Source organism: Oncorhynchus nerka, linkage group LG27, assembly GCF_034236695.1.
Source record: "Oncorhynchus nerka isolate Pitt River linkage group LG27, Oner_Uvic_2.0, whole genome shotgun sequence".
In the NCBI taxonomy this organism is placed as follows: domain Eukaryota; kingdom Metazoa; phylum Chordata; class Actinopteri; order Salmoniformes; family Salmonidae; genus Oncorhynchus; species Oncorhynchus nerka.
In genome coordinates this window covers 72022812-72094900 of record NC_088422.1, presented here as the reverse complement: position 1 = coordinate 72094900, position 72089 = coordinate 72022812, and the positions used below count along the sequence as shown (strand labels likewise).

General features: G+C 42.1%; 1 protein-coding gene across 3 annotated transcripts; it reads right to left on the bottom strand.

The window, feature by feature from the left end:
* Positions 1 to 25011: 25011 nt before the first annotated feature.
* Positions 25012 to 70970, bottom strand: LOC115112369 (tyrosine-protein kinase Fes/Fps-like). 3 transcript variants are annotated; one of them, XM_029639389.2, is made up of 19 exons: positions 70763 to 70970; positions 68753 to 68982; positions 67238 to 67411; positions 58206 to 58302; positions 57738 to 57921; positions 52852 to 52989; positions 52621 to 52740; positions 43360 to 43482; positions 41704 to 41899; positions 35993 to 36070; positions 31304 to 31513; positions 31094 to 31216; positions 29937 to 29990; positions 29696 to 29814; positions 29519 to 29613; positions 29291 to 29414; positions 28411 to 28568; positions 27843 to 27965; positions 25012 to 27203 (listed from the first exon to the last, which is right to left on the bottom strand). In XM_029639389.2, the coding sequence occupies exons 2-19, from the start codon at positions 68975 to 68977 to the stop codon at positions 27052 to 27054; spliced, it is 2493 nt and encodes an 830-aa protein (XP_029495249.1). In that variant the 5' UTR covers positions 68978 to 68982; positions 70763 to 70970; the 3' UTR covers positions 25012 to 27051. The 3 variants fall into 3 exon arrangements, with proteins under 3 accessions (XP_029495249.1, XP_064868042.1, XP_064868043.1); XM_065011970.1 differs by lacking the exon at positions 70763 to 70970 and adding an exon at positions 70129 to 70148; XM_065011971.1 differs by lacking the exons at positions 35993 to 36070; positions 70763 to 70970 and adding an exon at positions 70129 to 70148.
* Between the last annotated feature and the right edge of the window lie 1119 nt (positions 70971 to 72089).

Sequence of the window (72089 nt, the reverse complement as noted above, 5' to 3'; positions counted from 1 at the left end):
GACAGCTTGCATACTCAACTGGAATGCATTTCAATTAACAGGTGTGCTTTGTTAAAATGTAATTTGTGGAGTTTTTTCGTTTTTGAACAAATCAGTTGTGTTGTGACAAGGTAGGGGTGGTAGAAGACCAAGTCCATATTATTGTGTTAGGTTCTCAATGAACCGAGTAAAACACACGGACGATTAGTAAAGCTTAAACCAAGTTTATTCACCCATTGGGTCATACAGCTGCATAAGACAAAAACATATGTCCACCAGTGGTAGTATATATACCCCAATTTGGGAGGAGTCTCCTCCTTCCCTCTAAATATTACACCTTTATTACTATTCAGGATGTTAAGTGATGTAGGCAATAAACTCTTCCTTCTCCCTTAATGTGACCTGACCTCAACCCCCTTCCTCACTAATCCACGGCTCTCCATTATCAGTGACCGCAATTATGTGATTGCCTCTCCTCTACTCAGCACCTCCCAAAGCCCCCTAGCTCCTCCTGACCCAACCATATACATTCCTCCAACAGATACCCATTAACTTCTGGTGTATAAACAAGACTAAGGCACTCCTCATGTCTCTAGTGTAAGTGATTATTAACAATATTTAAGTTTAGAAATCCGAACCCATCAATAGCAAGAACAGCTCAAATAGGCAAAGAGAAACGGCAGTCCTTCATTACTTTAAGACATGAAGGTCAGTCAATCCGGAAAATTTCTATAACTATAACTATGAAAATTGTGCAGTTGCAAAAACCATCAACAGCTATGATGAAACTGTCTCTCATGAGGACCGCCACAGGAAAGGAAGACCCAGAATTACCTCTGCTGCAGAGGATAAGTTCATTAGAGTTACCTGCCTCAGAAATTGCAGCCCAAATAAATGCTTCACAGAGTTCAAGTAACAGACACATCTCAAAGTCAACTGTTCAGAGGAGACTGTGTGAATCAGGCCTTCACGGTTGAATTGCTGCAAAGAAACCACTACTAAAGGACATCAATAAGAAGAAGAGACTTGCTTGGGCCAAGAAACACAAGCAAATGACATTCAACCGGTGGAAATCTGTCCATTGGTCTGATTGCAAATTTGTTGGTTCTAACCGCCATGTCTTTGTGAGATGCGGAGTAGGTGAACAAATGATCTTCGGAAGTGTGGTTCCCACCGTTAAGCATGGAGGGGGATGTGAAATGGTGTGGAGGTGCTTTGATGGTGACACTGTCAGTGATTTATTTAGAATTCAAGGCACACAACCAGCATGGCTACCACAGCATTCTACAGCGATACGCCATCCCATCTGGCTTGCGCTTAGTGGAACTATCATTTGTTTTTCAACAGGACAATGACCCAACACACCTCCAGGCTGTGCAAGGGTTATTTGACCAAGAAACAGAGTGATGCATCAGATCACCTAGCCTCCACAATCACCCAACCTCAACCCAATTGAGATGGTTTGGGATGAGTTGGACTGCAGAGTGAAGGAAAAGCAGCCAACAAGTCTTCAGCACATGTGGGAACTCCTTCAAGACTGTTGGAAAATCCAAGTGAAGATGGTCGAGAGAATGCCAAGAGGGTGCAAAGCTGTCATCAAGGCAATGGGTGGCTACTTTGAAGAATCTCAAATAAAAAATATATTTAGATTTGTTTAACACTTTGTTGTTACTACATGGTTCCATATGTGCAATTCCATCGTTTTGATGTCTTCACTATTATTCTACAATGTAGAAAATAGTAAAACTAAAGAAAACCCCTGAAATGAGTAGATGTGTCCAAAACGTTTGACTAGTACAGTACTTCCTATAATTTTTATTTCACCTTTATTAACTAGGTAGGCCAGTTGAGAACAAGTTCTCATTTACAACTGCGACCTGGCCAAGATAAAGCAAAGCAGTGCGACAAAAACATCAACACAGTTACACATGGGATAAACAAACGTAGAGTCAAACACACAATAGAAAAATATATGTACAGTTTGTGCAAATGTAGTAAGGTTAGGGAGGTAAAGGCAATAAATTGGCCATAGTGGCAAAATAATGACACTTTAGCATTCACACTGGAGTGATAGATGTGCAGATGATGATGTGCAAGTAGACATACTGGGGTGCAAAAGAGCAAAAAAACAAAAAACAATATGGGGATGAAGTAGTTGGGTGGGCTGTGTACAGATACGGTGATCGGTAAGCTGCTCTGACTGCTGATGCTTAAAGTTAGTGAAGGAGACATGTCTCCAGCTTCAGTAATTTTTGCAATTCGTTCCAGTCATTGGCAGCAGAGAACTGGAAGGAAAGGCGGCCAAAGGGGGTGTTGGCTTTGGGGATGACCAGTGCAATATACCTGCTGTCCCAAAACTTTTTGGAATTAGTGCCACAGGATGCAGATTTCTGTTTGAAAAATCTAGCTTTAGCTTTCCTAACTGACTGTGTATATTGGTTCCTGACTTCCCTGAAAAGTTGCATATCGCGGGGGCTATTCAATGCTAATGCAGTACGCCACAGGATGTTTTTGTGCTGGTCAAGGGCAGTCAAGTCTGGAGTGAACCAAGGGCCATATCTGTTCTTAGTTTTACATTTTTGAATGGGGCATGCTTGAGGAAAGCACTTTTAAAGAACAACCAGGCATCCTCGACTGACGGGATGAGGTCAATATCCTTCCAGGATACCCGGGACAGGTCGGTTAGAAAGTCCTGTTCGCTGAAGTGTTTTAGGGAACATTTGACAGTGATGAGGCGTGGTCGTTTGACCGCGGGCCCAATACGGACACATGCAATGAGGCAGTGATCGCTGAGATCCTGGTTGAAGACAGCAGAGGTGTATTTAGAGGGCAGGTTGGTCAGGATGATATCTATGAGGGTCCCCATGTTTACGGATTTAGGGTTGTACCTGGTATGTTCCTTGATAATTTGTGTGAGATTGAGGGCATCTAGCTTAGATTGTAGGATGGCCGGGGTGCTAAACATATGCCAGTTTAGGTCACGTAACAGTACGAACTCTGAAGATAGATGGGGGGGGCAATCAATTCACATATAGTGTCCAGGGTCTATAACAAACGGCAATAGTGAGAGACTTATTTCTGGAAAGGTGGATTTTTAAAAGTAGAAGCTTGAACTGTTTGGGCACAGACCTGGATAGTATGACAGAACTCTGCAGGCTATCTCTGCAGTAGATTGCAACTCCACCCCCTTTGGCGGTTCTAGCTTGATGGAAAACGTTGTCGTTGGGGAAGGAAATTTCAGGATTTTTGGTGGCCTTCCAAACCATGATTCAGACACGGTTAGGACAGTAGGGTTGGCAGAGTGTACTAAAGCAGTGAATAAAACAAACTTAGGGAGGAGGCTTCTGATGTTAACATGCATAAATCCAAGGCTTTTCCAGTTACAGAAGTCAACTAAATCTAAGCCTGGAGAGTAGGTGTGATGCTGGGGGCCACAGGGCCCGGGTTAACCTCTACATCACCAGAGGAACAGAGGAGGAGTAGGATAAGGGTACTGCTAAAGGCTATAAGAACTGGCCGTCTAGTGTGTTGGGAACAGAGAATAAAAGGGGCAGATTTCTGGGCGTGGTAGAATAGATTCAGGGCTTAATGTACAGACAAGGGTATGGTAGGATGTGAGTACAGTGGGGGAAACCTAGGCATTGGGTGATGATGAGAGGGCTTGCATCTCTGGAGACACCAGCTATGCCAGGTGAGGTCTCCCCATGTGTGGGGTGTGTGACAAAAGAGCTATTTAAGGCACGTTGAGCTGTACTAGGAGCTACAGTGAAATAAATGGCTAGCAGATGGGTCTTCCGTGACATCGCAACGGAAAAGCCTGTTGAAACCACAACATTGTTGTGTATGAAAAATAGACAGCAGTTTAGATGGTACGTGAGAGTAATTTAAGATATTCTTCAAAGAGGTAGGGTTTCAGAGGTTTTTGGAAGAGGGGCAAGGAACCCTGTCCTGACTGTAGGGGGAAGCTTGTTCCACCATTGGGGTGCCAGGACAGAGAAGAGCTTTGACTGGGCTGTGCGGGAGCTGCCCTCCCTTTGTGGTGGGCTAAGAGACCAGGGGTGGCTGAACGGAGTGCTTGGGTTGGGACGTAGGGTTTGAGCATAGCCTAAAGGAAAGGAGGGGCAGTTCCCCTTGCTGCTCCGTAGGCAAACACCAGGAGCGCCAAGCCATTGGAGTGTGGAGCATGATGACATGGGAGAACTTAGGAAGGTTGAACACCAGACATAAACAACACATTTGGTATGTTATCCCACAGCACTGTGTTGTATCCCCTTCTACCTGCAGTGTTTATTTAAGAAAGCAGCTGATGGATCAGCAACCTCAACTTTGGCTGCTTTGAGTTAACATGAACTGTATTTGCATCTTGGGGGGGATATTGCCCTATCCGCTGTCTGTTATGTATGAATTAACATGTATTTAACCCTTTCATGCGTGAGTTCCAAATATCTCTAACGGTCGCCCCAGCGTGAGTTTTTTTATGCACGTGATGTTAGAATGTTCTCTCCATTCCAGAATGTGATTGATACGTAACAGTACATTTTATCCGCGCTGCCCTCAAACTAAAGCACGCAGCCTGTTTATATTTATAAGTTGTTTTAACTTCAATTTAAAATGATTTTCAAACAAGTTTTTATTTTCTAAAAACAGTTTGAATTTAGGTGTGTTCCGCCTCCTCATTCATTCACATAAAAATAGTCATTTTTACTTTTGCGGATAATTACATTTTTGGGACATTTCTGACAGGGACAAAATTCTTCCCAATTGTTTGTGCAGTTCACGTCTGCAGACATTTGCTCATCTCCCGTCAGAACAGGATCTGCACACGTGTTCACATTTTCTATTCCACATTTCTATTGTAGCGTACTGTATGAATAATATATTTGTGTATATTCTTTATCACCGCGGAAACGTTTAGATGTTATAGTCAATCGTGCTATGTAGCCACATTCTTCTAAAAAAAACAATGCTAAATGCGTCAGAGAAGTATTATCTTGTGTTGCATTTTGGCTAGGACTCTCAAGTGGTGCAGCGGTCAAAGGCACAGCACATCAGTACTAGAGGTGTCACTACAGACTCCCTGGTTCAAATCCAGGCTGCGTTTCCATCAAAGTAAGTGCCTTATTACGTTATAATAGTTATAATAATAGTTTCCGTATGCCGTTTCTGTGTAGATCATAATATATTCCTTATAACTGCGGACACGTGAGGTAACGTTACACATTTTATAACCTTTATGGTGTTATTGTCAATCATGTTACCTAGCTACATTATTCTATTAGCTCTGTAAAACAATGCTAGTTGCGTCAGAAAACTATTAGCTTGTGTTGTATTTTGAAGCTACCCTGGCCTTATGACTCCCAAGTGGCGCAGCGGTCTATGGCACTACAGACACCCTGGTTCAAATCCAGGCTGTATCACACCTGGCTGATTGGGAGTCCCATAGGCAGCGCACAATGGCCCAGCGTTGTCCGAGTTTGGCCGGTGTAGGCCATCATTGTAAATAATAATTTGTTCTTACATTACTTGCCTAGTTAAATAAATAAAAAATATGACCATGGTTTGTTTATTTGGTCTATTCAGCATAAGCTCTGTTCTGCCCTGCCTTGCCCCCTTGTGGAGCTCAAAGAGTTTCTTACTGGTGATTTTGTCAATGCAATAAACTATTTTTTTATAGCAGTGTTTATTATGTTACTTCTTTGTAGTATTGTTTTATGCTATATCCTTATATTGTATTCTAATGAATAATTCCTCTTTATTCTGTACTTTCAGAAACATTATTTGCCAATATCATAACTGAAGCTGGACATCTTTGGAGCATAAGAATGAGGACAGCTTTTGGCTAACGTACACTCCTTAACAGTTGTACTGGATGAAAACACAGCAAGAAAACGCATGCCAATATGTAATATTCATCTATTTTATTGCAGTACTGGTAGTTATTTCAACAACTTGTTTTACTAGAGGACAAAAAACTGAATATGCGTAACCCATATTTAATATCCATGCAGTGACTGAACAACAACTGCATTTCCACCCCCATCTCTAAGGCATAGTATCATGGCTGGTCACCTGTCAAGTCACATGTCAGGTCAGTCAGTCACCTATTGCTGCAGATGTGCTCAATAATGCTTGAGTATGTGATGCATGGTGAAATACATAGAGGTGTATCACAAGCTAGACACATGTATTTTGTCATCTTCCTCTGCTTACTTCTCCTGGCGCCAGACAGGCAGACTTTGCAATGCCTCCGTGTGCGACTGAGAAGCAGTTTGAGGGACTTTGCAGGGAAAATGTCGTGCAGTGAGGCGTAGGGGATTGTCTGCAGGACGACCCCCAGTGGATGGGCGCCGAGGGTGTGGTGCTCCTCCAGCAGCTCTCTCATGAGGTTCTCTCTGTATTTTTGGTAGGTAATTACTTTACCTATGAGGGAGTGGGGAGGATGAGGAAAGTTAGAGGATGATGAGGCAGTGGGGAGGTGGGTGAGATATTGTCACTATAATTGCATAATGGATTTGTATGTGAACTGTACATCCAATTACAAAAATACCTTGTTCAGTAATCATCTCACCTGTTAGTTGGCGGTGAACTATGCTGCCGTTGAGGACAGCAGTGTCGATCAGATGGAAAAATATCTTCTTATACCACTTGTTCGTTTTCCGTGTGCATTCCACAAAGCTGTTTATCATGTCTGCCTTATCCACGGCCCCCATTTTGAGGTTATAATCAAGCACACAATCTGGTTTGATCTTTCTCTCTCCGGTCAGGTGGTCCACCTTCCCTGACATGGTTGCTGTATGGACAGTGGAGAGGACATGGACGTCTCGCTTGTCATGCCACTTTACTGCCAGCTGTTGACCGTTCTCTTGGAACTCCACCTCCCCTCTCTGCATCTTCCTGCATCCGAATGCCGGCATCCCCTTCCTGTTCGACCTGACTGTGCCACATGCCCCTGTGCTGTTGGAGAGCAGATGCTGGAAGAGTGTGGGACTGCTGTACCAATTGTCCACGTACAAAGTGTGTCCCTTGCCGAGATGAGGAGCCAGCATGGTCATCACCACGGACCCTGACACCCCAAGCCCATCATAATGTTTGATGTCAGTGGTGGACCCTGTGTAAACTATAATATCCTGGACAAATCCTGTCTTCACGTCGCACATGACAAAGAACTTGACTCCAAACCTGTGCCTTTTGGAGGGAATATATTGACGGAACGCCAGCCTACCTTTCCATAACATCAGGGACTCATCAATGCATAGGTCCTTGTATGGGACCCGACCAAATGCTGATGTCAGGCTGATAAGAACATTTCTTATTTTGTATAACGGGTCACTTAGGATGGCAGTAGCATTGTTGACAAAATGCAGGCATCGCAGAAGAACTAGGAGCGATCTTGGGAAAAGAGGGAGGCAAAGAAGGGAGTTGCAAACATAGGATCTGTGCTCCAGTATTCTCTTAGGGAGTTCTTCTTTACTATTCCCATGAGAAGGACTGTCACCAGGAAGGTATACATTTCACTAATTGTGGTTGTCACCCATTTAGCGGTTTCCCCCTCACTCCTGGCTCTCTCTTCTCCTGTAGCTCTAAGGCATATTGATTGGTCTCCTCAACTATCTCTCCCACCAGCTCCTCTGGAGAAACAACTGAAGCACTCTGCCTCAGTTGGAAATGGCAAGGGGAACGGAGTGTTGTTGCACTCCAGACTGGGACTCGTCAAAGCAGACAGCAGGGCCAGGTGGGGTGAAATGACTGGTGGCCTTCCAGCTACCACAGAACTCCTGTCTTCATCCACTGTCTGCCTCCATCACCACCAGCATCTTCAAAGGGACCTGGTACTTCCTCAGTTGACAAGGGAAATTTAGATTCAGGGTTCTCAATGGCTACAAGGTTGAGGGCAGCTCCTCACTGTCACTGTCAGAATCTGATTCTGACTTTCATACTCAGACTCATTGTCAGAATTTTAAAAAATCTTTTCCACATTTGTGAGTTGTCTCCTTTTGAAAGACATTGTTAAATGCTACAGTTTAGCTCACTAGCTACATACATAAACAACAACACTGAATGGCGCAGAGTGGGAGGTTACGGGTTGACTGATCAATAAATCACTATCAGAAAATGTTTTGTGTGGTAATTATTTGTGTATTTACGATTTTATTCACGTGTTTTCAATTCTATGACAACTATGCATTCATTCTTGCACAGATTGTAATGGGCACATTTACTTTTTTGAAGGTTGTACTGATTATGATGAGCTAAGCTAATTCCAGCTGTAGCCATGTTTGTTGACATACAATGCATTCTGGGATTCACGTCTGTTTGACCAAAGATGTTACAACAAAATGAGGTGAGTAAGAGTTCACAAATTTTTGAGGACTTCCGGAAGTTAATGGTGGGATGTGAACGACGGTAGATGACACACCCCTTCAACATGCATACTACAAACAGACCAAACTCATCTCGTCTTCTCTTATTATCTTCGGTTTCTGTGAGGAAAAAATGCATGGCTGCACGCTGAAACTAATCTGGATTACTTTCGATTTCTATGAAGTGTTTTACCTAGTTATTTCGATCAATGGTGAGCTCACCCGTGATGTGATTAATTATATATAGTAATTGCTATTAGCTCATTCATATTGTAGTTAACATGAACTGTATTTGCATCTTGGGGGATATTGCCGTCAGCCGAGAGTTAGAAAATATGACTGCTTGTGTTGGGTCAATCTTTCGTCAAATAGGACAAATGTTACATTTTTCGTTAGGATGATTGTTTTATGCTATATTTACTTCTGTGAATATCTGAACAATGCATCCAAAAATAAACTGCTGACATTCTGGACATAACTTTGTAAGGACTGTGTTTGTGTAAATAGTTTCTGAAAAAGTGTGGCCAGCTCAAACGCTGATTGTTGCGTCATTCGAAACTGTTCTAAAGGAACATTCTAAACGAGTGTTCTAAACACACGGGTGTGATCGTACGCTTCAGGGACCACTGTAGAACGATCACACCCGTGTGATGGTACGTGTGAAAGGGTTAAATATTTATGTTTGGACAAACAAATTATCCTTTTTGTTTAACATGTGAGGACCTATTTGACAATGTCTGTCTTCCTTAATCCATTTGAGCAGACATAATTCATGTAGCCTAATAATATTGAGATGAGTACCAAGGCTATGCAAATTACAGTACCAGATCTTCTACGCATAGCTTGCTGTTTAGTTGGTGCATTATTGATATCATTTAAGGTCAGTGCAATATAAAATATACTAATTTACAGCCTACATAGCAGCTTGGTTGTCCTGTTGATGGTGATGTTTGGGTTGATAGTGTACTACTTGGTGCCCTGACTTCTGTTGATGCTGATGTTTGAGTTGATAGTGTACTACTTGGTGCCCTGACTTCTGTTGATGGTGATGTTTGAGTTGATAGTGTACTGCTTGGTGCCCTGACTTCTGTTGATGGTGATGTTTGAGTTGATAGTGTACTGCTTGGTGCCCTGACTTCTGTTGATGGTGATGTTTGAGTTGATAGTGTACTGCTTGGTGCCCTGACTTCTGTTGATGGTGATGTTTGAGTTGATAGTGTACTGCTTGGTGCCCTGACTTCTATTGATGGTGATGTTTGAGTTGTTAGTGTACTGCTTGGTGCCCTGACTTCTGTTGATGGTGATGTTTGAGTTGATAGTGTACTGCTTGGTGCCCTGACTTCTGTTGATGGTGATGTTTGAGTTGATAGTGTACTACTTGGTGCCCTGACTTCTGTTGATGCTGATTTGTGGATTGATCTTAAATGAACACTGCAGGCAACAGGGGGAATTCTGGCAGACAACACAGGCCTGCAGGATAACATACCAAATGTTTTGTTTATGTCTGTATCAATTTAAATAGACACACATAGAGCAATATCTGTCCAGTCATCTGCCCAAAGTGGTAATGAGGTGTATCTGAGGCTATAAGGGCATCCGGTAACTCCATGTGCCACGCTGCCTTCACTGAACAGCAGGCCTGGGATATATGTGCATAGCCAGAGGTAACTGGAAGTATAATGTGGGATAACATAAGCTTACTACTAAATATGTATTCTTAACAAAGCATATTGAATGAAATGGCTTTTCAATTAAATGGAATCTGGAATCTTAATGTTTTGTTCAGGATAGGGAGAGAATAAGAGTGTGAGAATTAGAAATTCAAGTAATCTAATCCTGAAACAAATGTTCAGTAAAGAAAATGACTCTCACCTGGACCTTGATATGGATCAATGTTGATTTGATTACCTTGGAGACTCCCTGTTGTGGTTTTCAGTAGACCCCCAACTTTAGCTGTGATTTTGAGTTATAATTTGCCTTGACTGAGCCCCTACCAAACTCTACTTTCATTGATCAGTCATTGAAAAGACATACAAAATTAATTTCAATATCTTCTAATGGTACCGGTTGCTAACCACATAGGCCAACTACTATATATATGATGAAATACAGTATTATGGAATATTCCTCTTCTGAAACAACCCTTAGTGAACTCAGTATGCTGTATCAATAAAGGCCTGAGCACCTGTACTAGAAGAGAACATCCTCCTAAATGCATGTGTTTTCTAGGTATGAAGGCGACGCGTGCACATGGGGCCTGATAAGAACACACGTGACAGACGCAAACGCAGCATGATGTCGGTTGCTGTCTTAGTTGGTGTCTTGCTGACGACTCTTATCTTAACTATGATCAAGGCCCTGGAGCGTTCTTTTGCTATTCTAACATCTACTGTAGTTTTTGAGAGTTGATAATCAGAGGGAATTTATGGACAAACTCGTGGTATTGGTACTGTACAAGATCTTAGTGACATAAGCATAAAAAACTGTTAGGTAAAACCTAAATTGATGTTGTACTGTATGTAATCAACATGAAATACAATGATAAGAATGCTGTAATGATTGTCAATTGTGCTGTAATAGCTATTTTGCATTTTAGATTAGGTTTGAGGTGTCTCTTTACAATGTTATCTCCAGTGTTCAACTATGGTAGCCTGGTTCCATCTCTGTTCGTTGCCTTGCCAACAAAAAAATAAATAAATGTAACCTATAATTAACTAGGCAAGTCAGTTAAGAACAAATTATTATTTACAATGATAGCCTACCAGAGAACAGTGAGTTAACTGCCTTGTTCAGGGACAGAACAACAGATTTTTACCTTATCAGCTCAGGGATTCGATCCAGCAACCTTTGAATTGCCTACACAACGCTCTAACCACTATGCCACCTGCCACCCCTTAATTGCTGTCATTGTCAAGCCAACCATGACATTGGCATGATAATAAGTGATAGTGTAACTCAACTGGCATTGAGGCTTCAACTACGGGATAAAACTTGTATGTTTTATGAGTAGGCTTAATTTATGAGTAGGCCTAATTTGTCTGTAAAAAAAGAAGAAGAAATTGAACGAGGACAAAAGTGCCTTGCATATCTAATAGGTTGTCTAATAAGGAGTTCTCTGATGGTTGGGAATAATACAACAACCTTATTCAAAAAGTAATGTATGACTGGGTCTCACCTCCTCATTGTTATGAGCCCGAACAGCCTTCGAATAACTAACCATTAGAGACAAAACTAATCACTGAAAGAATGTGACCGAGGAATATGGAGGCACCCAGATCGTTATCTTCAAAGCTACATTCCTACAACGCTCTCTATCACATGGTGTGGTGTCCTCAACTGTCATTGTCGCAGCGCTGATACATTCCACTAGCGATGTAGCATAAGATATCATGAATCAATTGGCATGTGAGTCACAGAACAGCTTACCACAGATACTTCAGGCAATTTCTGAGTATTGCTTTCTTACCCCTCTCTGCCTAAAACAGTGAATGTGGTTTGCCTGCCAGTGCTGCAATACAATAACACTATTAACCATCTCTGACACCACTGAGGGTTGTAAAACCACTTGAGCTTTGAGGATAAGAGAAGATGTACAATGTAAAGCAACAGGGCCCTCTCTCCTTAAACTTAGCTGTGATTGCCTTGGTGCCAGTCTGTTTTTTTTCTCTCTTGCCAACTACTTATTGAATTATCATGTCTTTGACAAGGAGTTGGAATGATAGCACCAATCTGGGAACAGGATATGGCTGTGAAGGAGAGAGACAGTGAATATGAATGACACAACATCGGAGATGGGAAGGGAAAGGGGATACGTAGTCAGTTGTACAACTGAATGTATTCAACCGAAATGTGTCTTCTGCCTTTAACCCAACCCCTCTGAATCAGAGAGGTGCGGGGGGGGCTGCCTTAATTGACATCGACATCATCGGCATCCGGGAAGCAGATGTTGTTTGAGGTTAACTACCTTGCTCAAGGGTAGAACGGCAGATTTTTCCACCTTGCAGGCTTACAGAAAAATAAACTATGCGTTTTGCATCATGATGATGTGGCAAATGACACTTTGTCGAATATCTTGAAAACTTGAATGCTAATGTGCAAAACATTTGGGGATTGTATCAACAGTAGACTAATGAAACGTTTTGGAGTGGGTTTTTCCTTTAAGTCAGGGATTTACAACTCAAGACGATTTATAATCCACCCATTCTGCATAATAGCATTGCCATACCACAGTAATAGAAACCAAGCCAAAGAAAACAGGAACAACAGTAAAAGTTCCATTAAGGCCCAAGCCCAGTGATTGTTTACCTTTGTCTCAGAACGCTCCTTGTACGATCTCTACTGTGAAAACGAATCAAATGTGATTTATGTGATACATTTCCAGTTTGCTCCTTTGTTTGTGTACCTTGGTTGATGCTTATGGAGTTAGCAACTGTACATTTTTTTCCTCAGACTGTTACAGAGACATACAGTATGCATTCATGAGATAGGTGATAGCGTAGAGGAATGAGAGACAGACAACTCTCTCTGGGTGACACCGACCCACGCTCACTCATAGTAGAGAGCAGAGATCACTGATCTACAACAGAGATACACTTCATCATACCTCACTGACGTGAAACCCTTCACAATGGCTAATCATGTGATAACTCACTTTTAAGATGTCACAGACTGATTCAAAACCCCTGCCAGTGTCATAAGGTTTCCTGCATCGTGATGTGTGGACAAAAACATCCCAGGTAACGCTGAGGGATGGGGAGATAGGCTTCTGAGAAGTTTGGAGATTATTGGAGTTTTTGCACATAGAAGAAGCACGCTTTTATGAATTGGAATGTTTATGCAGCAGCATTTTGTGTTATTTTGACCCCTACCCTGGTCATCCTGTGACATTCAGGCCCTGAAGTCATTGTGGTTCAAAGCTCAACCAGTAGGGTAGTAAGTAAAGTGGACAGGCTCGTAGAGCGGAGGAGCCAACCAAAACTAGCTATAAATCAGGCCCTGACTCAATTAAATGTTAAAGTACCATTACAGCTAATGTTTAAAAATGGACTATTCCCAACACTTTGCTGTACTAGCTGCTTTTGCTGTACTAGCTTTGAAAATCTTTATTAGCAATGAAATGTCATCTGTACTAGATGTACTAGCTCTGTAACTGCAACTGTACAAACTACACTAGCTTTGAAATTGTATCTGTTCAAAGAACATGCAGTGATATAAAGCAAGGTATCCCCCCCCCCCCCCCCCCCCTGGATGCACGTTTGATTTTGTTTGCCCAAGCACTGCACAGCTGATTGAAATAATTGAAGCTTGATGATGAGTTGACTATTTGAATCAGCTTTCTAGTGCTTGGGCAAAACCCACAATGTGTGCCCAGGGGAGGCCCCAGGATCGAGTTTGGGAAACACGGGTGTAAAGCACTTATGTAAAAATACTTTAAAGTACGACTTAAGTAGTTTTTTGGGGTATCTGCACTTTACTTTAATATTTATATTTTTGACAACTTTTTTTACTTCACTACATTCCTAAAGAGAACAATGTACTTTTTACTGCATGTATTTTCCCTGACACCCAAAAGTACTCATTACATTTTGAACAGGAAAATGTCCAATGCACACACTTATCAAGACAACATTTCTGGTCATCCCTACTGCCTCTGATCTGGCGGACTCACTAAACACAAATGCTTGTAAATTATGTCTGGTGTTGGAGTGTGCCCCTGGCTATCCATAAATTAAAAAAAAAAAAAATGGTGCCCTCTGGTTTGCTTAATATAAGGAATTTTAAATGATTTATACTTTTACTTTTGATACTTAAGTATATTTCAGCAATTACATTTACTTTGATATTTAAGTATATTTAAAACCAAATACCTTTAGACTTTTACTCAAGTAGTATTTTACTGGTAGTTGATTCACGTTGCTTAACCCACACTGTGAATGGAAAGAGGGAGGAAGGCGTTTCTGTATTATTGATGTAAAATTAAGAATTTCTCCTGACCCATGTAAAGCTGGGATATATGAGATATGCGGTGCGAGCTTATGTACAAAAGCTTCAAAGTCATAAATGTTAAAAAGTTGGGCTACGTGTCAAGTGTTTGCAAACGAATATCATTGTTGAAGAGTGAGGATGCAAGGTGTTCCAATTGTGATGGGAAGAGTTCCCTGAGTGCCCTTTTAGGATGAAGGAGGTCAAAGTAGGAAGTATCAGGGCTGTCGAGAAGGTCTCCTATGCAGAGGCAGTGAAAATGGTCAAAGCAGCGAGTTGAAATGATGAAGCTATGACAGTGGATGCCCAACAGTCTGTGGACGTCAGTCAGTTGAGAGATCCTGAAACATTAACCGTGAAGAATGCTGATTTTGTTAATTGCGCAGTTCATTAATTGTACAGGACAAACTAACAAAAAATCTGTAAATCATTGTGAAAGCGGTTAAATAGGGTGACCAGACGTCCCCGTTCCCCGGGGACAGTCCCCGTTTTTGGTGGCCTGTCCCTGGCTGGAGCTGTCCCCGGAAATGTCCCCGTTTTTAACTGTGCGTTAATAACCTCTTAGAGCTCGGGACTATTTTTTCAACATTTTGTTAAAAATCGCGCAAAATTTCAAAGTCCTGCTACTCATGCCAGGAATATAGTATATGTATATGATTAGTATGTGTGGATAGAAAACACTCTGAAGTTTCTAAAACAGACTGCAAAGTGAAATAATATTATACGTGGCAAGAAAAATCGGGCAGCAGAGCCTACCGGTTGACGTCCCAATCGTGTTCTGCTTGTTTTGTCCAGCAGAGGGGGCTGGTCGCTATATCAGCTTCATTCACTCTTCTTCTAACTACTTGCTCGCGATAGTTTTAGAGAAAAAAAACTGCTGTGGAAAACTCGGCCAGAAGCTAGCAAGTGTCAAGTGAATCCACAACATCACCACAAACAAACACAGTTACACTTGTTTGAGATACTAGCTAATGTTGTTGATGTTATAATGTCACAATTTATTATATAGATAGATGCTCTGCTTTATAAGGTTTTAAATATGTTATGCTATCTAACATTAGCTATGTCGACTAAGTTATCTAGCTAGGTTAGCCAGCTACTGTCATGGTAGCTAGGTTAAAAAACGTTCACATGTAAACATGCAGTGGACGGGCTATTTTGAAAATATGATTATATTAAATGAATGCACAATTAATTATGAGAATATTTATTTGTAGATTACAATTTTAATATATTTTGACATTTTCATGGATAACATTAGCATAATGTTTTCTGTTAAGAGAGTGGAGAGGATGAAGACTGGATAGGAAGAGTGAAAGAGATAGAGGAGGGAAGGTAAATATATGATTACAGAGCCATAGATTTTTTTTTTTGATAAAATACAAAAATGAGGCAAGCAATGGGAATCTGTTAACCAAAGTATTTTATCTAATAGTGTACTATTTATTATTAAAGTTTGGAAAAGGAAAAATAAAGGGAGTAAAAAGTGTGAAGCGAGGAGAGTGTGGAAGAGTGAGGTGGAAAGGTAAAGAGAAGGAAAGGAAGAAAGAGCAGGAAGACAATTGAAGAAAAGAGGAGAAAGATTGGAGGAGAAGAAAAAGAGAGTAAGAAGAGTGACACAAGGAGAGTGAAGAAGAGCAGACAGAGGAGGTACAATGGCGCTTTCCAAGAAACGGAAATGCCATTTTAATGACAACATGATGAGAGAATTTCCATTTATACGCTCAGGTCAAGACGATAGAATGGTTAACTGCACCCTTTGTAATTCCTCTTTTTCAATTGGCAGAGGGAAGAACGGCAGTGGTAGAACATCAACAGACCAAAAAGCATAAAGCCTCTCTGATTGCCCATGTTGGTATGCCCTCTGTCACCACATTCTTCAAGAAGAATATGATTTGGGTGTGCAGGAGTGTGTCTTTGCATACCACACTATGAGACACAATCATAGTTACAGATCTATGGACTGCACAGCACAACTGACATGAAAGCTTTATGAGCCGAAGTTTACATGGGCTAGGACAAAATGTGAAGCCACGGTGAGTAACGTGTTACCACCATGGGCAACTACTTTGGTAACCCAGGACCTAGCCCAGGTTGAATTTGTGTCCCTGTCCATTGATGCGTCCAATCATGGACATGTAAAGCTGCTGCCAGTAGTAGTCAGATTTTGTAAGATATATGGTGGCAACACATCTGTGGAAACAAAACTGCTTGATTTTGTTCAATTGAAAGGAGAAACAGCAGAGGAAATTGCAGCTGAGGTCCTGGTGGTCATCCAAAAATGTAACCTACAAAACAAAGTCGTGGCATTCTCTGCCGACAACACAAATACCAACTTTGGAGGACTGAATAGGCTGGGGAGGGTTAATGTCCATACCAAAGTTAAAAATGCTCTGCAGCGGGAGGTGATTGTCTTAGGTTGTCCTGCCCACATCATTCATAACACGGCCAGAACAGCTTTGGATATGATTCCCCTTGATGTTGAGTACCTGCTCACAAAGATATTTGGATATTTTCACCGTCAGAATAGAAGACTGAAGAGCTTTTGTGAGTTTGTTGGCCAGGAGTACCATAACATTTTAGGACACAACTATGTTCGCTGGCTGTCCCTGCTCCCTGCTCTAGAAAGACTGAAGAGCTTTTGTGAGTTTGTTGGCCAGGAGTACCATAACATTTTAGGACACAGCAATGTTGGCTGGCTGTCCAGGCTCCCTGCTCTAGGAAGAGTGCTGAAAAGGTATGTGCCATTGAAATCCTTTTTTCATTCTGAAGATAAATGCCCTGTTGTCCTGCGAACAATGTTCGAAGATCCACTGACTGAACTTTGGCTGGCCTTTGTCCATGGAAACGTGACCATATTCAGTGACATGATCAAGATGCTTGAATGCCAGGACCGCTGTGCTGTGGAGTCAGCTGCAATTCTGAGAAACATTGAGTCAAAATTGACTGCAAGATGTGATGACAACTTCATTCCAGTTTTAGTCAGAGGACTTCTGAGAGAGCTAGAGGGAAATGGAGCAATGTCTATAGAGAGCTTTCTCAAAACATCCCAATCATTATTCACTACGGCTGTGAACTACTTGCAAACATGGGGAAAGCACACAGATAATCTAAAATATTTACATGGTCTCCTTTTAAAAAGGCAACCTCAGCGTGAAGAGATCCAGACGGCAGCAGGCACACTGCAGGAAAAATGCCCCAATGTGACCATCAATGAGGATGCATTGTTTGACGAGGTTACTGGCCTGCAAGAGTTCATAAAGGGGGGATCACTTGAAGAATGGAAAACATCTGAGACACTGCTTAGTCAGAGATGGAGCACGGTGGTTACCCACTTCAAAGAGAACGACATCCCACACACTAACCTGGCTAGATTAGCGTCTGTTGTCATGTGCTTACCTGGAAGTAATGCACCAGTCGAAAGAGTGTTCTCCCAAATGAATGATATATGGACAGCAGCAAGAAATAGGTTCACTGTTCCTACCATCAAGGCCGTGCTTATTGTGAAGACAAACTTCAACCTCCCCTGCCAGGAGTTCATGGAGAAGCTGGCCAATGACAGAGCAATCCTGAAGAAGATACATTCTTCTGAGAAATATACAGATTAGGTTGGTATAAGTATACAGTGTAGGTACCAATCTCATCATCATCTTATTTCTTTATTACGTTGTTAAGTATTTCACATATATTATTGTCTGTTTTTTTTTTCTTCAATTTTGCTCATGTTCTCTTCTGCACTTATTCTACCCAGACTACAGGACCACTGAATGGCTGTTCAGATCTGACTGTTCTGTCTTGTCTGTAGTGTTTCTGTAGCAGTTGTTTTCTCTATCACAGTGTGCCTGTTAGACTAAATACATGAAACCGGAATTGTCCCCCTTTTTTATTTCATAGATAATAACATTGGATATTTTAATTATATATTGACCGCCGAACTGGAAATGTCCCCGGTTTTAATTTCACCTTAGGCTAAAAGATACTTGGATTTCCACTATTTCAAGGCTGAAAACATTGCAGGGAATACTGTTTGAAGATGCTTCCACATGTCACGCCCTGGCCATAGAGAGGCTTTTATTCTCTATTTTGGTTAGGCCAGGGTGTGACTAGGCTGGGCATTCTAGTTTCTTTATTGCTATGTTTTCTATTTCTTTGTGTTTGGCCGGGTGTGGTTCTCAATCAGAGGCAGTTGTCTATTGTTGTCTCTGATTGAGAATCATACTTAGGTAGCCTTTTTTTCCCACCTGGGTTTGTGGGTAGTTGTTTTCTGTATAGTTTTAGTTACCTTACAGAACTGGTCGTTTCTCGCTTTGTTATGTTTGTTCTAGTGTTCAGATTTGAATAAATATCATGAACACGTGCTGCGCTTTGGTCCACTCCTTCATCAGACGAGCGTGACAGCACCTCTCAGGCCCCCAGAGCCTGTAGGGATCTGAGTACATTTGTGAAGTGAAGGAGAACATTGACTTTTGTTTAGTTTGTTTTTTGATAATAAAACCTAGTTAGTTTGTAGCTCATTCAAGTTTATTGTGTATTGTCTAGAATACGGCTGGTCATGTAAAGTTATCATTTGATAATGCTAGCGAGTCAGGTTAGCTAGCTATAGGCTAGTTAATGTTAGCTCGTTATCTAGCTAGCTAAAGTTGGCCTACAATTCGGGTTTGAAAGTTAGTTCGTAGTTCTTACAGGTGTGTTCTGTATTGTCTAGGGCAAAACGAAATAATGGATGCAGCTGTGGTGGTAGCTAACAAATGTCTGACTAATATAGTGAACTAGGACTGGAGCAACAAACCGTAACGGCGTTACAGGCCTGAATATAGTCCAATCTGGAGCTACGGCCATTATACATCTGTAAAGCATATAATTAGGATTTCCACAAGTTACTACAGCCACAAAGTTAAAATTGTCTCTATCGAAAAACTTGTAAAAAAATTAATCGAAAAGTTTGCCTTATGGTCTTAAATAAATTAAGGTTAGGGTTATGCATGAGGTTAGCAGAATGGTTAGGTTTAAAATCAAATTCTAAGAAGTGTAATTGTAGAAATAGGCAGTCTTTATAACTGTGCCTGTGGTAACTTGTGACGACCTAGAATGAACTTGACCCGAGTTACTGCCTTGGTGACAATAGACGGCTTCATCAACAATGGTAATGTGTGCTATATGAACATTTTTATTTAAAAAAACTGTAAATTAGTAGGTTAATTACTCAGCCAAGCATATACAAGGAGTAGTTATTTTGGTTGTGAAGTGCTTTATCAAAAAGCTTTGTCCTTTATAGCAAAATGCAATTTACCACTTGGGTATCTATGGAATAACAAAGTCACAGGCTCTCCCAGTCAACACCACCTCATAAGATGAGGAAGTACATTGTTTATGAGGATTGCCTGCTGCAGAGATGTAAAGTTTGAAGCCGAACATGCAACATAGAGAAGACTAGCATCATGCAGACATGCCCTTGCTGTGAGCATTCTTATAAATGGAACATTTATAGTCAAAGGTCAAAACAGTTTAGAGTTTTTCCCAATTCCCCTTCATAGCTTAGCCTGGTGTAACCAGCCTGATCACTGTGTTTACCATTGTATTTCACTTCACATATCTGAAGTGAAATAGAAAGGTGAATACAGCAGTCAGGTTGGTTTCACCATGCTAATCTTAACCACCATTGATAATGTAATCAGTGCTTTGTGTGTGTGTGTGTTTGTGTATGGCCCACCAGTATCTTTGATGAGGGGCCAGGAGCTGATCTACGCTGCCATGCCCGTCAATGGGGCGCTGACAAAATCCTTACCTCCAGCCTCACCTCTTGCCCTCTCACAAATGGTTGTCGATGGGGAGACCATAATTGGTAGGTTTAGTCTGACCTGTTCAAACTTTAACATAGTATAATGTACACTGTATCCTGTGGCCAGTTTACCTTGTTCACAAAAATGGACTGGGCAGTGGCTTGCTATATTTACATTTACATTATATATTATTATTATTATATTATATATACTATATAAAGCAGGCCGACTGGCATCGAGGCATTCAGTTACTGTTCGATTGAATGTTAGAATGGGCAAAACGAATGGCCTAAGCGACTTCAAGCATGGTATGATAGTTAGTTCCAGAAGTGCCAGATCCAGTATCTCAGAAACGGCCTCCCTCCTTGGCTTTTCACACACAACAGCGTCTAGGGTTTACTGAGAATGTTGTGACAAACAAAAAACATCCAGTCAACGGCAGTCCTGTGGGCGGCCGAAGGTGATTGGCAAGAGAGGTCAAAGGAGAATGGCTTGCAATCTTCTAAAAGAATCTTGCAATCTAACCGGCGGGCCACAAACAGACAAATAACGGCGTAGTACAACAGTGGTGTGCAGAGTGGCATCTTGGAACACACAACTCGTCAATCCTTGTTACAGATGGGCTATTGCAGCAGAGGACCACACAGGGTTCCACTCCTATCTTCTAAAAATAAGAAGAAGCGACTACGGTGGGCACGCAATCACCAACACTGGACAATTGAGGAGTGGGAACACATTGCCTGGAACATGACAGTGTGTTCAGTTTACTTGAGTGTCCTGCGCAGTCCCCAGACCTTAATCCAATAGAGCATATTTGGGATGAGATGGAACGGGCTGTTCGCAGTATGAACGTACCCCCATCCAATCTGCAGAAACTGTGTGATGCCATCGCGTTAGTATGGACCAACATCCCTTTGGAATATTTCCGACACCTTGTAGAATTTCCCGAAGAATTCAGGCCGTTCTGGAGTCAAAGAGGGGTCCGAACCTAATAAATTATCAGATACCAAGAGGATCTATGGACCCAGCACTTGGAGACTTGCAAGATGATGTGATAGAGTCCTGACCAACACAGGCTTGATACTGACGTCGTTGAATGGATGGAGACCTGGCACTCAGCATTAACATTTTTCTAGACAACTTTTACTTGTATTGTCTTTTTGTATTATTTCATTGAATGGTATGAGTCATTATGGGGTGGGAGAACTTGTGTGTATTCGACACCAGGATCAGGAAATTCCTGTTGTGTACGGGACACAACACAGGAAGTTATGACCGCTCTGACATGTTTGCCAAAGTAGCCCCATTACCACCAGACTTAATCCCTGAGAAAGACAATGAAAGGTGCACATTGTTATATTAGCAGAACACTGCTTCTATGGTATTATGTAAACGGTTGTTTATTGTACATTACATTTGAAAGTTATCAAAACACTTAGTTTCAAATATCTACGTAAATTCAGCAATTGCATTCGTCTCATATTACACTGTAGGCTACTGACCTATTCAACACTTCATCCGGCATCTCACCATACATCTATCTGCCTGTAGTTATTGAACTCAACCTGCAGGCGGTTTGTTTGTTGTGATTGAGTGGGGGACACAGCTGCAGGCAAGGTGTTACGGATACAGGTATTCTGTGTGCGTATCCTGTTTGTGTGTGTATTTATTTTCTCTCCTTCTCCCCTCCTCACAGGTGGCAATCATCATTCCCCAATCAGTCAACATGCAGTCATCAATAAGGAGACACACCTCCTTTTCCCTTACCCTATCACATTTCCTTTCCCATGGTTTAAAAACCCAATCAGTTGTTTTTTCAGGAGCTCAATCTCTCTGTCATACAATCTCTCGGTAGTTATCTTGTTGCATTTGCATTTGGCTTCTGTCATGTCCTCCAGCATTTCTTGAGGAGCAAGCCAAAAAACAAGGCCAAATCAGCAGGTGCAGTTCCCCTTTAACTATAACAATGAATATAATTAAACACAAAGCTAATTTCAATCAAAGATGTTGCAACTGAAGCTTCCTATTTTATGTTCACTCTTTGTTTTATGTGAGAAATTGGTGTTGATTCCTGGAACAGAACGCATTTGGTCCTACATTCAAAAGAAGTCCCATTCCTTATTTTGCTTATATCAAATAGTGAATTTGTCCCTACTTTTATATACATAAATGGGAAGCTGCAGTTGCAACATCTTTGACTCAAACTAACTTTTCATTCATGCATTTTCATTTTGTAGTTAATATTCAACTACTAAAGACCTAGAGACACACCACTGAGTGTTTGAACACTGCAATAATACATAATTACAACTTTAAGTTACATGTTTAGTAGTTAGATTTTAACTACAAAAATGAACATGCATAAACACTGAGTCATATGTTGCAACTGCAGCAATCCATTTCATGTCTACAAAATTCGGGCCAAATTAAGATCGGTATTCAATCCCATCACGAGTTATAGGCATTGCGGCTTTTAAAGGCAATGTTCCAAATTCACTGTTACAGGAATCGAGGCAAGCTCCTGGAACAGAGTGAATTTGGTCCTACTTTTCAAACCAGCCCATTCCTTACATCTCACTTAGAACAAAGAGTGAATTCTGCCCAACTTTTGTACACGTTAAATGGGTAGTTGCAACATATTTGACTCAAACTAACTCAGTTTGTTTTTGCATATACATTTTTGTGGTTAATGACTGCCTGTGACTACCTGCTATTGATCACATACGTGTTTGAGGAAAAATGGGTGCTATAATTGAAAAGAGAAAGGCCGTTGCCATACTTTACTTTCATCCACTGGAGTCAATAAGATAAATATCAGATGGGTTCGCTTTGTTTGTTGATCTCTATAGAGACCGAACACACATCATGGACAACTACCTAGGTGTCTGGTTAGACTGTAAACTCTCCTTCCAGACTCATATTAAACATCTCCAATCCAAAATTAAATCTAGAATCGGCTTCCTATTTTGAAACAAAGCATCCTACACTCATGCTACCAAACATACCCTCATAAAACTGACCATCCTACCGATCCTCGACTTCAGCGATGTCGTTTACAAAATAGCTTCCAACACTCTACTCAACAAATTGGATGCAGTCTATCACAGTGCCATCTGTTTTGTCACCAAAGCCCCATATGCTACCCACCACTGCGACCTGTATGCTCTCGTTGGCTGGCCCTCGCTTCATACTCGTCACCAAACCCACTGGCTCCAGGTCATCTACAAGTCTCTCCTTTCCTCAGCTCACTGGTCACCATAGCCGCACCCACCCGTAGCACACGCTCCAGTAGGTATATCTCACTGGTCACCCCCAAAGCCAATTCTTCCTTTGGCTGCCTCTCCTTCCAGTTCTCTGCTGTCAATGACTGGAACAAACTGCAAACATTTCTGAAGCTGGAGACTCTTACCTCCCTCACCACCTGTCAGAGCAGCTCACAGATCACTGCACCTGTACATAGCTAATCTGTAAATAGCCCATCCAATCTACCTCATCCCCATACTGTATTTATTTATCTTGCTCCTTTACCCCAGTATCAAACATACAATGTTGCACAATCATCTTCTGCACACCCTACCATTCCAGTGTTTAATTGCTATATTGTAATTACTTTGCCACCATGGCCTATTTATTGCCTTACCTCTCTTATCCTACCTCATTTGCACATGCTGTATATAGATTTTTATACTGTATTATTGATTGTATGTTTATTTATTCCATGTGTAACTCTGTATGTGTCGAACTGCTTTGCTTTATCTTGGCCAGGTCGCAGTTGCAAATGAGAACTTGTTCTCAACTAGCCTACCTGGTTAAATAAAAATCATGAAACAATCAGGTGATGCAGAAAGTGACCGAACATGCTTAACTTGCGAGGTGCTTTTCACATCAGGCTTGTTGCACAATCGCAGAGAATGTGACATTTTTATCACCTGGCTGTCTGCCTGTCATGCTATTTGCTGAAGATGGGGGAAGAGTGAATTTGCTGCCACTCCAGGACTGTGTATGTATTGCTCCTGTTAGCCATTCATCCCCTGCTGATCTATTAAGCACTGCCATATTACACATCTGCATTCTTCTACAACAGACAGGATCCAAATCACTTGGGCTACTCTCCTGTAGGTTCATCTGTCTTTTCCCTGGATCGGTTGGTGGATGGGCTAACCACTGCTTACCAAGATTAAAAGCCTGTTTTTGTGTTCTCTTCATGCATTTGATCTTATACACACACATGTAAAATAAACCCAATACAAATGGCCCATTTCCACAGATTTGGTTACTGATATAGTACATTCTAACTCATGCTTACAGGTAGAATAATGTGACATATTTGGCCAACAATGACATTCCACATGGTCTCATTCTAAGTAATGCATAGTAGCAGTGCTTGTGTGATTCCACAGAAGGGGTTAGCATGTCCTCAAAGTTTCTCTGGTGTCACTCCTGTATAATAAGTGGTTGATCCTGAGAAAGTTGCGCACAAGTCACTTAACTTGATTGTCATGCTATTTGCTGACCTTTCGCAATCGAGCTTTAGTGATGAGTCACTGTTGTCTTTTAGCTCCTTTTTAGACCTCTGTTTTGCTAGGCTGATCTCAGATCTATGTTCTTTAGCCAACCCTTCTATCGTGTCAGTTGGCTAATGTACAAACAGATCTAGGAACAAGCTACTCTTTCCCTCTTGTCATTTAGTATTGTTGTGAAAGGTTTTGACATGAAAGATCTGAATAAAAACACATTGCTGCCCGTAGACGTCACTACAGTCCCTGGTTCGAATACAGGCTGTATCACATCTGTCCATGATTGGGAGTCCCATCAGGGGGTGCACAATTGGCCCAGCATCGTCCAGGTTTGGCTGGGGTAGGCCGTCATTGGAAATAAGAATTTGTTCTTTATTTAACTAGGCAAGTCAGTTAAGGTTAAATACATATTTATTTAAAGATAATGGCCAGTCTAAGAATCTGGAATTAAATGAGCAGCACAATGAACTAGAAATAAAGTTCCAGAATATGAGTGCCAGTATCAATGTTTAGGTCACGTGCAGAGGGTGTGTCACATTCCATACAGTACAGTAGTTATCTACATGTGAGCTGTCTCTTCACTAGCCTCACTGTAGGTGAATCACCCTTTCACACACACAGCACTGCTCTCTCGTGGCTACATTTTAAAACGTAGTAGAAAACACAGGCATGATCAGAGGATTTGAATTCATTTAAATACACTGAACAAAAATATAAAAGCAACATTTTCAAAGATTTTACTGAGTTACAGTTCATATAAGGAAATCAGTCAATTTAAATGAATTAGGCCCTAATCTATGGATTTCATATGACTGGGAATACAGAACCATCTGTTGGTCACGGATACCTTAAAAAAAGGTAGGGGTCGTGGATCAGAAAACCAGTCAGTATCTGGTGTGAACATTATTTGCCTCATACAGCGCGACACAACTCCTTCGTATTGAGTTGGTCAGGCTGTCGATTGTGGCCTGTGGAATGTTGTCACACTCCTCTTCAATGGCTGTCAGAAGTTGCTGGATATTGGCTGGAACTGGAACACGCTGCCGTACACTTTGCTCCAGAGTATCCCAAACATGATCAATGGGTGACATGTCTGGTAAGTATGCAGGCCAGGGAAGAACTGGGACATTTTCAGCTTCCAGGAATTGTGTACAGATCCTTGCATTATCATGCTGACACATGAGGGCCTCAGGGTCTTGTCACGGTATTACTGTGCATTCAAATTTCCATCGATAAAATGCAATTGTGTTCGTTGTCCATAGCTTATGCCTGCCCATACCATAAACCCACCACCACCACCATAGGGCAGTGTTCAGAACATTGACATCAGAAAATTGCCTCATCTTCCATCTGCCCAGTACAGTTGAAACCGGGATTCATCTGTGAAGAGCACACTTCTCCAGGGTGTCAGTGGCTATCGAAGGTGAGCATTTGCCCACTGAAGTGAGTTACAACATCAAACTGCAGTAGGTCAATACACTGGTGAGGATGACAAGCATGCAGATGAGCTTCCCTGTGATAGTTTCTGGCAGTTTGCGCAGCAATTCTTCAGTGCAAACCCAGTTTCATCAGCTGTCTGGGTGGCTGGTCTCATACGATCCTGCAGGTAAAGACAGACTTGGAGGTCCTGGGCTGGCGCTGTTACACGGTCTGCAGTTGTGAGGCCGGTTGGACATACTGCCAAATTCTCGAAAACGACATTGGAGACAGCTTATTGTAGAGAAATGGCAACAGCTCTGGTCCATTCATGCAGTCAGCATGCCAATTGCACACTCCCTCAAAACTTGAGACATCTGTGGCTTTGTGTTGTGTGAACAAAACTGCACATTTTAGTGGTCTTTTATTGTTCCCAGCACAAGGTGCACCTGTGCAATTATCATGCTGTTTATTCAGCTTCATGATATGCCACACCTGTCAGGTGGATGGATTATCTTGGCAAAGGAGAAAGGCTCACTAACAGGGATGTAAACTAATTTGTGCACATTTGAGAGAAATACGTTTTTTTTGCATATGGACCGATTCTGGGATCTTTTATTTCAGCTCATGAAAAATGGGACCAACACTTTACATATTGTGTTCAAATTTTTGTTCAGTGTATATTAAAAAAGATAAGAAAGAAAAAGATCCCATCAACTCTTTAAAGCTGATATAATAGAAACATTCAATTTGTACATTTACAGTAACGTAATACAGTAAACAATAGCAACATTCAACAGATATAGAATATTCTACTTTGTAGAATATGGTACCAATGTTTTCAATACACACATGTCATGTGTACTTATATTACCTGTGGTCTCACAGCCTGGCACATTATCACTACTTAAATATGGTAAAATCAAGATCACATAGCAACTGGTTCTCTATAGTCAATGTATATTAAATAAAGGCAACATCTGCTCCATATAAAAAGGTAAAAGAGAATCAAACAAGTCACTTGAGTAAGGACACTTTGTGGTATAAAGCACTGAGTTCGGTCCTGAGTTTGCTGAAGGACGGCCGGTTTCTGGTGTCGTACTGCCAGCAGCGACACATAATGGCATACACATCTGGAGGACAGGAGTTTGGGGTTAGCATCCGGTATCCTAGGAGACGGGACAGGAGAGCATGATTGGACATCAGGTTGTCTTCACCTGGGGTTAATCCAGGGGGGTGTAATGTTTTGGACTCCTGTATAGAGCTGACCTAACATCCATATTCTACCCAGAGTCATGTCTGTTCTATACACTTCCATAATGTTGCATCTCCACTCCTAAACTAGTTACACGGACTGTCTGAGTTAACCTTGTATCCTTATTGACCTTTTTATTTTTGCACTGTCTATGCACACTCACAGAGTCCTACACACTCACTGCTCACTCACACATAATATGCACATACATGTATACTGACTCTACACACACGTACACCCACTCACATACAAGCTGCTGCTACTCTGTTTATCATATATCCTGATGCCTTGTCACCTTACCTTTAGCACTCCAGCAGCCCTGCACATTGTAAATATGGTACTGGAACTGACCCTGTATATAATATGCTTACTTACTTATTGTGTTCTTCATATTTCTTTTTTTTCTCTTTCTAGTCAGGTTTTGAGTTTGCAAGAAAGGCATTTCACTGCACTTGTGCATGTGACATTAAAACTTGACACTCCTACAGAGCATGAACTACAGTCAACTCCAAATTCTGACTAATGTGTTAGAAATCTCATTGACTCGCTGTACCTTTCTCCACCTCATCCCTTGTCTGCTGGTTGGACATGCTGGTGTAGGGGGTGACTCCCCTGGAGAATATCTCCCATAGGAGAACTCCAAAACTCCACACGTCACTCTCCGTGGTGTACCTCCCTGAAACACAGGCAGGGGGCAGTATTGAGACAGCTATTACATTCGACAGTGATCCTGTAGAGATGCCATACCCATTCAACTGTACACTATTCCACAATCACAGCGTGAGAAAAGTAGTGATAGAGTTTTGAAATTAAGCTTCCTCTAAGCCCCAAAAGGTATGTTCTGACTTTTATTCTGACAGAACTCTTCTATGTTTCGCCAGCACTCCAACCCCAGAGAGCACAGTTCAGAATGTGTCTGTTAGAGATGACATTTCAGAGAAATACAAAAGCAGTACACTAATCACAGGGTGAGGAATGATGGCTGGGTTGACAGGTTGTTGCCATGTTTAGTGGGTTCTCTCTAGCCTTGGGATATGCAGAGATTGATGAATAAAGAGAGGAGGGGGGAGAGGGACGGTTGTGAGTGTTGTGGCCGCGGGGCAGAGCCAGATGGGACGTACCATAGTTGAGGGCTTCGGGGGCCGTCCATTTGACAGGGATCTGTTTGAGGCCCCCCGCGGCAGAGTAGACCCCGTCCTGCTGCTCGCGAGACATCCCAAAGTCACTGATCTTCACCCTGCTCTGTTCTCCCACCAGACAGTTACGGGCTGCCAGGTCCCTGCACACACAGAGCGACAGAGACACAGAGAGAGAGGGGGGGGGGGGTAAGGAAAGGAGGCGCAAGACAGAGGGGTTGAGGGAAAAAATTAGAAGGCAATATAATCGAAGTCAAAAAAACAGGTAGAAGATGAGCCAGAGTGGGAGAGTGAGAAAGAGAGAGAGCGAGAAAGAGAGAGGGCAAGCGAGCGAGAAAGAGTGGGAAAGTGAGTGAGAACGAGACAGTGAGAAAGAGCACCAGAGAGCGAGAGCCAGAGAAGGAAGCAAATGACAGCCGATAAATAAGTGAGAGAAAATCAGCCCCTCTTGTCATCTGTGGGCTCCATGATGCAGGGTGTAGTAGTGAGCAGAGGCAGTTTGACATGCAGTGTTAGGAGGAGTGTTAGAGGGTAACGGAGGCTGGAGCATCCAGCCTGGACGTGTTCCTGCTTGGTTAATTATCCAGCACTCCTATGATGAGCCAGGAGCCAGGGCTCTGAGCCCTATGTCCTCTGCAACCTCCTCAGAGACACGGCAGCTTAACACTCCTAGGGTCATTCCTACGCTACAGGCTCCAGTAACCCCTACACACTGGGTTAACTTCACTGTCCCAAAAACCTCAATCTGTTTCATCATCTAGAATAAATTGTGCAATCAAAGGCAATGTAATCTTGTCACATTGTATGGCAGCCTTCATTCAGCTCAATGTCTGAGAAGACTAGATCCATCTCCCTAGCCTCTCACCGGTGGATGCATTTCTTGCTCTCCAAATACTCCATGCCAGATGCCACATTCTCTGCCATTTTCACCAGCATATTTGACTTCAGGTTGTGACCTTCACAGCGCAGGAAGGACAGGAAGTCTCCCCCTGGCAGAACACACACAGTCACACACACACTTTATTAGTCAATTGTAATGATAGAATGTACTGTAGCTGTGGTTAGTGTAAAGACCCACGACAGATTGGCTCACCTTGTACCAGCTCCATAATGATATAGATGGGTTGTTTTTGTGTGCAGACACCAATCAGCTTCACTATGTTAGGATGGTCATACTGCTTTAGGATCCTGCACAGCAGAGAGAGAGACAGCAAGGTAAATGTGAACGAGAGAGACTGAGAAATAGAACGAGAGAGAAAGAAAGACTGACCTGGCCTCCATAAGGAACCTGTTCTTGTGTTCTGGGGCCAGGTTCTCTCTGCAGGCTTTCACAGCTACAGGGGTGTTATCAGAAAGCAGACGACCACTGTACACCTCCCCAAAGTTACCCTGGACAACAGACACACATCAAGCTTAATTCTGGATCTTGGCTGAAACAAAAACAGAAGGCCAACCTGACAATCAGAGCTTCTCATAACTCCAAACAGACATTCCACAGGTGGTGAGCTCACCTGGCCAATGCTCTGCCCCAGGATGACATCATCGTGTTCCAGAACCCACTTGTCCTGGAGGGAGAGAGATAGAGAGGAACCAATCAGAGATACCAGTGCTGCTGTTCCTTCTGAATGGGTAGACTGACTTTGCAGCCTGGTAGAAGCATTTCGGACCAACTTCTAAAACTGCGTTGTACGAGTGTAAAATAGTGTTTGTGTACAGTATGTGTGTGTGTAGAATGGAGACCTTGTAGTGTGTGCCAAACACTGGAGCACATTTGATGGGCAGCATAGTGGTAGTACAGTATGCATGCAGCTCTAGAGAACATGTGAGTGTGTTATGTATAGCACTCTGCAGGAGGGTGGAGAGCAAGTATGAGTATGTGGATCTTGGGAGCTAATTAAAATCTGATGGATCCTAACGCTGAGACAGCTGCTACGCAGAGCTGGTGTGTTCCAAGCCCATTCACTCCCAACATGCTCAGGAGAGGTGTAATAGAAGCTTGCGCGCATGCAGGCACACACACAGTGTTTTGCACACACTATAAGGTCGCTATTCCACACACACACAAAACATAGACCTACATATATACAAGAGCACCCCCTGACTCACACATCTCCCTCCTCCCACATACATACAGTTAAACCCACAGGTCCACCCAACACCAGCACACAGGACCAGGGACACGGGGCCCATTAACTACACTTTGCTAGGCCCCAGACTTAATTGATGGCCGCCTCATTATTCTTAACCTGTTAGAAGCATTAACCAACAGCCACTTGTCCCACAGCACAGAATGAGAAAGGCAGCTGAGGGTTTTTACTGTAATCCTGCCAAGGACAGATTTAGAACACCATCTGAGCTAAAAAATGTTTTATGTAATTGGTCTCAGTATAAGTCCCAGATAAATTAAAGGTAAAATTGTCATTACAGAACTACTGGAGAAAGATAACTTAACATGTGGGAATGTAATTTAATCCTTATTTAGGTAAGTTAAACTAATAACATTAATATTTAAGAAATACTTAGACAAATAAAGCATTGAGGAACCTTGAATTAAACACGATAAAACAAAACAAGGGACTTTTCAACAAAGGTAAAACAGGATCTACAATATATTACAGTTGACCAGTGAGTGAGTGAGTGAGTGAGTGAGTGAGAGAGAGAGCGTAACCTTTAGGACAGGTCTCTTCAGGACAATGTCGGATCTCTTGGTGACATGTTGGTGTGACGAGACCAGGTGGTTCATCAGCATGGGAACGGTGTGGAATCCCTCTCCATCCAGGCGGTACATATTCTAAACACACACACTTTATAACTATAGAAACTGTACAGACATGATCATATTGTAAATACACACTCACTCACTCACTCACTCACTCACGTCTGTGCTCTGGATAAGGAAGTGCCTGCAAGAGCCAGCCCAGTGGACAGAGAGGACATACTCCTGTTTGCCCTGACTCTGTCTGACCAGGAAGTCTCCATCACACCTCAGCAGCTCCTGGACTTCCAGCCTGGGGATGACTCCGTGGTACCAGTTCTGCTGCTCCAGGGGGCGCTCTACCTCTGGGACTGGGGACAGGGCAGGGGGCACCTGGAGGGGGTTCACACAGCAAGGTCAATGAGGGGCCAGGTAAGGAGGGACCTGGGCTTGGAGCGCCCACTGTGAGACTCATTCATAAGCCATAAATTGATTTCAATGGGAGATTAGTGCGGTTTGAGATGCACGAGTCTCACACGTGTATCTCTAGATGAGATTCAGCACAGGGGAACACACACATACACCCAGTGGTGTAGTGGAGGGTAAACAAGTCAACACAGTTTACATATTTTTTTGCCCAACAGTTTACACACCTTTTGCAGAAAAATGCAGAAATGAAAGAATAGGAAGGGTTACTTTTTTCACCACAAACGCGATCAGAGTTTACCCACCAACTTTGTTACCACTACATCACAGAAGAATACATAGACAGGTTTACAATACACTGTCAATGAGACTAGATACATGGAAGATACAGCTACAAACTACATTGATCAGGAGATACAAAATACACTGCTCAAAAACAATACAATATATCTCTACAGACCACACACATGGATACTAGTGATGTAACGGACCGTAGTTGATCCGTGATCCGGATCACCCCCACGGTTCGGCACGCATGTGAACCGCAGATTAATTCCAACGTTTAACCATCATAGTGTGAAATACAGTTTTACTGCCGCTGTTACTTTTTAAAGTCATAATTCCCTAAATATCGATGCAGAGTTGCAGTGAAAAGATAAAGACAAGACAGATGTATTTTACTCTAAAGCCTGAAGGTAGATTTTTTTTTAAAGCAGTTGTGTGTACTGTTCACGTGAAATGTTGAATCCCAACGAATCAATCTTGGATGATCGCGTTACAAAAAGCAAAGAAGAACAATGAGCAGTGACAGCCATGGCTAGTGGAGGAGCTGAAGAACTGGAAAAGCCTCCCGCTTCATTTAAGTCTCATGTATGGGAGCATTTTTGTTTCCCTGTGAAGGGTGGTGGACAACACCATTACGGTGTGTAGGCATTGTGCCACAAGAAATCCGTATGATCATGGAAATACATCGGGCATGGCCACACATTTAAAGCGTCATCACCCTGGTGTGTCAGTGACGGGAGCCAACATTTAAGCAGCCCTTTACTGCAGAATCAGACCGGGCTAAAGCCTACACCAAATCTATTGGGATGTTTATCGCTTTAGACCTGAGGCCATACTCAGTTGTGGAAAACAAAGGGTTTCAGAATATTGTAATGGAGCAGGTCGCTAACTCTCAACCTTCAAGCCCGAAGTCCAGCGAGCTATCGACTGTGCCCCAAAAGCATGCTCGAGCGGCAGAGTCGATATCCGCGCTTATAAACCCAGGGTCGTTACAATATGGTGAATGTGCTTGAGCCAAGGTACGAAATCCCCTCGCGCACCCACTTCAGTAGGAAGATCGTGCCATATCTTTATGAACAGGAAAATAACAAAATTGTCGATGAATTGTCCAAGGCATCCCCTGTTGCCTTCACCACAGACGGGTGGACCTCCTGGGCAACGGAAAGCTACGTGACTGACTGCTCACTACACCACAGACGGGTGGAAGACGCAAAGTCTGGTGCTACAGACACGCCCCCTCTGCGAGAATCACACAGGCACAAATCTGGCGCAGGTACTGCTAGGAGCAGTAGCAAAGTGGAAGCTAGAGAGGCCCAATAGCAATATCCCAACCACCACAGATAATGCCAAGAACCAAATAAATGCAGTGATAGAAGCTGGAATGGGGCCACAGATAGCTTGCTTTGCACATGTGATCAATTTAGCATCCCAAAGGGGAATCTCAGTGAACCAGATGGACCGCCTCCTTGGGAGGATCAGGAAGGTGGTTTCCTTTTTCCAGACGCTCATGTGCTTAAGACCAAGCAACAAATGCTACAGCTACCGACCCACAAGCTCATACACGATGTCACAACAAGATGGAATTCCACTTATGACATGTTGGGAGCGTTATCTTGAGCAGCAGGCAGCTGTATACTCTGCACTGACGGACAAGACCCTGAAAAAAAATAAAGACATCGTCACCTTATCTGATGACCTGAAAGTGGCCGTCTGTGTCCATGATCCTACCTCTGAAAACAAGGATTCTACAATCCATGGCCCCAAGTGAGGAAGACAGCACCATCACTAGAGATGTCAAGGCTGCCATTAGAGAGGACCTGAACCCCAGATACCCCCCTAATGTACAGGACTACCTTCATAGATCTACTGCACTGGATCCAAGGTTCAAGTCCCTGTCTCACCTAGACCCTAACCCTACACCGGAGGACATACAGTGATCTCACCACTGAGATTGTGGCCACTGAAGAGGTAACAAAAAAGAAGAGTGAATTACTTCAATAATAAATATACTGCAGTCAAATCAAAAATTTGGAATTGGAATCATCCAGTTTTTATTTGGAATAATAATGACTTTTATTAAATGTTATTGCCACAATTATAGTTCTAGAGCTGACAGGAGCAGACTCAGAGGCATCTCCTCCACAAAATCATTTGGCCATGAAGGAGCTTTTCGGGGAGACCTTTGTGAGCAAGGACAACACCATCAACAGGAGGCGGCATCCTACAGGGCAGCAAGTGGCGTTCCAGTGGATGGTGATCCACTACCATGGTGGAAAAACAATGAGTGTAAATACCCTCACATTGCCATGATGACAAGATGCTACCTGGCTGTGCCTGGCACTTCAGTTCCCAGCGAGAGGGTGTTCTCCACAGCAGGGGACATAGAGACTGCAAAGGAGGTCTATCCTCTCCCCAGACAATGTTGACAACCTCATCTTTTTTTTAATAATTTGAAGTTATAAGCTCAGGTCTGCTTTGCTTTCTTTTCTTTACTTTTTTTGATGATGAGGACACAGGCTAGTTTTTCATTCACTATTGTTCAAAGGAAGACAGTATCATGCCTCATATTGCACTTTTTGTGCAATATTTTATTTTAAGATTTTATTTAAACATTGAAAAGTTCTTTGCTTTAAGTGTTCTTTAAGTAATAAATGGAAAGCAAAGTTATATTTGCCCCCCCCCCCCCCCTTTTTTTTTTTTTTGCTGATCCGGAAAATGATCAGAGCCGTGACTCAAAACCGTGATCCGGACCGAACCATGAGTTTTGTGATCCGTTGCACCACTAATGGATACCTAGTCTTCTTTTTTTTTACTACAGACAACATGGCGCCAATTCAAAAAGACCCTACTGTTCAGATGACAAGATAAGGCATACTACAACATTGTAAACAAACATCTCTAGAGAGAAGATAGATAAAAAAAAAGAGGAAAGCCAGATGCGAGGCGTTTCACAACCGGAGTCCTACTCTGAACAGTTAGGCTTATTACAGTGAAAACACGGCCATTTGCTGTTTGACAAGGGAACTGTTTGACTGTCTGACTTGAGTTGTTTGAATAGACAGAGACAGATAAATCAAAAGGCAGCAGGTGGGTGAAAACAGAACAGGTCCATCTGTGACAGGGGTGATCACAATGATGCCTCACAGACAATGAATGACAATAGTTGACCGTGTATGAAAATAACAGATTGTCTATTGTCATAGCTGAATCAGAATTAGTTAGGTAACATAGATAAATAAGATGTTTTATTTATTTTATACTTGTCATTAGAATGTCTTCTTTTGGACTATACTGTTGGCAGTTGCATTTTCCTCTCTCTTCTCTAGGGAAAAGTCACTTGGGGCCCAGAGAGGGCAGAGGTCAGGCTTGTCTTTTACATGTCTGGTAATAGGCAGAATATCAGAAAGGGAGAAGTCAGGTTTGAACATTGTCTTCATAATGAATATATCTGTGAAACCATGTGAAGGGCTCCACTATGTCTGTACTCCAGTCACTCCCTCCTTTCCCCATTGGGGGGAGGAGTATGGCAGTGTCTGGAACCATTGTATGTCCCCTCTGATGTTGAAACTTGTCTTTCATAGTATATGACCTAGAGGCTCACTCCTCTCAGGGAGCTTGTCCAGGGGTAGGTTGTATTTGAGATGGGAGTATCTATAATTGACATTTGATATATGCCATTGGATGAGGTAATGTTTTGGTAATAGGAAGTACCAAGAATGAGAAGTAGAACCTTGTCTTAGAGAGCAAATTGAACGATAATTTATAGCTAATGCTGTCTGGCTATGGGATACTCTTCTCTCAAGTAAAAGTCTTTCTTTGTGAACAGTTCCTAAGATCTGTGGTTTGTCATGTCGACTAGGGGGTGAATCTTTGCGATAAAAGATCTCAGCTGCCATTATGTTGACACTCTCAGAGAATTCATTTATAGACACTGAATTGATCTGAGACTCACAGGGCTATGGTGAAGCTCATATATTATTAAAATATGAAGTTTAAAATATAACTCTGACTTGTGTGTGGTTTGTAAACTCTCCTTTCACTTAGTAATACAGGAAATTACCACGACACTATGCTGCATCACTGGTATGACCATAACTGTGTACTATGTATGACCATAGCTGACTATTTCTGAACACTGACTGTGTATGTTACATCACTGACCGTGTATTTGGGTTTGAACAGGCCGCTAAAATGGCTTATGATGCCGTCCACACTGAGGTTTCTGAGGCCGTCCCTCTCCTGAAACAACACAGAGCACAACCATCATCAACCTCTCTTAGGAATGCTCATCACCACCAGTACCTGTGTTTATAATAACAACATGTAACAGCACTCAGAAACACATAATCCACAGATGAGAGAATATCACAAAAAATTACAAAATGAGTAGAGAATGTCAAGGAAGAAAATACTTGTTTGCTTTAGGGTGGATCTGGATAAAACAGCGCTATGAAAATGGGTGAAGGAATGCACCTGAGTCAACACCATGACAGACAGCAACGTATGCAAAGCACCAAGATCCTCAATCATGCCTCTGTTTCAATAGAGATGGTTGTGTCTGAACGAGACAAGAGTATAGGTTGTCCTCAGAACAGACTGGTTGAGTCCGTCTGTAGTTCAGATGCCTTCTAGTTGAACTGTAAGGTAACATAAGGGCAATTCCAAGGTAGCAGAATGATGCTGAGATTTTTTACTTTAAAAGTATGCCAAACAAAAACCACTGATTGCAAAGTTAAACAAGTCATACAACTCTATGCACAAGCAGTACTTTTAAACATTTACACAGAATTTTACAAAAACACATTTACTCGAAGAACAGTACAGATGTAAAGTTTAACAGAATGATGGTAAAATCTCCTTCAGTTTTTTTATGTGACCACGTTTTCCGAAAACTCTTAAATATCTACTCCGAATTGAGATTCAAAGAAGTTTGCAGAAAGATTGGGGTGTCAGCTATAACATGATACATTGAGTTTGATTTTTTAAATATTAAAAAATATATATTTTGGATATTGAACCACAGTAAGTGAAGTGGATTACCACCCGGTAAGAGTGATGGTAACATAATGCCTGAACTGTAATATACAGAAATGCATAATCCTGAATGGCATTCTCTTCATGGTGATGTATCCTGAATAGGTACAAAAAGGTAGAAACATTTTATATCCTCCTTTGCATGTTTGGGTTATATTCTACATACTTGCTATTCTAATGAGCGCCGCCCCAAAACAAGATGAAATTTGGTTGGTCAGGACCGCACCAAATCTGTACCAATCATAGAGGTCTATGTTTCACAAGTTTGTACATCACAGTTTAGCACAGAGTACAGTACAGCAGAGTAGAGTTCAGTGCAGTATAGTACTATACAGTAAATTATACTGTGCTCTACTGTACTGTACTAAACTCTACTGTACAGTACAGTACTGACCTATACTCTACTTTCCTTTACTCAATCAAACCAACTTGTATTTGTCACGTGTAGACTTTACCGTGAAACTATCTCAGGAGCTCTTCCCAACAATGCACAGTTAAAAATGAGAAAATAAGAAAAATACAAATACTACCATGTCACTGAGCAGGGGTACAAGGTATTTGAGGTAGATATGTACATGAAGGCAGGGTAAAGTGAATAGGCATCAGAATAGATAATAATAAGAGTAAAATTAAAAACAGTAGCAGCATATGATGATTGTGAAATGATGTGTGTATGCCGTCAGGGTGTGTGTGTGCGTATGTATGTAGTGTATGTGAATGTGTGTGGGTTTGAGTGAGACTGTCAGTGTGATGTTTGTGGGTGAGTCTATACATAGTGTATATACAGTTGAAGTCGGAAGTTTACATACACTTTAGCCAAATATATTTCAACTGTTTTCCACAATTCCTGACATTTAATCCTAGTAAAAATTCCCTGTCTTAGGTCAGTTAATAAGATCAGCACTTTATTTTAAGAATGTGAAATGTCAGAATAATAGTAGAGAGAATGATTTATTTCAGCTTTTATTTCTTTCATCACATTCCCAGTGGGTCAGAAGAATACATACACTCAATTAGTATTTGGTAGCATTGCCTTTAAATGGTTTAACTTGGGTCAAACGTGTTGGGTAGCCTTCCACAAGCTTCCCACAATAAGTTGGGTGGATTTTGGCCCATTCGTCCTGACAGAGCTGGTGTAATTGAGTCAGGTTTGTAGGCCTCCTTGCTCGCACATGCTTTTTCAGTTCTGCCCACACATTTTCTATAGGATTGAGGTCAGGGCTTTGTTATGGTCACTCCAGTACCTTGACTTTGTTGTCCTTAAGCCATTTTGACACAACTTTGGAAGTATGCTTGGGGTCATTGTCCATTTAGAAGACACATTTGCGACCAAGCTTTACTTCCTGACTGATGTCTTGAGATGTTGCTTCAATATATCCACATACTTTTCTTTCCTCGAGTAAGTTCATGGATTCTCATTTGCATCAAATCAGTATCATGAAAGTGTATACATTCAATACAAAAATTCATATTTACAATGACTGCCTAGGAACAGTGGGTTAACTGCCTTGTTCAGGGGCAGAACAACAAATGTTTACCTTGTCAGCTCGGATGATCTAGCAACCTTTCGGTTACTGGCCCAACGGTCTAACCACTAGGCTACCTGCTGCCCCCATGGTTACAGGTAACACACCTGATTTAGCAAATCGGATCTTTTCTCATAGATATCATCCTGACCAACCTGCCCTCTAAATACACCTGCTCTCTTCAACCAGGATCTCAGCGATCACCGCCTCATTGCTATTTCTGCAGTGAAGTCACCCTAAAACACTTCAGCAAGCAGGCCTTTCTAATCGAGTCCTGGCTATCCTGGAAGGATATTGACCTCATTCCGTCAGTAGAGGATGCCTGGTTATTCTTAAAGTGTTTTCTGACCATCTTGAATAAGCATACCCCGTTTAAAAAATGGTTTCACTCCAGACCTGACTGCCCTTGACCAGCACAAAAACATCCTGTTTAGCATCAAGCCCCTGCGATATGCAACTTTCTTTTAGGGAAGTTAGGAACCGATATACACAGGCAGTTAGGAAAGCAAAGGCTGGCTTTTTTCAAACAGAATTTGCATCCTGTAGCAGGTTCTGGGACACTGTAAAGTCCATGGAGAATAAGAACACCTTTTGCCTACTGCACTGAGGCTATGAAACACTGTCACCACCGATTTAAATTTTTTTTTTTTAAATCCACGATAATTCAGAATTTCAATAAGCATTTTTCTGGCTGGCCAGACTTTCCACCTGGCTACCCCTATCCCGGTCAACAGCCCTGCACCCCCCACAGCAACTTGCCAAGTCCCCACATTTCTGCTTCACCCAAATCCAGATAGCTGATGTTCTGAAAGAGTTGCAAAATCTGGACCCCTACAAATCAGCTGGGCTAGACAATCTGGACCCTCTCTTTCTAAAATTATCCGCCGCAATTGTTGCAACCCCTATTACTAGCCTAGGTCCTAATCCAGGCACTTGTCATCTCCCGTCTGGATTACTGCAACTCACTGTTGGCTGGGCTCCCTGCCTGTGCCATTAAACCCCTACAGCTCATCCAGAACGCCGCAGCCCGTCTGGTGTTCAACCTTTTCTCTCACGTCACCCCACTCCTCCGCTCTCTCCACTGGCTTCCAGTTGTCGATCCGCTAAAGACCATTTTGCCTACTGTGGGGATCAGTACCTCCAGGCTCTGATCAGGCCCTACACCCAAACAAGGGCACTGCGTTCATCCACCTCTGGCCTGCTCGCCTCCCTACCACTGAGGAAGTACAGTTCCGCTCAGCCCAGTCAAAACTGTTGTTCTGGCCCCCCAATGGTGGAACAAACTCCCCTCACGCCAGGACAGCGGAGTCAATCACCACCTTCCGGAGACACCTGAAACCCTACCTCTTTAAGGAATACCTAGGATAGGATAAAGTAATCCTTCTCACCCCCCCCCTCACTATTGTAAAGTGGCAGTTCCACTGGATGTCATAAGGTGAACGCACCAATTTGTAAGTCGCTCTGGATAAGAGCGTCTGCTAAATGACTTAAATGTAATGTAAATGTGATGCCATCTATTTTGTGAAGTGCACCAGTCCCTCTTGCAGCAAAGCACCCCCACAACATGATGCTGCCACCTCCGTGCTTCATGGTTGGGATGGTGTTCTTTGGCTTGCAAGCCTCCTCCTTTTTCCTCCAAACATAACGATGGTCATTATGGCCAAACAGTTCTATTTTTGTTTCATCAGATCAGAGGACATTTCTCCAAAAAGTACAATCTTTGTCCCCATGTGCAGTCTGGCTTTTTAATGGCGGTTTTGGAGCAGTGATTTTTCCTTGCCGAGCGGCCTTTCAGGATATGTCGATATAAGACTCATTTTACTGTGGATATAGATACTTTTGTGCCTGTTTCCTCCAGAATCTTCACACGGTCAATTGCTGTTGTTCTGAGATTGATATGCACTATTTGCACCAAAGTACGTTCGCGTCTCCTTCCTGAGCGGTATGACGGCTGCGTGGTCCCACGGTGTTTATACTTGCGTACTATTGTTTGTACAGATGAACGTGGTACCTTCAGGCCTTTGGAAATTGCTCCCAAGGATAAACCAGACTTGTGGAGGTCCACCATTTTTTTCTGAGGTCTTGGCTTATTTCTTTTGATTTTCACATGATGTCAAGCAAAGAGGCACTGAGTTGGAAGGTAGGCCTTGAAATATATCCACAGGTACACCTCCAATTGATTCAAAGTATGTCAATTAGCCTATCAGAAGCTTCTAAAGCCATGACATCATTTTCTGGAATTTTCCAAATTGTTTAAATGCACAGTCAACTTAGTGTATGGGAACTTGTGACCCACTGGAATTGTGATACAGTGAATTATAAGTGAAATAATCTGTCTGTAAACAATTGTTGGAAAAATTACTTGTCTCATGCACAAAGTAGATGTCCTAAACGACTTGCCAAAACTATAGTTTGTTAACAAGAAATTTGTGGAGTGATTGAAAAATGAGTTTTAATGACTCCAACCTAAGTGTATGTAAACTTCCGACTTCAACTGTATATAGTGTTGTGAGTGTGCATAGAGTCAGTGCAAGATAGGGCCAATGCAGATAGTCTAGGTAACCATTTAGCAGTATTATGGCTATTTAGTCATCTTTAGCAGCCTTTGCTTATTCCTAATATTTAGGATGGAAAATGGTTAAACACGTTATACATGCCTTTGTAAAAATAGACTCAGCTTTCATTTGACAGCAAATTTGATGCGCTCCAATGAGTCACATTTTAGTGCTCGTGTGACTTTTTACATGGTGGCATTTTACAAATGCCCATAACACCAGGGTTTCAACACAACCTGCATGGGAACATTGATGCAATTCACTTTAGTCATCTGGTACTACTGTGTGAGTAGAGTGGACAACAAACCAATTAACCTTTTGTTTAATTTCTTTCATTTTCAAAACAATGGTATTTCAAAAGCTTTTATATATAGCTCAGTGATTTTCATAAGCCCACAGTACATTAGTGTTTAAGTGATGATGTATTTGTAGAACTTATAAAGCAGCAAACTACCAAACTAACAAACGAAAGTACACAACAATCACATATGATAAGGAATGAGAAGAACCTGAACTCAGAACACACAATGGAGAACTAGAAACAAACAAGAGTCAATAACAACATGTTTTACAACATCTTACACAATGAGTGCAATCACAGGTCAGGTTCCTATACGAAACAAGACAATGAAACAGACGCAAGGGACAGAGATCATCTCAACCACAGGAAGCATGGTATCTCTTTCAGATGAGTGGCAGGGATCAGATATGCAGAGGGTGTGTGTGTTTGAGAGAGAGAGGGAGAGAGGAGACCTACACTAGAGGTGATAGAGGAGAGGGAGATACGATCCTCTTCCAGCCCCAGGGCAGGTGGGGGTTCACTGGATCCCAGCCATTCCAGCTTCCCCTTCAACAGCAACCTCTGTGCCTCCAGCCTGGTTCTAGCTCCCAGGGACAGCATCACCTGCTGTCGGCTCTCCTCCAGCGCATGCCTCTTACTGAACTGGTAAACCCTGCAGAGAGAGGAGCAGCCTGTCAGCTCATCAATTAAAGCATTGTGATGATACTGTGGAACAATGTGTTTCCATTTCAACATATAGCAACAATTCCATTGACTTTTGCCTCACGGTCAATATATTTAAAGCATAACTGACATGCCCGATGGCTTTACACAAGAATACTGGTCAACTGGCCCATCTCCTACACCTTAGCCATATTGCTTCCGCAGGGCACTCACCAACAGTATAGTTGAAATTAGATATTCTATACGGGAGAAGTACGGTTAAAATGCAGTAAGTCATGTCAGAATGTAGCAGATGTATTACTTAACAACAGCTGCAAATTCCAATAAAACTACATCACGTTTTAAAGCTCACTTTCCTTGCTGTCTAACAACACTATCATGAATCTAGTGAAGAGGTTTTCTGGGTCAGAGTGCATATTTATTTAGTTCATTGCACAAATGTTTGTTAGCACGTTTCTCACACTGGCTTTAGCCATGGCGGAAACAGACCAGCCCAGGCAAGTGCAGGGACATTGCCATGCAACACGTGCCTTACAGGGAGACGTCTTCATAGTGTGACAAATTCCCATGAATTGTGAATCTGTTCAAACCGAACAGCTAGCGCGACAGCTAAAATGGCTTTGTAAAAATATATATTTCAGCTAATAGGGAGTACCTAACAAAATAACTACATTATGGCATTCGCTAATCATAATCTTTTTACATATAATAGAAATGTCGGTATATTTGTGGACAAAATTTTTCCTTACTTACTTTTCAAATATTGCACTGCTACATTAACTAACATCACCACTTGGGTAAAAGAGTTCTTTACTAATCAAGAAAGCATTCAGTCGCTCCCGTCTGTCTCTGTTGATTTCCAAAGTGTTTCATCAAACCCATGACTCCTTAAGGAGAGGCATGTTTCCCTCGGCACCAGTGAACATTAGGCTAGTGTCAGTCAACACAGCTGCTCCATCTATGCACTAAGAGCTTATTAGTAACGTCTAATAACAGCGGACAGGCATCTAAACCAAGACAAATGAGAGAAGCTTGAAAAGTCTCCTCATATCACCATGTTATATTCATAAGGCATAGTGAGTCTGTCCCCCAGAGAGCAGCCAGCTTAGCCAGCCATAGCAGAGAGGAGAGCAGCCTAAACTACTCTGATAGGAGACTGCATGCACCACCATTGAGAGGAGATACACCAACACACCTCAAAAATATGACGCAGATCAATGGCAAAATGCATTACTCTTTTTTTTCCAGTCAGTGTTGGTGAAGACGGTGGTTTGGTACTGCCAGAGCCAACTTTATCCTGGTTCAGACCATAAAAATGTAATTCTATTCTGTTTACCCAGGATAAATGACCATATTATCAGGTATAACAGCTGTACTATACTAAGTGATTACCAAGTATGCTTGCCCATGTAAAGTTGGACCTTCCAGTACATGTGGATATCGCCTCACCTCTGACCCCGTTTGATGCACTCTTCCTCTGCCTCTAGCTCCAACTCCAGCTGGTTGACTGAGGCCTGTTGGGAAACCACATTACCAGCTAGAGACAGCAGTTCCTCTTCCACTGCAGTCAACCTGGTAGAGGGGTAGAGACATGGGGAGAGAAGGGGGACCAAGGGGTGAAATGTGTTGTTGGTGTTGAGATTGTGTGTGCGTGCCTTTTAAAATGATAAACTTGGATTAGCTAACACAACGTGGCATTGGAACACAGGAGTGATGGTTGCTGATAAATAGGTCTCTGTATGCCTATACAGATATTCCATAAAAATCTGCCATTAAAGGTCTTACATTTTTTTTTTTTAATAATAGTGAAGAAATCAAAACTAGGAAATAACACATATGGAATCATGTAGTAACCAAAAAAAAGTGTTAAACAAATCAAAATATATTTTATATTTGAGATTCTTCAAAGTAGCCACCCATTTCCTTGATGACAGCATTGCACACTCTTGCCATTATCTCAACCACCTTCATGAGGTAATCACCTGGAATGCATTTTAGTTAACAGGTGTCTCTACTTCCGGCGCCGACAGCGATGGCCGCCTCGCTTCGCGTTCCTAGGAAACTATGCAGTTTTTTTTTTTTTTTGTGTTATTTCTTACATTAGTACCCCAGGTCATCTTAGGTTTCATTACATCCGTTCGAGAAGAACTACTGAATATAAGATCAGCGTCAACTCACCATCAGTACGACCAAGAATATGATTTTCGCGACGCGGATCCTGTGTTCTGCCTTTCAACCAGGACAACTGAATGGATCCCATGCGGCGACCCAAAAAAACGACTCCGTAAAAGAGGGAAACGAGGCGGTCTTCTGGTCAGACTCCGGAGACGGGCACATCGTGCACTACTCCCTAGTATTCTTCTCGCCAATGTCCAGTCTCTTGACAACAAGGTTGATGAAATCCGAGCAAGGGTAGCATTCCAGAGGGACATCAGAGACTGTAACGTTCTTTGCTTCACGGAAACATGGCTCACTGGAGAGACGCTATCGGAGGCGGTGCAGCCAGCGGGTTTCTCCACGCATCGCGCCGACAGAAACAAACATCTTTCTGGTAAGAAGAGGGGCGGGGGCGTATGCCTTATGGCTAACGAGACATGGTGTGATGAAAGAAACATACAGGAACTCAAATCCTTCTGTTCACCTGATTTAGAATTCCTCACAATCAAATGTCGACCACATTATCTACCAAGAGAATTCTCTTCGATTATAATCACAGCCTTATATATATCCCCACCAAGCAGACACATCGATGGCTCTGAACAAACTTTATTTGACTCTTTGCAAACTGGAATCCATTTATCCGGAGGCTGCATTCATTGTAGCTGGGGATTTTAACAAGGCTAATCTGAAAACAAGACTCCCTAAATTTTATCAGCATATCGATTGCGCAACCAGGGGTGGAAAAACCTTGGATCATTGTTACTCTAACTTCCGCGACGCATATAAGGCCCTGCCCCGCCCTCCTTCCGGAAAAGCTGACCACGACTCCATTTTGTTGATCCCTGCCTACAGACAGAAACTAAAAAAAAGAAGCTCCCACGCTGAGGTCTGTCCAACGCTGGTCCGACCAAGCTGACTCCACACTCCAAGACTGCTTCCATCACGTGGACTGGGATATGTTTCGTATTGCGTCAGATAACAACATTGACGAATACGCTGATTCGGTGTGCGAGTTCATTAGAACGTGCGTTGAAGATGTCGTTCCCATAGCAACGATTAAAACATTCCCTAACCAGAAACCGTGGATTGATGGCAGCATTCGCGTGAAACTGAAAGCGCGAACCACTGCTTTTAATCAGGGCAAGGTGACTGGTAACATGACCGAATGAAAACAGTGCAGCTATTCCCTCCGCAAGGCTATCAAACAAGCTAAGCGTCAGTATAGAGACAAAGTAGAATTTCAATTCAACGGTTCAGACACAAGAGGTATGTGGCAGGGTCTACAGTCAATCACGGACTACAAGAAGAAAACCAGCCCAGTCACGGACCAGGATGTCTTGCTCCCAGGCAGACTAAATAACTTTTTTGCCCGCTTTGAGGACAATACAGTGCCACTGACACGGCCTGCAACGAAAACATGCGGACTCTCCTTCACTGCAGCCGAGGTGAGTAAGACATTTAAACGTGTTAACCCTCGCAAGGCTGCAGGCCCAGACGGCATCCCCAGCCGTGCCCTCAGAGCATGCGCAGACCAGCTGGCCGGTGTGTTTACGGACATATTCAATCAATCCCTATACCAGTCTGCTCTTCCCACATGCTTCAAGAGGGCTACCATTGTTCCTGTTCCCAAGAAAGCTAAGGTAACTGAGCTAAACGACTACCGCCCCGTAGCACTCACTTCCGTCAACATGAAGTGCTTTGAGAGACTAGCCAAGGACCATATCACCTCCACCCTACCTGACACCCTAGACCCACTCCAATTTGCTTACCGCCCAAATAGGTCCACAGACGATGCAATCTCAACCACACTGCACACTGCCCTAACCCATCTGGACAAGAGGAATACCTATGTGAGAATGCTGTTCATCGACTACAGCTCGGCATTTAACACCATAGTGCCCTCCAAGCTCGTCATCAAGCTCGAGAGCATCCTGTCGGGCTGTATCACCGCCTGGTACGGCAACTGCTCCGCCCACAACCGTAAGGCTCTCCAGAGGGTAGTGAGGTCTGCACAACGCATCACCGGGGGCAAACTACCTGCCCTCCAGGACACCTACACCACCCGATGTTACAGGAAGGCCATAAAGATCATCAAGGACAACAACCACCCGAGCCACTGCCTGTTCACCCCGCTATCATCCAGAAGGCGAGGTCAGTACAGGTGCATCAAAGCTGGGACCGAGAGACTGAAAAACAGCTTCTATCTCAAGGCCATCAGACTGTTAAACAGCCACCACTAACATTGAGTGGCTGCTGCCAACACACTGACACTGACACTGACTCAACTCCAGCCACTTTAATAATGGGAATTGATGGGAAATGATGTAAAATATATCACTAGCCACTTTAAACAATGCTACCTAATATAATGTTACATACCCTACATTATTCATCTCATATGCATACGTATATACTGTACTCTATATCATCTACTGCATCCTTATGTAATACATGTAGCCACTTTAACTATGCCACTTTGTTTACATACTCATCTTATATGTATATACTGTACTCGATACCATCTACTGTATCTTGCCTATGCTGCTCTGTACCATCACTCATTCATATATCTTTATGTACATATTCTTTATCCCCTTACACTGTGTATAAGACAGTAGTTTTGGAATTGTTAGTTAGATTACTTGTTGGTTATTACTGCATTGTCGGAACTAGAAGCACAAGCATTTCGCTACACTCGCATTAACATCTGCTAACCATGTGTATGTGACAAATAACATTTGATTTGATTTGTTAAAAGTTAATTTGTGGAATTTCTTTCCTTATTGCATTTGAGCCAAGAAGGTGTTCCTTCTTAAAAGTTCATTTGTGTTGAATGTATTTCCTTCTTAATGCATTTGAGCTAACCAGTTGTGTTATGACAAGGTATGTGGTATTCTGTATAAGGCCTTCGTGGTCGAATTGCTGAAAAGAAACCACTACGAAAGGACACCAATAAGAAGAGAATTTCTTGGAGATTTCTGGTTCCTACCACTGTGTGGGTGAACGGATGATCTCCGCATGTGTGGTTCCCACAGTGAAGCATGGAGGAGGAGGTGTTATGGTGTGGGGATGCTTTGCTGGTGACACTGTCTGTGATTTATTTAGAATTCAAGGCTCACTTAACCAGCATGACTACCACAGCATTCTGCAGAGATACGACATCCCATCTGGTTTAGGCTTAGTGGGACTATCATTTGTTTTTCAACAGGTCATTGACCCAACACACCTCCAGGTTGTGTAAGGGCTATTTGACCAAGAAGGAGTGATGGCGTGCTGCCACAGATGACCTGGCCTCCACAATCCCCCGACTTCAACCCAAATGAGATGGTTTGGGATAAGTTGGGCCGCAGAGTGAAGGAAATGCAACCAACAAGTGCTCAGCATATGTGGGAACTCCTTCAAGACTGTTGGCAAGACTGTTGGAAAAGCATTCCAGTTGAACCTGGTTGAGACAATGTCAAGAGTGTGCAAAGCTGTCATCAAGGCATTAAGGTGATTATTTGAAGAATCTCAAAAACAACATATATTTTGATTTGTTTAACACTTTTACGGTCACTACATGATTTCATATGTGTTATTTCATAGTTTTGATGTTTCACTATCATTCTTAAATATAGAAAATAGTTTTTTTTTTAAATATAAAAAAAACACCTGAATAAGAAGGTGTTCTAAAACCTTTGAGTGAGAATGTGTGTGTATATATATACAGTGGGGAGAACAGGTATTTGATACACTGCCGATTTTGCAGGTTTTCCTACTTACAAAGCATGTAGAGGTCTGTAATTTTTATCATAGGTACACTTCAACTGTGAGAGAAAATCACATTGTATGATTTTTAAGTAATTAATTAGCATTTTATTGCATGACATAAGTATTTGATACATCAGAAAAGCATAACTGAATATTTGGCACAGAAATATTTGTTTGCAATTAAAGGGATCATACGTTTCCTGTAGTTCTTGACCAGGTTTGCACACACTGCAGCAGGGATTTTGGCCCACTCCTCCATACAGACCTCCTCCAGATCCTTCAGGTTTCAGGGCTGTCGCTGGGCAATAGGGACTTTCAGCTCCCTCTAAAGATTTTCTATTGGGTTCAGGTCTGGACCTCCAGGACCTTGAGATGCTTCTTACGGAGCCACTCCTTAGTTGCCCTGGCTGTGTGTTTTGGGTCGTTGTCATGCTGGAAGACCCAGCCACGACCAATCTTCAATGCTCTTACTGAGGGAAGGAGGTTGTTGGCCAAGATCTCGCGATACATGGCCCCATCCATCCTCCCCTCAATACGGTGCAGTCGTGCTGTCCCCTTTGCAGAAAAGCATCCCCAAAGAATGATGTTTCCACCTCCATGCTTCACGGTTGGGATGGTGTTCTTGGGGTTGTACTCATTCTTCTTCTTCCTACAAACACGGCGAGTGGAGTTCAGACCAAAAAGCTCTATTTTTGTCTCATCAGACCAAATTACCTTCTCCCATTCCTCCTCTGGATCATCCAGATGGTCATTGGCAAACTTCAGACGGGCCTGGACATGCGCTGGCTTGAGCAGGGGGACCTTGCGTGCGCTGCAGGATTTTAATCCATGACGGCGTAGTGTGTTACTAATGGTTTTCTTTGAGACTGTGGTCCAAGCACTTCAGGTCATTGACCAGGTCCTGCCGTGTAGTTCTGGGCTGATCCCTCACCTTCCTCATGGTCATTGATGCCCCATGAGGTGAGATCTTGCATGGAGCCCCAGACAGAAGGCGATTGACCGTCATCTTGAACTTCTTCCATTTTCTAATAATTGCGCCAACAGTTGTTGCCTTCTCACCAAGCTGCTTGCCTATTGTCCTGTAGCCCATCCCAGCCTTGTGCAGGTGTACAATTTTATCCCTGATGTCCTTACACAGCTGTATTTTATACAGGTAACGAGTTCAAACAGGTGCAGTTAATACAGGTAATGAGTGGAGAACAGGAGGGCTTCTTAAAGAAAAACTAACAGGTCTGTGAGAGCCATAATTCTTACTGGTTGGTAGGTGATCAAATACTTATGTCATGCAATAAAATGCAAATTAATTACTTAAAAATCATACAATATGATTTTCTGGATTTTTGTTTTAGATTCCGTCTCTCACAGTTGAAGTGTACCTATGATAAAAATGACAGACCTCTACATGCTTTGTAAGTAGGAAAACCTGCAAAATCGGCAGTGTATCAAATACTTGTTCTCCCCACTGTATTTACACACACACAGTGGAAGTCGGAAGTTTACATACACTTTGGAATCATTAAAACTAGTTTTTCAACCCCTCCACAAATTTCTTGTTAACAAACTATAGCTTTGGCAAGTTGGTTAGGACATCTACTTTGTGCATGATACAAGACATTTTTCCAACAATTGTTTACAGACAGATTATTTCACTTATAATTCCCTGTATCACACTTCCAGTGGGTCAGAAGTTTACATACACTAAGTTGACTGTGCATTTAAACAGTTTGGAAAATTCCAGAAAATGATGGCATGGCTTTAGAAGCTTCTGATGGGCTAATTGACATCATTTGAATCAATTGGAGGTGTACCTGTGGACGTATTTCAAGGCCTATCTTCCAACTCAGTGCCTCTTTGCTTGACATCATGGGAAAATCAAAAGAAATCAAAAGTATCTATATCCACAGTAAAACAAGTCCTATATCGACATAACCTGAAAGGCCGCTCAGCAAGAAAGAAGCCACTGCTCCAAAACCGCCATAAAAAAGCCAGACTACGGTTTGCAACTGCACATGGAGACAAAAATAGTACTTTTTGGAGAAATGTCCTCTGGTATGATGAAACAAAAATAGAACTGTTTGGCCATAATGACCATCGTTATGTTTGAAGGAAAAAGGGGGAGGCTTGTTTTTATTGTTACGTTACAGACTTAAAATATATCCTCATCAATCTACACAAATTACCCCATAATGACAAAGCAAAAACAGTTTTATTTTTTTGCTATTTTTTAAATTTTTAAATAACGTAAATATCACATTTACTTAAGTATTCAGACCCTTAATCAGTACTCTGTTGAGGCACCTTTGGCAGCAATGACAGCCAAGTCTTTTTGGGTATGACGCTACAAGCTTGGCACACCTGTATTTGGGGAGTTTCTCCCATTCTTCTCTGCAGATCCTCTCAAGCTCTGTCAGGTTGGATGGGGAGTGTCGCTGCACAGCTATTTTCAGGTCTCTCCACAGGTGTTCGATCAGGTTCAAGTCCGGGCTCTGGCTGGGCCACTCAAAGACATTCAGAGAGACTAGTCCCAAAGCCACTGCTGCGTTGTCTTGGCTGTGTGCTTAGGGTAGTTGTCCTGTTGGAAGGTGAACCTTCGCCTCAGTCAGAGGTCCTGAGCACTCTGGAGCAGGTTTTCATCAAGGACCTCTCTGTACTTTGCTCCGTTCATCTTTCCCTCCATCCTAACTAGTTGTCGATCGATTATGATTCTTCAACAGCGATACCAATTATTGGAGGACCAAATAAGCCGATACCGATTCAAATCGGCCGATATATACATACTACTATTATAGGAATTATGACGCGTCAACTATTTCTCTCTATACCATTTGTATTTCATATACCTTTGACTATTGGATGCTCTAATAGGTACTTTAGTATTGCCAGCCTAATTTCAGGAGTTGATAGGCTTGAAGTCAAACAGTTCTGTGGTCAAGCATTGCTTAGAGCCTCTGGCAAACGGAGTAAAGTTTGAATGAGTCCTTACGAGCCTGCTGCTGCCTACCACCGCTCAGCCAGACTGCTCTATCAAATCATAGACTTAATTATAATATAATAAACGCAGAAATACGAGCATTCGGTCATTAATATGGTCAAATCCGTAAACTATCATTTCGAAAACAAAACTTTTATTCTTTCAGTGAAATACGGAACCGTTCCGTATTTTATCGAACGGGTGGCAACCCTAAGTCTAAATATTGCTGTTACATTGCACAACCTTCAATGTTATGTCATAATTATGTAACATTCTGGCAAATTAGTTCGCAATGAGCCAGGCAGCCCAAACTGCTGACTCGGTGTGCAATGAACGTAAGAGAAGTGACACAATTTCCCTAGTTAACATGAATTTCTTTGAACTAAATATGCAGGTTTAAAAAAAAAAAAAAAAAAACTTCTGTGTATTGATTTTAAGAAAGGCATTGATGTTTGTGGTTAGGTACATTCGTGCAACGATTGTGCTTTTGTTAAATCACTCGTTTGGCGAAAGTAGTCTGTAATTCAATAATAAATTAACAGGCACCGCATTGATTATATGCAACACAGCTAGTTAACCTACTAATATCATCAACCATGTGTAGTTAACTAGTGATTATGTTTAGATTGATTGTTTTTTAAAAGATACATTTAATTCTAGCTTGCAACTTACCTTGGCTCCTCGCTGCACTCAGGTAACAGGTGGTCAAGCCTGCCACGCAGTTACCTCGTGGAATGCAATGTAATCGGCCATAATCGGCATCCAAAAATGCTGATTACCGATTGTTATGAAAACCTGAAATCGGCCCTAATTAATCGGACGACCTCTTATCCTAACTAGTCTCTTAGTCCCTGCCGCTGAAAAACATCCCACAGCTTGATGCTGCCACCACGCTTCACCGTAGGGATGGTGACAGATTTAGTCCAGACGTGACGCTTAGCATTCAGGCCAAAGTGTTCAATCTTGGTTTCATCAGACCAGAGAATCTTGTTTATCATGATCTGAGAGTCTTTAGGTGCCTTTTGGCAAACTCCAAGTGGGCTGTCATGTGCCTTTTACTGGAGAGTGGCTTCCGGCTGGCCACTCTACCATAAAGGCCTGATTGGCGGAGTGCTGCAGAGATGGTTGTCCTTCTGAAAGTTTCTTCAATCTCCACAGAGGAACTCTAGAGCTCTGTCAGAGTGACCATCGGGTTCTTAGTCAACTCCCTGACCAAGGCCCTTCTCCCCCAATTGCTCAGTTTGGCCAGGCGGGCAGTTCTAGGTTGTCTTGGCGGTTCCGAACTTCTTCCATTTAAGAATGATGGAGGCAACTGTTCTTGGGGACCTTCATTGCTGCAGAAATGTTTTGGTACCCTTCCCCAGATCTGTGCCTCGACACAATCCTGTCTCAGAGCTCTACGGACAATTCCTTCGACCTCATGACTTTGTTTTTCTCTGAGATGCACTGTCAACTGTGGGAACCTTACTGTATAGACAGACGTGTGCCTTTCCAAATCATGTCCAATCAATTGAATTTACCACAGGTGGAATCCAATCAAGTTGTAGAAACATCTCAAGGATGATCAATGGAAACAGGATGCACCTGATTTCAATTTCAAGTCTCATTGCAAAGGGTCTGAATACTTAAGTAAATAAGGTATCTGTTTTTTGTTTTTATAAATGTGAAAAAAAATATAAAAACCTGTTTTTGCTGTGTCATTATGTGGTATTGTATGTAGATTGATGAGGAAAAAAACATTTAGTACATTTTAGAATTTTTGGGGGGAAAAGTCAAGCGGTCTGAATACTTTTTGATTGCGCTGTGTCTGTGTGTGCGTATAAACTAACCTGTGCTGGATCCCCTCCACTGTAAGCTCATTTAGTTCCAGCTCTCCAGTCTTTAGTCGATCTGTGTTCTCCAAAAGACCAGAGTCAAACTCCACACACACCGGAACCTCCCCTATAGACCTGAACACACATGGTGAAACTTTTCAGCCTCTTGACTGCACTAAGATCTGAATATTTACATTTGAGTAATTTAGCAGATTCTCTTATCCAGAGTGACTTGCAGCTGAATACCTGTTCTGTTGGATGAAGCTCTCGTACTCTCTGTGTGGCTCTATGGCCATCAAAGCAGCAGACATCTCCTCGTGGACAGATACGACCTCATGTTGGAGCATACTGGACATGTCATAGTACTCCTGCAGGATCTCCTTCCTGGGTTACAGGGCAAAAGTCAGAGGTCAGGACAGTATTATTCAATCCTGGTCTGGGGACCCACTGGGTGTGCAGGCTTTTTTCTAGGCCAGCACTAATGCACCATCTAATCAAAGGCTTGATGATCAGTTATTAAATAGGTACAGTGACTTCGGAAAGTATTCAGACCCCTTAACTTTTTCCACATTTTGTTAGGTTATAGCCTTATTCTAAAATTAAATCTACACACAATACCCCATAATGACAAAGCAAAAACTGTTTAGAAATGTTTGCTGATTCATAAAAAATAAACAGAACTATGACATTTACATAAGTATTCAGACCCTCTACTCACTACTTTGTTGAAGCACCGTTGGCAGCGATTACAGCCTCGATTCATCTTGAGTATGACGCTACAAGCTTGGCACACCTGTACTTGGGTAGTTTCTCCCATTCTTCTCAGCAGATCTTCTCAAGCTCTGTCAGGCTGAATGGGGAGGGTTGCTGCACAGCTATTTTCAGGTCTCTCCAGAGATGTTTGATTGAGTTCAAGTCCGGGCTCTGGCTGAGCCACTCAAGGACATGCATGCTCTTCTACTGATTGCTGCCCGCACCCGCCCGCCCGACTAGCATCACTAACTCTGGAAGGTTCTGACGTAGAATATGTGGACAACTACAAATACCTAGGTGTCTGGTTAGACTGTAAACTCCCCTTCCAGACTCACATTAAGCATCTCCAATTCAAAATTAAATCTAGAATCGGCTTCCTATTTTGCAACAAAGCCTCCTTCACTCATGCTGCCAAACATACTGGAGGTCGACTGATTAATCGGAATGGCCGATTAACAATCGGTAATCTGCATTTTTGGACACCGATTATGGCCATTACATTGCACTCAACGAGGAGCAGTCTCTGTTATGCGAGTGCATCACGGAGCCAAGGTAAGGTGCTAGCTAGCATTAAATTTATCTTATAAAAAAAAAATCCTAACATAATCCCTAGTAAACTACACATGGTTGATGATATTACTAGTTTATCTAGCTTGTCCTCCGTTGTATATAATCGATGCGGTGGCTGTTAATTTATCATTGAATCACAGCCTACTTCACCAAACGGGTAATTTAACAAGCGCATACGCAAAAAGCACTGTCATTGCACCAATGTGTACCTAACCATAAACATCAACTCCTTTCTTAAAATCAATACACAAGTATATATTTTTAAACCTGCATATTTAGTAAACATTGCCTGCTAACATGAATGTATTTTAACTAGGCAACTTGTGTTAATTCTCTTGCGTTCTGTGCAACACAGTCAGGGTATATGCATCAGTTTGGGCCGCCTGGTTTGTTGCGAACTGTGTGAAGACTATTTCTTCCTAACAAAGACAGCCAACTGCGCCAAACGGGGGATGATTTAACAAAAGCGCATTTTCGAAAAAATCTCAATCGTTGCACGAATGTACCTAACCATAAATATCAATGCCTTTCTTAAAATCAATACACAAGTATATATTTTTTAAACCTGCATATTTAGTTAAAAGAAATTAATGTTAGCAGGCAATATTATCTAGGGACATTGTGTCACGTCTCTTGCGTTCATTGCACGCAGAGTCAGGGTATATGCAACAGTTTGGGCCGCCTGGCTCATTGAGAACTAATTTGCCAGAATTGTACATAATAATGACATAACATTGAAGGTTGTGAATTGTAACAGCAAAATGTAGGTTTATGGATGCCACCCGTTAGATAAAATACGGAACGGTTCCGATTTCACTGAAAGAATAAACGTTTTGTTTTCGAAATTATAGTTTTACGGATTTGACCATATTAATGACCCAAGGCTCGTAATTTCTGCGTGTTATTATATTATAATTAAGTCTATGATTTGATAGAGCAGTCTGACTGAGCGATGGTAGGCACCAGCAGGCTCATAAGCATTCATTCAAACAGCACTTTCCTGCATTTTCCAGCACCTCTTAGCAATGCTTCAAGCATTGCACTGTTTATGACTTCAAGCCCAAGATTAGGCTGGCAATACTAAAGTACCTATTAGAACAATAGTCAAAGGTATATGAAATACAAAATGGTAGAGAGAGAAATAGTCCTATAATAACTACAACCTAAAACTTCTTACCTGGGAATACTGAAGACTCATGTTAAAAGGAACCACCAGCTTTCATATGTTCTCATGTTCTGGGCAATGAACTTTTTTACATGGCACATATTGCACTTTCTTCTCCAACACTTTGTTTTTGCATTATTTAAACCAAATTGAACATGTTTCATAATTTATTTGAGACTAAATTGATTTTATTGATGTATTATATTAAGTTAAAATAAAAGTGTTCATTGTTCATTCAGAATTGTTGAAATTGTCATTATTACAAATATATGTATATATATATATATAACTTTTTTTTTTTTTTTTACATTTAAAAATGAATAAAAAAAATTAAAAAAATCGGCTGACTAATCAGTATCGGCTTTTTTTAGTCCTCCAATAATCGGTATCGGAGTTGAAAAATCATAGTCGGTCGACCTCTAAAACATACCCTCGTAAAACTGACTATTCTATCCTTGACTTCGGCGATGTCATTTACAAAATAGCTTCCAACACTCTACCCAGCAAATTGGATGTAGTCTATCACAGTGCCATCCGTTTTGTCACCAAAGCCCATATACTACCCACCACTGCGACCTGTATGCTCTTTTTGGCTGGCCCTCGCTACATATTCGTCACCAAACCCACTGGCTCCAGGTCAATTATTACGTCTTTGCTACGTAAAGCCCCGCCTTATCTCAGCTCACTAGTCACCATAGCAACACGCGCTCCAGCAGGTATATTTCACTGGTCATCCCCAAAGCCAACACCTCATTTGGCCGCCTTTCCTTACAGTTCTCTGCTGCCAATGACTGGAACAAATTGCAAAAATCACTGAAGCTGGAGACATATCTCCCTCACTAACTTTAAGCATTAACAATCAGAGCAGCTTACCAACCACTCTACCTGTACACAACTACTCTACCTGTACACAGCTAATCTGTAGATAGCACACCCACCCCATATTGTTATTTTTTGTTTTGTTTCTCTTTTACACCCCAGTATCTCTACTTGCACATCATCATCTGCACATCTATCACTCCAGTGTTAATGCTAAATTGTCATTATTTCGCCACCATGGCCTATTTATTGCCTTAACTCCCTAATCTTACTACATTTGCACACACTGTACATGGACTTTTTCTATTGTGTTATTGACTGTATGTTTTGTTTAACCTATGTGTAACTCTGTGTTGTTGTTTTTGGTCGCACTGCTTTGCTTTATCTTGGCCAGGTCACAAGTTGAAAATGAGATCTTGTTCTCAATGGGCCTACCTGGTTGAATAAAGTTGAAATTATTATTATTATTTTAATTCAGAGACTTGTCCCGAAGCCACTCCTGTGTTGTCTTGGCTGTGTGCTTAGGGTCGTTGTCCTGTTGGATGGTGAACCTTCACCCCAGTCTGAGGTCATGAGAGGTCTAGAGCAGGTTATCATCAAGGATCTCTCTGTACTTTGCTCCGTTCATCTTTGCCTCAATCCTGACTTTTCTCCCTGCCACTGAAAAACATCCCCACAGCATGATGCTGCCACCACTCTTCACCGTAGGGATGGGGCCAGGTTTCTTCCAGACGCGACGCTTGGCATTCAGGCCAAAGAGTTCAATCTTGGTTTCATCAGACCAGAGAATATTGTTTCTCATGATCTGAGAGTCTTCAGGTGCCTTTTGGCAAACTCCAAGTGGGTTGTCATGTGCCTTTTACTGAAGAGTGGTCTCCGGCTGGCCACTCTACCATAAAGGCCTGATTGGCGGAGTGCTGCAGAGATGGTTGTCCTTCTGGAAGGTTCTCCAATTTCCACAGAGGAACTCTAGAGCTCTGTCAGAGTGACCATCGGGTTCTTGATCAACTCCCTGACCAAGGCTCTTCTCCCCCGATTGCTCAGTTTGGCCGGGCGGCGAGTTCTAGGTTGTCTTGGCGGTTCCGAACTTCTTCCAATTAATACTGATGGAGGCCACTGTGTTCTTGGGAACCTTCAATGCGGCAGAAATGTTTTGGTACCCTTCCCCAGATCTGTGCCTCGACACAATCTTGTCTCGGAGCTCTACGGACAATTCTTTCGACCTCATGGCTTGGTTTTTGCTCTGACATGTACTGTCAACTGTGGGACCTTATATAGACAGGTGTGTGCCTTTCCAATTTTTTATTTTAATTTTTTTAATTTCACCTTTATTTAACCAGGTAGGCAAGTTGAGAACAAGTTCTCATTTACAATTGCGACCTGGCCAAGATAAAGCAAAGCAGTTCGACACATACAACGACAGAGTTACACATGGAGTAAAACAAACATACAGTCAATAATACAAATCATAATGTCCAATCAATTGAATTTACCACAGGGAGATTCCAATCAAGTTGTAGAAACATCTCAAGGATGATCAATGGAAACAGGATGCACCTGAGCTCAATTTCAAGTCTCATAGCAAAGGGTCTGAATATTTATCTAAATAAGGTATTTCAGTTTTTTATGTGCAAAATGTATAAAAAACAGTTTTCGCTTTGTCATTATGGGGTATTGTATGTAGATTGCTGAGGAAATTGTTTTATTTAAACAATTTTAGAATAAGGCTGTACCGCGCTGTACACACACAATATGATCATCACTGACTGGGAATTCACTGACAGAGTTGTGCTTTCCCCACACACACACACACACACACACTTACAGTACGAGTACCATCTCCTGCTGTAGGCTCTGTAGTGCCATGAGCAGGGCAGGTTGGGCCTGGCTGTAGTGGTGCTGATGGTACACCTGGGCTGCTCTGACTGACAGAACATACTCATTATGAAGCTCATGGAGCCTCAGAGTAGCCTTCACATAGCGCTCCCTCGCACGCTCACGTTCTTTATCTAAACAAACACAAGATATATGTATATATATATGTATATATATCAGTAGAACACACACAAATGTAGCATAGAAGTGGAAAAACAATACACACGACAAATAGTCACTACTAATATGATCAACTGTGTTAATTTGGTGAATCATTAGGACACCAGTTGTCTAAACAGAACTATCAGGAGGTAATGATCTGTTTTCCAGAATGTAATCCTTTCAGTCAGTCAAAGTGAGAGTGGGTCTGTGCTGTTCGGAGAAATGAGACGGAGCCAGACAGAGTGAGCTTCCCCACCTTTACTGGCCTCCTGGTACTTCCTCTTTGCCTGCCCTGCATCCCTCACCAGCTGTCTATAGCTGGCCTTCAGCCTCTCCAGCTCTGTCTGGGTCACCTGACAAATGGAAAGGGTATATTAGTGTTACCTCATCCAAACAAGGTGCATAAATTGAAGAACAAATGGGACGAGTAGAGAGCTATTCAGCCACTCTCTAAGAACAATGAGAGTCCTCAAATACATTTCTACTATCTAACCACACAGCACCGTCATCAGTGGGAAAGGAGGGGATCATATATGTACTTAAAAAGGAGTGGAGGTGACACTGTACAAACAAGTGATACGGGTGTGGTTTGTTAAAAGCAGGAGTGCCTTCACAATGCAGGCTTTTGTTTGACCCCAGCTTTGCCACGTCTGAGACAACACAGACAGACGAGAGAGAGTAGAAAGACCAGACAGGAAAGACCGGGACCCAGACCCTACAGGTCTGTATCCCAACACCTCTCAACTCAGAGGTAGAGGCACACAGGAAGTGGTCGGTGACATCAGAGGGCCCTGGTAACAGAAACTGGTTTGACTGCAATTCTTTACCCTTAACATTTCCATTAAGCCACCATCTAAGGCAGTGGTCACCAACCTATCTGAGTCATGATCACTTTCTGAGTCAAAATGCCTATGTAACATTAACCAATTAAAAACCGTTCTGTAGCAATGATGTTTGTGCAGTAGGCTATAGGCCAAATACATTATCACTGTATATTGGCTATGCTTTAATTGCCCTGCCAATTATGTTCTTCTCAGACAATTTTGAAATTATATTTAAAAAATGTAGGTATATGATCACACTGGGAATAGATCATTTGTTGTAGTACTTGTGAGGCAGAGCTGAGTGAGCATAGTATTATTATTATTATTTTACTGGACTGATGGCCTGCATCTGATGTTCAGTCTGAGGGGAGGCAGGGAGCAGCGGTCCCTCCGCTGAGAAAAGAGAACAGTCTTCTAGCTGATGGCAAAACTCAAGTCACACTGCATTGTTTCTGCCTCATGTACCAATTCATGTTGTTATTCCTATGATCAGAGAAAGAGAAATATTCCTCGATATTAAAAAAGACAAGCCACTAATAATAACAACAACAATGCAAGCTTATCAAAAATTTGATACAATCATTCATTGCAGCTGCAGTGCTGGTTGTAGCATGAGTGGAAGTAGTGAGAACGTGTATTTTATGGCTTATAAAAGTGTTGAACAAGGTGCTGACAGTGTTGAACAACAACTTAAACATGAACTTACTCATAAAAACAGTAGCTCTTTGCTGTATTAGTTTTAAAATTTCACAGTATCAACTTTGCTATGACAATGACGGTGCACTTGATTTGTTCTCTAGGTTCGCCGGGTAGGCGGAGTTCTACCTTCTGACACATGAAATGGTTAAAAATGAGAACACTTTGCCTTCCCGGGACTGGGGCTGCTGAATGAAGTGCACCTACCGCCAACAGCATGAAACAAAAAAACAAAACAAAATAAAAAATAGGAACAAGGCTTTATCGTAGTTTTATTTACAGAAATGTTTGGTGATCGACTAGGAATGCCTTGAGATCGACCAGTCGACCGGTTGGTGACCACTGATCTAAGGTTAAAAATAACTATTTTTTAGGGGGTATGTCAGATTTATTATTTATTGTGGCTTCCATCAACGTAATTGTCTGCATCATTTCCAATCCCCCATTTGTATATATACAGTTGAAGTCGGAAGTTTACATACACTTAGGTTGGAGTCATTAAAACTCGCTTTTCAACCACTCCACAAATTTCTTGTTAACAAACTATAGTTTTGGCAAGTCGTTTAGGACATCTACTTGTGCATGACACAAGTAACTTTTCCAACAATTGTTTACAGACAGATTATTTCACTGTATCACAATTCCAGTGGGTCAGAAGTTTACAGACACTAAGTTGACTGTGCCTTTTAACAGCTTGGAAAATTCCAGAAAATAATATCATGGCTTTAGAAGCTTCTGATAGGCTAATTGACATAATTTGAGTCAATTGGAGGTGTACCTGTGCATGTATTTCAAAGCCTACCTTCAAACTCTGTGCCTCTTTGCTTGACATCATGGGAAAATCAAAAGAAATAAGCCAAGACCTCAGAAAATAAATTGTAGACCTCTACAAGTCTGGTTCATACTTGGGAACAACTTCCAAAGGCCTGAAGGTACCACGTTCATCTGTACTAACAATAGTATGCAAGTATAAACACCATGGGACCACACAGCTGTCATACTGCTCAGGAATGAGACACCTTCTGGTTCCTAGAGTTGAACGTACTTTGGTGCGAAAAGTGCAAAGCAATCCCAGAACAGCAGCAAAGGACCTTGTGAAGATGCTGGAGGAAACAGGTACAAAATAATCTATATCCACAGTAAAACAGTTCCTATATTGACATAACCTGAAAGGCTGCCCAGCAAGGAAGAAGCCACTGCTCCAAAACCGACATTAAAAAGACAGACTACGGTTTGCAACTGCACATGGGAACAAAGATCGTACTTATTGGAGGAATGTCCTCTGGTCTGATGAAACAAAAATAGAACTGTTTGGCCATTATTACCATCGATATGTTCGGAGGAAAAAGGGGGAGGCTTGCAAGCCAAAGAACACCACCCCCAACCGTGAAGCACAGGGGTGGCAGCATCATGTTGTGGGGGTGCTTTGCTGCAGGAGGGCCTGTTGCACTTCACAAAATAGATAGTATCATGAGGGAGGAAAATTATGTGGATATATTGAAGCAACATCTCAAGACATCAGTCAGGAAATTAATGTGTCTTCCAAATGGACAATGACTCCAAGCATACTTCCAAAGTTCTGTCAAAATGGCTTAAGGACAACAAAGTCAAGGTATTGGAGTGGCCATCACAAAGCCCTGATCTCAATCACATAGAACATTTGTGGGCAGAACTGAAAAAGTGTGTGCGAGCAAGGAGGCCTAAAAGTTACACCAGCTCTGTCAGGAGGAATGGGCCAAAAGTCACCCAACTTATTGTGGGAAGCTTGTGGAAGGCTACCTGAAACATTTGATGCAAGTTAAACAATTTAAAGGCAATGCTACCAAATACTAATTGAGTGTATGTAAACTTCTGACCCACTGGGAATGTGATGAAAAAATTAAAACTGAAATAAATCATTCTCTCTACTATTATTCTGACATTTCACATTCTTAAAATAAAGTGGTGATCCTAACTGACCTAAAACAGGGAATTTTTACTGGATTAAATGTCAGGAATGATGAAAAACTGAGTTTAAATGTATTTGGCTATGGTGTACAGTGGGGCAAAAAAGTATTTAGTCAGCCACCAATTGTGCAAGTTCTCCCACTTAAAAAGATGGGAGAGGCCTGTAATTTTCATCATAGGTACACTTCAACTATGACAGACAAAATTAGATAAAAAATCAAGAAAATCACATTGTAGGAATTTTACTGAATTTATTAGCAAATTAAGGTGGAAAATAAGTGTTTGGTCAATAACAAAAGTTTATCTCAATACTTTGTTATATACCCTTTGTTGGCAATGACAGAGCTCAAACGTTTTCTGTAAGTCTTCACAAGGTTTTCACACACTGTTGCTGGTATTTTGGCCCATTCCTCCATGCAGATCTCCTCTAGAGCAGTGATGTTTTGGGGCTGTTGCTGGGCAACACAGACTTTCAACTCCCTCCAAAGATTTTCTATGGGGTTGAGATCTGGAGACTGGCTAGGCCACTCCAGGACCTTGAAATGCTTCTTACAAAGCCACTCCTTCGTTGCCCGGGTGGTGTGTTTGGGATCATTGTCATGCTGAAAGACCCAGCCACGTTTCATCTTCAATGCCCTTGCTGATGGAAGGAGGTTTTCACTCAAAATCTCACGATACATGGTCCCATTCATTCTTTCCTTTACACGGATCAGTCATCCTGGTCCCTTTGCAGGAAAACAGCCCCAAAGCATGATGTTTCCACCCCCATGCTTCACAGTAGGTATGGTGTTCGTTGGATGCAACTCAGCATTCTTTGTCCTCCAAACACGACGAGTTGAGTTTTTACCAAAAAGTTCTATTTTGGTTTCATCTGACCATATGACATTCTCCCAATCTTCTTCTGGATCATCCAAATGCTCTCTAGCAAACTTCAGACGGGCCTGGACATGTACTGGCTTAAGCAGGGGGACACGTCTGGCACTGCAGGATTTGAGTCCCTGGCGGCGTAGTGTGTTACTGATGGTAGGCTTTGTTACTTTGGTCCCAGCTCTCTGCAGGTCATTCACTAGGTCCCCCCGTGTGGTTCTGGGATTTTTGCTCACCGTTCTTGTGATCATTTTGAGCCCACGGGGTGAGATCTTGCGTGGAGCCCCAGATCGAGGGAGATTATCAGTGGTCTTGTATGTCTTCCATTTCCTAATAATTGCTCCCACAGTTGATTTTTTCAAACCAAGCTGCTTACCTATTGCAGATTCAGTCTTCCCAGCCTGGTGCAGGTCTACAATTTTGTTTCTGGTGTCCTTTGGCAGCTCTTTGGTCTTGGCCATAGTGGAGTTTGGAGTGTGACTGTTTGAGGTTGTGGACAGGTGTCTTTTATAGTGATAACAAGTTCAAACAGGTGCCATTAATACAGGTAACGAGTGGAGGACAGAGGAGCCTCTTAAAGAAGAAGTTACAGGTCTGTGAGAGCCAGAAATCTTGTTTGTTTGTAGGAGACCAAATACTTATTTTCCACCATAATTTGCAAATAAATTCATAAAAAATCCTACAATGTGATTTTCTGGATTTTTTTTCTCATTTTGTCTGTCATAGTTGAAGTGTACCTATGATGAAAATTACAGGCCTCATCTTTTTAAGTGGGAGAACTTGCACAATTGGTGGCTGTCTAAATACTTTTTTGCCCACTGTATGTAAACTTCCGACTTCAACTGTATATATACACACACACACACACACACATCCCCCCCCCCATATCTTTTCCTTTATTATTTCCCCTAACCCTACCATCCCTCCCCTAATTGGAGTAAAATAATTAACAACACTTAGCCTTCTACATACTACCCCTCCTGTCTCAGCCTCCAGTAATTATGCTGCAATAGTTTATGAGTCTGGGGTTAGGGTCAGTCTGTTATATCTGGAGTATTTCTCCTGTCTTATCCGGTGTCCTGTGTGAATTGAAGTATTCTCCCAACCCCCCCACACTTGCTGTCTAACTCTGAACAACAGACTATGAAAAGCCAACTGACATTTACTCCTGAGGTGTTGACCTGTTGCACCCACTGTGATTATTATTATTACTTGATCCTGCTGGTCATCTATGAACGTTTGAACATCTTGGCCACGTACTGTTATAATCTCCACCCGGCACAACCAGAAGAGAACTGGCCACCCCTCAGAGCCTGGTTCCTCTCTAAGTTTCTTCCTAGATTCCTGACTTTCTAGGGAGTTTTTCCTAGCCACCGTGCTTCTACATCTGCATTGCTTGCTGTTTAGGATTTTAGGCTGGGTTTCTGTATAACACTTTGTGACATAGGCTGATGTAAAAAGGGCTTTATAAATACATTTGATTGATTGATTGATTTACAGACACAGCATATTTTACAATAGTAATCTTTTGTTTGTTTTTAATCCCATCCTTCAACCACTCAACCCCTCCCATCTATCTCTGAAAACCATCCAGTTTTAATTTATATTTGCCATATATTTTTCAACTGTGCTGTGGTGTTTCACAAAAGTTCACAAAAGGTTAATTATACATGTCTGCATGACGCCTGTGACTTGTTTGTAGTGTACTGTACAGGGGTACTAAGGCAAAACCTGACCCAGGCAATGTACAAACTGCAACCCATAAACCTAACAATTCATTAAAGATTAACACATCATTTGCTCGCCGTAATAGGGTAATGATAGAAACCATGGAAAGGGCAAAAACTATTGTCATATTAAAGTCCCCGATGGCTTTTGCTCATCAAAATGCATTTGCTATGCAAGAGCAGTTCTCAATTAGACAACAATGGCCAAACTCAGTTACAGCCCATTGGCTTTCATTTCAACTGAGTGCTGTCTGTTAATGAAGTTGCAATAACTGTGCAGCTCTGCATCTCAATGAGGAGCGCCTGCTGCATATCCACACTGGTGAAAAGGGAATGCATTATATTCACACATTTGTGCTTCTTTTAACTATTTCAAGCCCAAAGTTTAAAACAGCTTTCTTTGCAACCTACGCCACGATCTTCAAATGAAGAACATCAGAAAACAGATATTAGTACACGGTGACCGTCTGTTTTGACTGTTTGTTTCAGGTGATAACAGTATTCCTATGAAAGGTATGTAGGCGCAATAAGCCTTAATAATAGTCATATTAATAGTCTTACAGTAATAGCCCTTTGTGAAACAGGATTTTTGATAATTATTATTTGTACATTTCCTTTTTTTATTTCACCTTTGTTTAACCAGGTAGGCCAGTTGAGAACAAGTTCTCATTTACAACTGCGACCTGGCCAGGATAAAGCAAAGCAGTGCGACAAAAACAACAACACAGAGTTACACATAAACAAACGTACAGTCAATAACACAATATAAAAATATATGTACAGTGTATACAAATGTAGAAGAGTAGGGAGGTAGGCAATAAATAGGCCATGGAGGCAAAATAATAACAATTTAGCATTAACACTGGAGTGATAGATGTGCAGATGCTGATGTGCAAGTAGAGATACTGGGGTGCAAAAGAGCAAGAGGATAAATAAAAATATGGGGATGAGGTAGTTGGGTGTGCTATTTACAGATTGGCTGTGTACAGGTACAGTGATCGGTAAGCTGCTCTGACAGCTGATAATTAAAGAAAGAGAGGGAGATATTAGACTCCAGCTTCAGTGATTTTTGCAATACGTTCTAGTCCATGGCAGCAGAGAACTGAAAGGAAATGCAGCCAAAGGAGGTGTTGGATTTGGGGATGACCAGTGAAATATACCTGCTGGAGCCAGAGATACGGGTGGGTGTTGCTATGGTGACCAGTGAGCTGAGATAAGGCGGGGCTTTACCTAGCAATGACTTATAGATGACCTGGAGCCAGTGGGTTTGGCGACGAATATGTAGTGTGGGCCAGCCAACAAGAGCATACAAAATGGATGGCACTGTGATAGACTACATCCAGTTTGCTGAGTAGAGCGTTGGAGGCTATTTTGTAAATGACATCGCTGAAGTCAAGGATCGGTAGGATAGTCAGTTTTACGAGGGTATGTTTGGCAGCATGAGTAAAGGAGGCTTTGTTGCGTAATAGAAAGCTAATTCTAGATTTCATTTTGGATTGGAGATGCTTAATGTGAGTCTGGAAGGAGAGTTTACAGTCTAACCAGACACCTAGGTATTTGTAGTTGTCCACATATTCTAAGTCAGAACCATCCAGAGTAGTGATGCTAGTCGGGCGGGCGGGTGTGGGCAACGATCGGTTGAAGAGCATGCATTTAGTTTTACTAGCATTTAAAAGTAGTTTGAGGACACGGAAGGAGTGTTGTATGGCATTGATGCTAATTTGGAGGTTTGTTAACACAGTGTCCAAAGAAGGGCCAGAAGTATACAGAATGGTGTCGTCTGCATAGAGGTGGATCAGAGAATCACCAGCAGCAAGAGCGACATCATTGATATATAAAGAGAAAAGAGTTGGTCCGAGAATTTAACCCTGTGGCACCCCCATAGAGACTGCAATAGGTCCGGACAACATGCCCTCCGATTTGACACACTGAACTCTATCTGAGAAGTAGTTGGTGAACCAGGCGAGGCAGTCATTTGAGAAACCAAGGCTATTGAGTCTGCCGATAAGAATGCAGTGATTGACAAAGTCGAAAGCCTTGGCCAGGTCGATGAAGACTGCTGCACAGTACTGTCTTTTATCGATGTCAGTTATGATATCGTTTAGGATCTTGAGCATGGCTGAGGTGCACCCATGACCAGCTCAGAAACCAGATTGCATAGTGGAGAAGGTACAGTGGGATTCAAAATGGTCGGTGATCTGTTTGTTAACTTGGCTTTCGGAGATTTTAGAAAGGCAGGGCAGGATGGATATAGGTCTGAACAATTTGGGTGTAGAGTGTCTCCCCTTTGAAGAGGGGGATGACCACGGCAGCTTTCCAATCTTTGGGGATCTCAGACGATACGAAAGAGAGGTTGAACAGGTTAGTGATAGGGGTTGCAACAATTTCTGCTGATCATTTTAGAAAGAGAGGGACCAGATTGTCTAGGCCAGCTGATTGGTAAAGATCCAGATTTTGCAACTCTTTCAGAACATCAGCTGTCTGGATTTGAGTGAAGGAGAAGCGGGGGGGTTGGGCAAGTTGCTGCAGGGGGTGCAGAGCTGTTGGCCGGGGTAGCCAGGTGGAAAGTATGGCCAGCCGTAGAAAAATGCTTTTTGAAATTCTCGATTATCATAGATTTAATCGGAGGTGACAGTATTTCCTAGCCTCAGTGCAGTGGGCAGCTCGGAGGAAGTGCTCTTATTCTCCATGGACTTTACGGTGTCCCAAACCTTTTTGGAATTTGTGCTACAGGAAGCAAATTTCTGTTTGAAAAAGCTAGCCTTAGCTTTCCTAACTGACTGAGTATATTGGTTCCTGACTTCCTGAAGTTTTTTATCTCGCGGGAGCTATTCAATGCTAATGCAGAACGCCACAGGATGTTTTTGTGCTGGTCAAGGGCAGTCAAGTCTGGGGTGAACCAAGGGCTATATCTGTTCTTATTTCTACATTCTTTTGAATGGGGCAAGCACTTTTGAAGAGCAACCAGGCATCCTCTACTGACGGGATGAGGTCAATATCCTTCCAGGATACCCGGGCCAGGTCGATTAGAAAGGCCTGCTCGCTGAAGTGTTTTTTGCCACTGACATGATCAGTGACAAAAGGCTCTACATAGAGATGTATACTGTCTATAAAATAGAGTGGTAACCAAAGAAACTATCAGAACTCATAAGTGATATGTTCATCTCTGTGTGTGTGTGTGTGTGTGTGTGTGTGTGTGTGTGTGTGTGTGTGTGTGTGTGTCTGACCCTGCTGAGCTCCTGGCTGAGCTGGCTCCACTGCTCTGTGTAGGTTTTCCTGAGCTGCTGCTTGTCTCTGATTAGCAGGGTCAGTTTGCTGAGAGGCCCAATCTGCAGGTCTTCAGACTGCCGCCGCATCACACGACTCAAACTCTCCGTCTGAGCCACCAGCACACCCCACGACTGAAAGAGGAAGGAGGCCAGAGAGAGAAAAAGAGACAGGGAGAGACAGAATTAATAAAGTGAATGCTCTGCATATCGCCATCTACTGATCAAACATAATGCTCAATCATTGATAATGTTTGAAAGGTCAAGTCCACTTTGCAGCTGGATGTGGTCTCATGTCTAAACCAGTGAGCTTGCTAAAACCCACTGATATAGTGTAAGGGTCATTCCACTTGATTTCAATCACTTTTTGACCGCACCCCTTTTGATTTGAATGAAACGCCCCATTCATATTTGCCCATGGTTGAAGTAAGTGGTCAGAAAGGGACTTAATGGACTGGAATGCAAAAACATTTAGGAGTTAGAGGTGCTCAAAGTTGACCCATTTTGCCTACCCCACCATGAGACATACTGTACATGTCTTAATCATTGGAAAAGATAAATGGTTGAGTTTGACATAATTTTAAAACTTTAACAGGGTTGTCAAACAAAAAATAATGTCATTTTTTATCCTTTAACGTCAATTACCTACAAATGAGTAAAGTACATTTTTTTTGTTTCGCCTTATGTTGTAGCTTAGACCCTATTTTACATAATCTGAGATGTTTATATTGTTCCTTCCATCGGTTGAGACGCAGTATACTTTTGAAAAGAGGGTGGGTGTCATGAAAATATATGGACATATCCCAGACCACTGCAATTTAGCTGGTACATCATTGAAATGTAAAATACATTTTTACCTCCAATTACTACCACAAAGATGGCAACTGACCCACCCACCGTCGAATGTCAACTTAAATAGGAATGGCTAGAGGCGTCACTGCAGTCCCTGGTTCGAATAATAAATAATTCAATAAGTTTTCTATGGAAGATTGATAGTATAATTTCAAACAACTGTCACCCACCCTGTACTCAAGAGCATGATGTGTATCAACTGATGGCAGGCACTACACAAACACATCGGATGATGTAAAATAGGGTCTAAGCTACAACATGAGAAAATTGTCAAATAAATTCACGTGTTAAATAATTGATATTAAAGGTCAATATTAAAGTTTTATTATTATAGTTTTTTTTTCAATAAATAATAAAATAATGACAACCCTGTTTGTAAGCTTTTAAATTATATCAAACCCAACCGTTTATCTTTTCCAGTGACGAAGACATGGATGTCTCATTGCGGGGTATGCAAAATGGTTCAACATTGAGCACTATCTTCTAAATGTTTTGGCATTCAGGTCCAAAAAGTTACTTTCTGACCACTTCTATGATGGGCAAATATGTATTGAAAGTTTCATTCAAATCAAAAGAGGTGCGGTCAACAAGAAAAAATGTCAATCAAATAGACCCAGAGAGTACCTGATTGAGCTGGCTGATGTAGTCCGGTCCTCCCCCAGGCTGGGGCCCCTCCAGTTTCTCAACCATAGCAGCCATCTGGTGCAGCTGAACAGAGAACTCCCGGTCGCTCTTGGACCGCTGGCTCATCCACTTCTTCATCACCTCCATCAGACGCAGCTCCGAGTCCTGCAGCCGCATCAGGGCCGCGTGGGCCTGGGGACACCACAGGTCCTCCCCAAACCCCATCAGATCTGCACCCAGAGGAGTGGTAACCCAGTCAAACTGTAGACAGTAAACACTGGAGTGGATGTGAGAATAAACCACACACACATGACCTGGCTAATAAGGTGCAGAAAGATTCAAATAAAAACTGAATGAGAATGCATGGGATTTATCCTCAGTCTAGACTCTGAACTTTGGGTGTACTTTACTGGACTGTAGAGTCAGGTGAATTAGTTAAACTTGTGAGTTAAGGTGTATAAATAATACCAAGACTACACAACTGATTATTTATTTAAACAAGTTGTGGCATGTGGAGGGTTTCACTTCTGGGTTACTTATTTTCAAGGGAGAAAACAGTTAGGAGGCACTTCCTCTTGAAATACAGAACTGATCAGAAGGGTGACACGACTCTAAACTGTTTATTGGTTTTAGTATAATTTTACTAAGTGAGTTATTATACTAGTACAGAGTAGAATGGTAAAGTAAGTTGAATTTGAGGCTTAATATAATGCAGCCTACTGTGGAACTCTGGCATCATCCATAACCACTCTCCTTTGCCAAGATGATCCATCCACCTGACAGGTGTGGTATATCAAGGAAGCTGATAAAAGCGCATGATGTTTACACACATGCACTTTGTGCCAGGGACAAAAAAGGGCACTCTTAAATGTGCCGTTTTCTCACACAACCCAATGCCACAGATCTCTTAAATTGAGAGAGCGTGCAACTGGCATGCTGACTGCAGGAATGTCCAGCAGAGCTGTAGCCAGAGAACTGAATGTTAATTTATCTACCATAAGCCGCTTCCAGCTTAATTTTAGAGAATTTGACAGTAAGTCCGACTGGCCTCTCAACCGCAGACCACGTGTATGGCGTCGTGTGGGTGAGCAATTTGCTGATGTCAACGTTGTTTACAGAGTGCCCCGTGGTTGCGGTGGGGTTATGGTATGGGCAGGCATAAGCTATGAACAACAAACATAAATGCATTTTATCAATGGCAAATTTGAATGCACAGAGGTACCGTGACAGGATCCTGAGGCCCATTGTCATGGAATTCATCCCCTACCATCACCTCATGTTTCAGCATGATAATGTACGTCACCATGTCACAAGGATCTGTACGCAATTACTGGAAGCTGAAAATATCCCAGTTCTTCCATGGCCTGCATACTCACCAGACATGTCACCGAAATGAGCATGTTTGGGATGCTCTGGAGTGACGTATATGACAGCGTGTTCCAGTTCCACCCAATATCCAGCAACTTCGAACAGCCATTGAAGAGGAGTGGGACAACATTCCACAGGCCACAATCAACAGCCTGATCAACTCTATGAGAATGAGATGTATCCCAATGCATGAAGCAAATTATGGTCATACCAGATACTGACTGGTTTTCTGATCCACGCCCCTTTTTTTAAGGTATCTGTGACCAAGAGATGCATGTCATGTGAAATCCATAGATTAGTGCCTAATTTATTTATTTCAGTTGACTGATTTCCTTATATAAACTGTAACTCAGTAAAATCTTTGAAATTGTTGCATTTATATATTTGTTCTGTGTACATAAAGCAGGGATGAGTAATGTGTTGACGAAACCTTCAACTGAACATGTAAACACGCCCTGCTGAGTTTCCCTTGATCGAAATTCGATCACATAAAATCCTTTATCTAACTTCATAGGGAGATGTGCATGTGCTGTTGAATCCGATACAAATGGTATCATTATCAATAGCCCATGTCGGCTATCATTAAGAGTTAAATAATAGTATACTGTAGTGTAGTTTACGTCGACAAAAAAATATTCTCACCTCAGGTTATTGCAAGCAGTTCACTCCGACGTTTCAAATATTTATAGAATATGTAGGCTATGACGATTCTTATCGATGAGGCATTAATTGTGCCGACAGAAACTGTTACAGTGAGGTAGTATTGATATCACTGGTCTGGCACCGCGACCATACTCGCATCAGAAACATAAAAAGCAGGAAGCCAGCGCTGTCCTATCAAAGCGGGACTGACTGGGGAGGTGAGTGACTGCGTCCTCTTCGGGACGGAAGGCTTGGTACAGCCCTGGTTTTAATGTCCTATGTATACAGCACGGTTCAAGAACATAACAGCTCATTAACTGCGTGGATTAACGGGGACGGGGACAATAATTACGCTAAACAGGTGACTAAATTGGAACACAACATTAGCTTGAGCAGCGGTTGGCCTAGAGTACTTGCCCGAGTGACATTCATGATCCAAAATGATACTTTCTGAAAATGCTGTAGAACACCTGCCACATACATAACATCAACCTACAGCACAATGAAATGTACATGCATAGGAATGCACCATCACAGTATGAGTCATAATACCCATAAAACCTAGCGGGCAAACAGGGAAATTGTTCCAATCGTTTTCCTACATACATTTTCCCCATCGGAAATATTAGAAACACAAAAAAATAAGGGCTGTGGCTCGTGTAGGCTTACCCTGGCGTGACGTTTTGATAACAGTGTAAATCGCTCTAGGAAAAGGTGACTTCTTTGTTGCATTTCAGGCGAAGAGACATTGCTAACAGGCCAGAGCCCATATTCACAAAGAGTACTGATTTTAGGATAAGTTTACATTGACAAGGGGGAGGTTATCCTAGATCACTGTGAAAATTGTGGCCTTCAATTGTATTGGAAGCAAGGGCCTTATATGGGAGTACAGCAACATTCTCTCTCCCTCTCCATTCTGTTAACATGTATTCTATGTAAATTCATACACACTGCTATGGATGCAATCACTGACTTCTATTCACTTTGTCTACTTGTCCCATTCTTCAATCTTTTCTGGGATATACTGTATATTATTTAGTTGACACCTGTGTGATGTATATGATATACATTAATACAAATGTATTCAGCCTGGAAATGAGACTTGCATTTACTTTAGAACTGATGTCTCTGTTAAGTTTACCACATAAGTTAGAAGTGAGTGTGAAGACCAACTTGACAAACATGCTATGAAAAACTTATTTAGTAATCTAACAAAATAAACATTTGTTTATACAAAACTTTATTGCATTTGGTCATTCGAAAGATGTGGCCTTTTGAAAGCCTTGATAGTTGCATCCTTGCACAGGGAACTTTATGCAGATAGCTG

Bases quoted from the DNA above. Each gene is read 5' to 3' on its own strand.
- LOC115112369 (XM_065011970.1), bottom strand. The intron at 57,922-58,205 runs GTGGGGAAGCTC...GTGTTTGTTTAG, and splicing joins GTACCAGGAGGCCAGTAAAG to ATAAAGAACGTGAGCGTGCG. The intron at 28,569-29,290 runs GTGAGAGGCTAG...CTGTGTGTGCAG, and splicing joins AGCAAGAAATGCATCCACCG to GGACCTGGCAGCCCGTAACT.